Raw genomic sequence first — 72,089 nt, 5'->3', positions numbered from 1 at the left:
TCCATTTGCGGCCTTGGTATCGTGTTTCTAATGTTTTTAGGTGCATCAACTGAAATAATATTGCGGTGCAAGAAACTTATCGGTGAGCGCGGTTTGTGTCCAATGAAGGTTATTCCGGTGTATAAAGAATTGCAAATTTGGACGAGTTATATAAATGAAAAGTTCTGTTATTTCGCTGTTCCCCCAATAATTTTCTTTGGAATGGGGATCATCATTTTGACTAATTATCTAACAATCCGCTGGTTTGGGAAGGTACCCATCACCCTGTATTGGGTTCCAGCCTTCACTAGCTTTATTGGGTTTTCTATTGTTGTGACGATTGTTCCCTGGGGGACACAGGTTTTTGAAAGTTCACTCCTACTTCTAGAGTTCTTGAGAGGGAAATGTTTTTCAAAGTATGGACAAAAGCTGATCCGCTCGCTTAAACCGGTGGGAATTCAGATGGGACCTTTCTGCACGATGTCAAGAGCATGGTTAGTTGCTATTGTTTGGAACATTGCGACATATACGATTCATTTGTTGCTGACGTTTTAAAGCTAGATAAATCTACTTGAATGTAAAGCTTCAAATAAGTACGCAGAAAAAATTGAAAAGCTAACTAACTGAATCAATGGCTACGGTGAAATGATAAAACAAAAATTGCTGGGGTGAAATGAAACAAGGTAAAATCGATGGCTCGTGTGAAGTGAGAAAAAATAAAATCGATTGCTGGGGTACAATGAGAAGATCAATGGCCGGGGTGAAATGAGATAAGGTAAACTCGATGGCTGGGGTGAAATGAGAATAATAATTAGGGGCACCCGATAAAAATTTCTTCATAGTGAGCATGTGTGAATCATTCGAAGAAAAAAATATTTAGTTTCATGCTGACCAAATTTTCGTTTCAAGCAATTTATTATCTTTATTTTGATTATTATAAGCATATAAATAGTTTTTTCCATTATTAACATGTCTTGAATTCACTAGGATGTTGTCTAACTTTTGATAATAAGCTACTAATGATTATTTAGCATCTACATATTGATATTGCACAAAAAGTAAATAATTTTACGGTAAAAATACAAATTCAAAAACCCTCCTTATCTCTCTCCCCATCATAATCAGTTTCCCAGCCTCCCCAACATAAAAAACTAGCCCTGTCAATACACCGACACCATATAAGATAAAACATGTTTTCAAATTATCCAATTCCACCTGACTAAAGGTAAACGGACCTTCCCTCACTACATCAGCTCCACTCATGACAACGAGACCATAATAATTAAATCCTCGTCTCTTATCATTATTAAACTCATCACTTACTTGCAACATTCTAACAGTGCCGTACAAGTCATGATTTTTCCGCCAATTTTCATAAATCCCGCTTTCCCACTATTTTGCCAGGGCTTTCTTAAAAATTCCTGTATACTCATTGTTATCCATGTACCAATGTACCCGATTCACGAAAGGGTTCCGACCCACGTGTTTCTTTTCTTGAACGGAATATTCCGTGCTCCAACTCATCAGAGTTTTCATCCTGTCAGAAAGCCTCTTATCGCTGAGAGAAGCGAACGTTTGGGGCATTTTGACCAGCCCGCGATCCATATCGATTGGTACGTTTCGAGTGACATTGTTCACGACCAAGTTTATCCGGCCCTTCAAAAGTAGCACGTGATCGGCTAAACGAGCATAAAATTTGGCATACTTATCGTCCCCTTGGGCAAGATCGGCTAACACGTAATTTTTCAGGGTGGACTGTATTCTCCCACGAAAATCGGGATAGCGGGTATTCGTCACTACCATGATACCCCCCTTGACCACGTCCTCAATCGTGTCCGGCGTGCTGGGCGGGGTTTCCATGACGAAATAGGAAAACAGGTCACCCTTATAACACGTCGAAATTATGGATAAAGTCAAGGTCCACGTGGTGACTAGAAGTGTGGCCTTGTTAGGAAACCAACTTCCCGCTTTACCCTCCCCCGGGGAATGTTGAGACTGGTCAAGCAACACGGAAAACACGGTGAATAAGGTGTCCCCAATGTTCCCCTTGAGTTCAGAGATTCCACATAATAGGACAACCGTGACCAAGAAACCGATCCCGAGCCCGGTCCAAATCCAGAAATCTAAAGGTTCCAGTAACTTCAAGAAGTCGAGATTCCCGCCCTTTCCCGTGTACAATACTAGAACAAATTCCAAGCTTGATGTCGCATGGTTTAGCATCCTAAACTTGACTACTTTCCTTGACAGGAATATACTTTCGTAAAAATCTTTTCCCGCCGATTCCCCCGAACTAACCCACACCCCCTCAATCAATTTCCTAAATTTCAGACACGAATTTGTATAAGTTGTACGTCAAAATAAAAATAAAGTGGTGGCAAATAATATTTAGTGTAGTCCTCCGCGCTCCCAACCGAATCGCCTTGTTTCCTCCGCCAGCCCGAAATTTAGTTCCACCGAAATCCCTACTTTTCTGCATCGTTTGTTGTGTTAAAATTTCAAAAAAATGGCAGAAATATTTTACACAATGTCAACTTTCAATTCCCAGCAGATTAAACCCGATTTCTCGCTAAATTCAATTAAAATCCTTATCCACTTATTGTGCACGCAGACAAACAAACGTATTTCAAATTAATGAGTTTCACCCCTTAAAAACAGGTCACAGAGGTCAGATATCGACAAATTTGACGGGAAAAATAATTTTCTATTAATATTTTCTAAATTCTGGCAAAGTTTGAATTTTTTTTGTGACGTGCTATGTGTAGACCTTTTTATGGATGATCCAAAGCGGTCGACGTGGCACCACAGATATACTTAACAACAGTAGATAACATTATTTTTAAGAGTGTACATATTTATATAGTGTCTCTGACGAGGGAACCTCTTAAAGTGCCCGGAGCTCCCAGCATAACCACTATGTACATTCGACGTAGATTTTAATACTAGTCCGACGATGTGACAAAATTTCCGTGTCAAAATGACATTTCGTCAAGTGGTGACGACTTTAGTGACGCGCCGAACGGTCACTTTCGCCCATGCTTTCAAAAGAGGAACGCTTTTCACCACTCGCTCCTCACTCATCTCACTTAAATCTCAACCCATTTGCTCATTGAGTAAACTCGCATCCAATTTAACTGTTTTGACAATATGATCCTTGTTTACTATTTGTAGCCTTTTAATATAATTTTTTATCTTGAAATAGTCGTTGAGTTTAAAAATTATAGAATGTCTACAATTGTATTAATTTGTGAGTCTGTTTTTAAAATCGCCAAGGACAGGTATTCGGGAGATTCGAACGCTTCATCAAATCTAGTTAACAATGTTGAAATTGTTGACCGGGTTTTGCGTTTTGTGGAAGATTTAGTTGATAATTCAAATACGGGCTTTGAATCTTCTATTACTTTAGAATTTGATTATGATTGTGATATTGACACTTATGTCGAGGCATACGATTTAATTAGTGATAGTGATACAATAAATGAATTTCATGAGGATTCTGAAGATGAGCAAGACGTCGAGGAAACTTCTGCAAGTCTGTCGCAACGAACCTCACAGGAATGGGAGGAAGAAGATGTCGACGGTGTAAATTTTACCAATCAAGAGATGGTGAATATTCTTAACTTCTACAATCGTGACAAAAAAAATAAATTAGAAAAGACAAGGTATAGTAAAGTTCGTGATTATAAATCCATCCATCGTATCCGAAATTATGTCGAAAAAATGGGTTGAGATTTAAGTGAGATGAGTGAGGAGCGAGTGGTGAAAAGCGTTCCTCTTTTGAAAGCATGGGCGAAAGTGACCGTTCGGCGCGTCACTAAAGTCGTCACCACTTGACGAAATGTCATTTTCACACGGAAATTTTGTCACATCATCGGACTAGTATTAAAATCTACGTCGAATGTACATAGTGGTTATGCTGGAAGCTCCGGGCACTATAAGAGGTTCCCTCGTGAGACACTATATAATTGAGACACTGTCTCAATTATTGTTAGGTAGGCTATATTTACATTCATCGTCCCAATGTGTCGCAATTATCTTGTATCACTGAAAATTTTACTCGCTTAGTCGTCCGATGGCAATAGAAGTGAGCCGGGCCTGGGCTTCAAGTGGGCCTGGGCTAGCCCGGGCCCGCCCAGGCCCATTGGGCTTTGGGCGGGCGGGCCTGCCAGCAACCGAGCTTGGGCGGGCCTGGGCTTTTGAGGAACCAAATTTAGTTGGGCCGGGCCTGGGCGGGCTTTTGCCCAGCCGGGCTTGGGCTTTTTAGTAAAAGCCCAAGCCCGTCTCATATTTCTTGGTGAATTGGTGAATGAGACACTATTCAAAATTGTAGCACACCAGTAGAACTACATGAAGTTCTTGATGTTTTTTTCAATTCACCAGTTATTTATTTATACATCAGAGTTACTTGTTTCTTTCTGTGATCATTACATAATGTAATTTACGTTATATATACATACAAACGTATGTACATATCCTTATTGCCCATGCTAAAACCACAGCAATCACTACTTGATACATATTCAAAACGTTTTACACTAAGGGAATTTGAAATTAGTCCCAGATAATGCACAGCTTGACACAGCTAGCTGTAATCAATTAAAAGTTGCAACTCTTTCAGGACGTTTTAATTCAGGTTTAATTTTTACCTTCGTCTTAATAAGTAATTAAATTTTCCAAATTTTAGGGTGCCCTTTAATAACTATCATGAATGCTAGGTATTTTTGGTAACCATTCATTTAAACCTAGCCTTGACAAAAAGCCCAGTGGGTAGCCCGGTGGGCCTGGGCCTGGGCGGGTTTTTTTCACAAAAAGCCCAATGGGCTTGGGCGGGTCTGGGCTCAATTTTTCCGGGCCTGGGCGGGCTTGGGCTTTTGAGATGGGCTTTTGAACCGGGCTTGGTCGGGCCGGGCTTTGAAAAGTCCAGGCCCGGCTCACCTCTAGATGGCAAACAACATCAAATCCGACCTCGATCGTCTTCAGGCTAGACATTCTTTCGGAGGCGGAGCGAGAATGAAAAAATACGTCCCGAACATGAAAATAGATCCCTTTCTTAGAATATTTGAAAAAAAATGTATGACTTTTACTTGGCGATTCTGTATTAAAAAATCAACTACGTAATCAGATTATTTACCAGACCGACATATTTTACAGAACAAAAGGCACATATGTATATATGTACCTCGGGAGACATTCAAATCTATTCATAACTTTTTACTTGCCTCCAACATACATTCTTTTATTAATGTTAGCATGTATAGTTTGACATTTCCACTAAATTATTTTAAATTCATTACTGTACTAAATTATTTTATGCCTCGGTTCCACAATTCCAATCGGTCTCAAATATGTAAAGGCATATGTATCCAACCATACCAAAGTAGGTATATGTACATACGTCAAATTATAATTTCATAACGGAATAAACCCTCCACAAGGGTTTAATTTTATCGTGGAACACAAGTTTGTCACAATAGTGATTTAAAAGCTTAAGACTAAAAACCTATCAGTACAGCTTTGCTTAGCCCGAAACAGGATTAGTAAACCCATGTTTCTCAGTATATTTAACTTCATATTATTTCACGAGAAAGCAGTAAGGATCTCTGGTCCAAATTTCAGCTTTCGACGTTAATTTCTAAAAATCGATATGGGTCACCCCATAGGGTCGCTCTAGATAAAAATTATACCAATTTCATGTCATATTCTTCCATTAGGACAAATAAGCAACCTCTCCACCAAATTTCAGCTCGATATGACAATTTTGAAAAATCAGTATGGGTCACCCCCTAGGGTCCCTCAAGATGAAAATTTTTCCATCTTGAACTCATTTCTATCTATTAGGAGCCATTAGCAACCTCTGTGCCAAATTTCAGCTTTCTACGACAATTTTGAAATTTTGGTGCGTAATACCCCACCCACTCCGATGACCCCCACCGGTCCAAAACTTTTCTGATCGAACCCATCTTCGAACTCGGTCGTTGCATTGCCCAGATACATGTCTGTACCAAATTTGGTCCAAATCCGTCAACTCGTTCGAGAGTTATCGAAAGACAGACGGACCCAATCAGAAACTTAAAGTTATAATAACGTTATTTCTACTATGTTAAATAACTGTAAGGGGTGTCCGCCTTGACAACACTCACATCACACACAATGCAACAGAAATTTAACATAAAACTTACGCCTGTATTACATTGTCCAATGTAGATCCTACTCTTGACTCACACTGTGGTCACTTATTCGTGACACTTGAGCAACTCGAATCTTACACTGCGGTTCTGTTGTTTTTACGATGTAGATTAATGCAAATACTACAATAATATTACTCAACTAAGTATTGCTACTCTACATACATACTTTATTTTCATAGCAAATGTAAATCAATTACAAAAATGAATATTACCAGTTTAATTGATAAAATATCTACTAATACAATATTTGTCATTTGGTCAGCATTACAAACAAATAGTCTACAACACCGACACACACGCTTCATCACCACACATTGGAATGGCATAAAAATATTGCACATCACCTTCTTTAATAACTGAACTAGGAATTATAATGAGTTTTCGTTCTAGCTGATGCTTTTTAATTAGTACAGGATGTCGAGCCAAATTTGTCACTTGGTATATACCCAACTTTGAGCTTTGGCAAGGGGATACAAAAAAGTCTGACTTGTGTAAAAATTTCTTAAATCTTACATCATCACCATCAATATCAACAACTACCCCAATGTCTCCCTGCTCTGTTAAAAAATTCCTATTATTATTACAAATTGAGATAATAGTATTACGTTGTATTTCAAAACTTGACAATTTTAAGTTTTGCTCTTCAAATACGCGTCTAATAACTTGCTGCAAATGGCTATGCTTACAACGTAACATTTTTTTAAGACGCTGCATGAAATTCTCAAACGGAAATGCGCTAACCTTTTCTAATGAACCAAACTTATCTGCATCGTCAGGTAAATGAATCAAACTGTGTACGTTGTAAACCAAAAACTCTTTTACGTATAGCTCTGGAGTTAGCTCAACAAACTTCGTTAAAAGCCACCTCGCAAATGAGTACCACTCGCGATTATCACTGAGAAGAATGCGAACTGCAAGACTTAACATCAAAAAATGTTCATATTTGGATTGGCATAAAATCCTTTTAAGTACTAAGGGGCCTAAATATAACAGAAACATTCTTAATTCTGTTGCCTTCCAGTAATCTAACTCATCTAACCCTCTCGGCTTTCTGTTAAATTCAGAAGGAATAAATTCTTTACACTTAATCAAAATTTCTGACATCCATTCAATATCCTTTCTACCCAATCTGTGTTCCCTAATTCCTGACTTCCAACAATGAAGTAATTTACGCATTACTCCCAGACATGTTAGATGCATGTAGTCAAGCACAACATTAGACACGAGTCCAACACCTAGCCCTATAAGAGGAGAGGTACCACAATGGTGAGATCTGTCTGATTGGACTTCAAAGTCGAGATCCGTTCTTAACTGACTATCTAATATGGGATATGTAACTCTACCTAGCCACTTTCCTTTTTGAGTGCATCTGTCGCACCCATGATAGGCATTAAATCCTACTGTACATTTAATAAAATTTCTCGCTGGTGCATCAGCTATTATTGATTTAATTTTTAAATTAAAAAATCTGCTGTCCAGCAAAATGGGACTAGATTTTAAAAGCTGAAATTCCGAACAAAAATCTCTTAAAAACTCTTGAGCTGATGTTGGTTTGGAAAAATTGCTAAAATATAAGCCTACTAAAAACGGAGATTTGTGATTTAAAACATCACTACTCATTAAGATGGGCCAAAATTGTTTTTTACTACTGCGACTCACCGGCAAGCCGTCTATACTTACATTAAATTCAATTATGTCTGATATTGGTCGAAATGAATTAAGCTGTGCATAAAATTCGAGTTGTTTTCTAATTCCGAAATGAAAATATTTGCCACCTTTAATTTCCTGTAAGTTATAAACTAGTGGAGTTTTAAGCAAAGTCTTCGAGCAATTAGGCATGTCACTGTGGGTATTGTTTGCCTTTAAAATAACAAGTAAATGGTCTACCGCTGTCGAGGTGACGTTATGCTGCACCGCCCACAGTGCTAATTGCTCAGATAATCCACACTCACTTTTCTCTGAAACTTCGTAACCTGATTCTAGTTCTAAACTATCTTCACTATCTGAACTTAAACTACTTTCACTGCTACCTAAACTATCCATGTCATGATTATGCAAATTTAAACCTGAATGACTATTATTTCCTACACTTTCTTCATTTCTCTCAGCGTCTTGAACTAAATCTTGAAACATGCGTTGAATACGCCGTCTTTTTGTTCTTTGAGTTGACATAATGGGGTTATTTAGTTGGTGGACTCTGTTGCCGTTGAGGACTGGTTCTTTGGTTTTGAAAATCGAAAAAAATCCATAATTTTTTGTTTTATACTGGATTCCGTTTTATCCTCTGCTAACAGTTTGCGATTCTGTTTTGTTGCTTCTAAGAAAAGAAACAAAATTAATATGCGCAAACTGTGTTACAACTATACAAAATTGGATATGAATTACCAAAAATGCATTCTAGAATATTGTGATGAGTATTAAATGCGTTGTTATCGATCCCCCTTCCAGTGAAACTATATCTCGTAGTCAGCTGAGAACTTATTATTCGCTTTAGGATTCCTTTCACCGTCTCGTCCAAATTTTTTCCACCAATTCCTTTCAGGTACGATACCTAAGAAGAATTAAAATAATTAAAATTGCATAATTATATACAAAAGCTGGGAAACAAATATACGAATTACCAAAAGCCTTTTCTCGTCCGGAAGAATTAGTTGCTGCTCGAGGTCAGATAATTGGGCCTCAGTTTGTAGGGGAAAGTCTGGGAGTGAACTAAAATCCAGATGATCTGAGTTGGTACTTGTTGACGAGGACCTCTGATTTTCAAGTAAATCACGTATGGCTGCAACGTCTTCTGCGATCTGTCGCTGCCCCTGTGATAAAATTGCTAGCTGTTTCAGCACTACCCTTTGAAACCCTGAACAAAAAATTTAATATTATAATAAAGCTTAACAACGATATATAAGACGAGAAAATTTAAATGACCTGCTGATTCTCCTGCCCCTGATGAGGATTTTGGAGTAGTTGCCTCCTTCGTAGTTCTGTGCGTTGACGGAATCACCAGTGCCGCAGGGCTCAGGTCCATAATATTGCTTGAGAATGGGTGTGGATTCTCCCTTACTTCTATTGTTGCGCCAGAAGCTGCGTCAAAATATAATTGCGATGTTATTCCCGATATTTCAGATTCATCCAAATGCATTGACTGGGATGAGTGAGTGCCTGCGAATTAGTTCATATTAATACAAAAACAAAATGAGAAAGCCAATGAGTGGGCGAGTGAAATTATATAATGAGAATTTCTAATGTTTTTGACCTACTTGAAAGGAAGTTAGTTTGTGGTAATGCTACTGGTGGAATTGGGACCTTGAGCGGGGAGATTTTAGTAATGTTGTCACTTTTAGAACTGCTGCTGCTTTGCCTTCGATCTGTTCGATGTCGTTTTTGTGGTAATCTTCTTTCTCTCTCTTCAATTTCCGAGGTGATTTCAGCCAAGTTTGCTCCGGCAATGTATGTTTCTATAAAATCAGATTGAAATTATGTATGAATGCTGCATAATTAAGAACGTAAATATGGGTAAATCTTACCAAATTGTCCTAAAATCCGACATTTACAGAAACCCCATGCACTTTTTGGAGTTGAATTGGGATCTGACTGTTTTTTTAGGTCGGCTGCAGTTGGTCGTGAGGGCCAACGACACTCCTTTTCGCCAACAAGCCAAGTTCTGGGTATTACAGCTACCGCTTTTGGGGATTCCTCAAAAAATTCCACCACAACAAACGGCAGCACAGTTGTATGCGACATGAATTCAGGTTTCGCAATTGCGAATTTAATAACCAGTAATTTCTTGAAAAATTATAATATGTGGGCTCAAAGTACACTGAGTTAAAACTACAAAATGGAGACTGTCGAGCGAGCGGTGTGATCAGCTTACAGTAATGTAACACTGGATTAACGTAAATTTCACGCCATGCATTTGTGGGCGGAGCTTGATTGCTTCAATGTTTATTCTACGTAAAATGTACACTGAGAATGTTACACAAATTAAATAACAATCTAGCAACGCAAATATAACATTTCTTGAAACTGTGAAATCAAGGTCACTTTTATAATGTTAATTTTGCGTAATCGACCAATACATAGCGACACAAATATTACATTCACACAAATAATACACTCAATCTGTATTTATACCGTTTTAAAAACTTTGCTTTCTGATTGGGACAGACGGACGGACAGACGGACGGACATGACGATTACATAAGCCCTGGTTCGGGCTAAAAATTATAATAATTTGTACAGAATTTAAAATCAAATAAAATAAATTCAATTTCCAAGGGGACAGTTTCTTGTCGCTATTCTTATTCTATTGTTTATGCCATCAATATTGACTACATAGATGATAAAACGGTCAAACAAATATTTTCCCATTTAGCTGTATATGTTGTCCTATTTTGTGCTCGTCTTTTGAAACCCTGTTTTAAGTACTAAATAAACCGTAGTAACGTTAGAAGTAGCTCACCCTGGAATAATTAGTTGCACTTAATTTTGCATCATAGGTGCAAAATAAGCGGATAAAATAGATGCATAATTTTTATATAATTTTGCACCAATGGTACAAAATAAACGGGAAATAAAGAAATTTAGTATAACATTGCACCAATGGTGCAGCCGAAATGGTTAAAATTAGGACTAAATTTTGACACGATTTCGAGGTTAAGATATGTCAACTAAGGCTAACTAGAACTTTCAGTTAATCATAATCCTTGGTGCAGAATACATCGATTCCTCCAATTATTTCGCACCATTTTGCGTTAACGATTTTTTTATACCAATTGTGCTACAAATTATGATTAAAATGGTCTTAGGACTTATTATTCGATTCGGTTTGTTCAATACCAATGGTGCGCCTAACTTATGCACCAATGGTGGAAAATAAGCGGAAAAAATTGTTAGCCAATTTTGACATAGATTATTGCATACCAATTGGGGTACTAATTTGGGTCAAAATGGTTTTGGGACTTATTAATTAGCATCAATTGATGCAAAAAACTCGTGAACACACAGACAGACGGACGGAAGAGGAATTCAATAGCTCTCATGCTACGCAGGGTGAGCTAATAATCAATATACATACATTTCATTCCAACGAACAATACATAATTCATGCCCCAACTAATGTATTTTATCTTAACCAAAAGTGTCGTTTGTTTTAAATGATAAACACAGCTCCGCACGTAGGCCCGTATTACAATAAAATTTGACGTCCTTACTAACAAAATGAAAATTCAGCGTTTGTTACGTTATTATTCATCCAGTCTTAACATAATCTCCATAATCTGGAAACCTTTCCCACCCACCGAGCACGATCTCCTTTCACCCGGATTATGGGAAAATTTAGCAAAATTTGTCTCCGTATTTCGACGCTTGTCCGTTCTGCCTTTATCTTTCTCTGAGACCGAGCGAAAAGTATATTTAGTCCAAAAATCCTTCTTAAAACGTGGAATTCAAAAGTTTTCAGTAATCCTCTTCATGGTCCTAACAATTCTAATGATTCTACTCCTTGTTCAACTATGGTCAACTCAACTATGGTCACAAAGCATCGACATGGCTGGTAGTAATCATGCCGCTCACGAAAGGATGAGGATCTGTGCTTTGTTCTTTTTGATCTTCATGGCCATCCTGTTTAGCCCTGGGACTTATATGATAACTTTCCGGGCGGAAGAAGTGGCCCAAATTATCAATCAGATTGCCAAATTTCAGTTAAGAATACAAGGTAATCTGCAGTCTGGGATTTTAGACGAAACTTTAAGACTACACTGATATAAATCTGGTCTTGTCAAACAAGTATTCATTTCCCATAATTAAAGTTTCGTTTGCATCTTACGTACACATTAAAATTATTCGGGTCTGTCAAAATTTGCTACGATATAATATGCAGATATTTATCTTTAGCATCAAGCTATTAAGTACTATACGCGATTACTGTCAATACTACCTTGGACATAAATGAATGCCGCTTGGTATTAATTTCAATATGTTTGTACTTGGGTGGACATGATGTGAATAGACTCATTATTGATCGAAACCACATGCTGGCGTGTGTATTTTATAATGAGACGTATTTATTCTTAAGAAATTTATGTAAAAAAACGGTCCAAATTTTAATGCATAAACCATAGCAGTGGTGATACTTTAGAAGCTAATTCCCGACAGCTAAGGTCATCTATTTCTGCTAGCTTGGGGTAGTTGAACAATCTTAAATACAACACCGGGTATGACACGAATATCAAGAACATTTTAGATTTCTTTCTAAACAATTATACAAAATGACTTAACCTCTAATTTGGTACCCTCGTGACTTAGACTGACTGAATATGATCGCAAAATTATACGTCGTCCAGGTAGTGTTGCAAATTTTGCAAAATCATGAATACCAATATTTTCTACAAAGTATGATCGCAACTAAATGGACGACTAAACACTCACTATATAAGGTCGCTAATTACATTTTGCTTCTTAATTAATGTTAGCCCTTGGAAAACTGGATCATCGGACCCCTGTCCACAAAATCTGGGAATTTGTAATATACAACCTTATTATTTTTGTGCCAATCATCCCGCCCTTTGCATTAATTGTAGGAATCTGGCTTGACCTCGATCCCTTCCAAGGTGGCATTAATTTCCTTTCTTGGTACGCGCCAAACCTCAGTTTTGTCATAATGACGGTTCGAGCATGAACTGAAATCATGGTTTTTCCCCAATCATGGAACTTCCCCAATTAAAATTATTCAGGTGTATAAAGAATTGCATATTTGGATGGGTTACTGCAACGAAAAGTTTTGTTATTTTGCCCTTCCTCCAATAATTTTCTTTGCAATGAGTGTCATCATTTTGGCAAATTATCTAACAATCCGGTGGTTTGGAAAGGTACCCCTCGCCCTGTATTGGATAGCACCGTTCACCAGTTATGGGGGGATTGCTATTGTGGTGACGATTGTACCCCAGGCGACGGAAATTTTTGAGAGGTCAGTCCTTCTTCTGGAGTTCTTGAGGGGGAACTGTTTCACAAAATGTGAGAAAAAGTTGGTCCTGTCGCTTAGAGCGGTGGGAGCTCAGAACGGACCTTTCGGCACGATGTCAAGAGGCTGGTTGACTTCTATCGTTTGGAACATTGCGAGTTATACGATTAACTTATTGCTAACGTTTTAAAAATAGACTTTACGATTTGCGACTTGCAAATTGCAAGTATGTGATGATCTCCATCAGCTATCGCCGGCAAAAAACGTCTCATTTAATTTTCCTGTGTTTCAGCTCAAAACCATATTCACCGGGTTTGAACTATTCTATTTAATCAGTTTTTAAAATTACCACGACCCCCTCCATATAATGGCATTGGAAGATGCAGTACTTGTTTCGACGAAACTTGTCAACTTTCTCCTTTCATTGTGAAGCAACCAATAGGCTCAGTGTGGGCAAACTTCTCATGGACAATCCCCAAGACATGCTTAAGGGGCTTTCTGAAGCGCTAGGCCCTACCCATACTCCATGACCTGAAAATGACATGAGGAAACCTAGCAAAGTTAGCTCATCCATCACAATTTTTTAAATTGCTCGCATTACAACAATCCTGGATAGATTTCCTGCATATCTGGTGAAAACTGATCTGAATGGGATGTGTTTTCAGAATCCTTAAGAAGTTTTTATTTTGTCCGAGGTCAAACAATTTTGCGCACTCACGGAAAAGGTCACGAGGCCAAGTCTCACATAGCCTCATATGTGTGGTATTGTTGGAAAGGTCTTGGTGAGAGGATTCAGAATATATATACTTTATGGGACCTGGGATCACCCCCTGATTATTTAGAGACCCAGGAACATTGTTCCTGGGTCTACGGGCAGTAGATCTACGAAGACTCAATATTGAGTCTTCGTAGATCTACTGCAATGTTAGCTTTCTATCTGCTCATGTGCTAACGTCTGTATACCTAAAAAAATAAAACTAAATGATACCTATCGAGCTCTATAAGGTGGATGGTTGCTATTATTTGGAACATTGCGACTTATACGATTCATTTGTTGCTAACGTTTTAAAACTTTTCTTCATTTCGCCAAATTTGGTATGGAATCTTAAAAAGATACCCTAAATAACCTAAATAATACTAGTGGCCAGCATCCGATAAAAATTTGCCCATATTTGGCGGAGTGCGTTTGTGAATCATTCGAAGCAAAACATCATTAGTTTCAACTTTTGTTCGTGCTGACCAAAATTTCGTTTCAATAAATTTATTGGCTTTATTTTTCTAATTATAAGCATATGAATATCTTATTCCATTATTAGTATATCTTGACCTATTTATGTACAACTCTATGTATGTTGTCTAATTTTTGATAATAAAGATACTAGTGATTATGATTTAAACGAAAATTACTAATCAGTAAGCAGAAATGTGTAGGAAATAATCGAATTATTTAGCATATATTGTCCTTGCTCAAAAAGTAAAGAATCTTACGGTAAAAATACAAATTCAAAAACCCTCCCACTCATAATAAATTCTGAGCCTCCCGAACATAAAAAACCAGCCCGGTCAAAACACCGGCACCATATAAGATAAAACAAGTTTACAAATTATCCAATTCTACCGGGCCAAAGGTAAACGGACCTTCCCTCACTCATGACGACGAGACCATAATAATTAAACCAGCGCCTTTTAACATTGTTAAACTCATCCCTTACTTGCAACATTCTAACAGTGCCGTACAAGTCGTGATTTTTCCGCCAATTTTCATAAATCCCGCTTTCCCACAATTTTGACGAGCATATCTTAACGATTCCTGTATACTCATTGTTATCCCTGTACCAATGAACCCGATTAACGAAGGGGTTCCGTCCCATCTGCTTCTTTTCTTGAACGGAATACTCAGTGTTCCAACTCAGAGTCTTCATCAGAGTTTTCATCCTGTCAGAAAGCCTTTTATCACTGAGGGAAGCGAACGTTTGGGGTAATTTGACCAGCCCGCGATCCGTATCGATAGGCACGTTTCGAGTGATATTATTCAGGACGAAGTTTACCCGGCCCTTCAAAAGTAGCGCGTGGTCGGCTAAACGGGCATAAAATTTGGCATACTTATCGTCCCCTTGGGCAAGATCGGCTAACACGAAATTTTTCAGGGTTGACTATGCTTCCGCGAAAATCGGGGTAGCGGGTATTCGTAACTACCATGATACCCGTCTTGACCACGTCTTCAATCGTGTCCGGCGTCGTGGGCGGAGTTTCTGTGATGAAGTAAGAAAATAAGTCGCCCTTGTAACACGTCGAAATTATGGATAAAGTCAAGGTCCACGTGGTGACTAGAATTGTGGCCTTGTTAAGAATCCCATTTCTCGCTTTACCCTCCCCCGGGGCATGTTGAGACTGGTCAAGCAACACGGAAAACACGGTGAACAAGGTATCACCAATGTTCCACTTGACATCAGAGATGCCACACAGTAAGATAACCGTGATCAAGAAACCGATCCCGAGCCCGGTCCAAATCCAGAAGTCTAGAGGCTCCAGTAACTTCAAAAAGTCGAGATTCCCGACCTTTCCCGTGTGCAGGACAAGGACAAATTCCAAACTTAATGTCGCATGGTTTAGCATCCTAAACTTGACTACTCCCCTTGACAGGAATCTACTTTCGTAAAAATCTTTTCCCGCCGATTCCCCAAAACTTACATATGCCAGTCGGGGTTGTCTGCGACGTTGCGGGACTAACGAATAGTTCAAGTGGGTACTTAACACGTACACGGTGCAAGTTTCGAACCAGGTTTGTAAACCCCAATAAGGTCGAAAAGAGCAGGACGTCATATCCTTACGGTAGGGCGGGGGAGGTCCTTCACGATGTAGAATGAAGGCATTCGACTTCTCCAGAGGGGGAACGATTCGTAAGGAATGACGATCAATGTGGGGCAAATTGAGACTGATCGGAATCGGACCCCAGCAAGAGATACAAATTCGGAACAAGGTTCTACTAGGTTCGTGCCCCAGCAGAAATGTCGACGACAACCAGTACGTGTGTCGTCCAAATACGGTCAAAAATTCGGACGCGGACCAAAATGTGTGGACCAGGATGAATTGTGGATCCAAATTGGCGAACGAGATCCCCTGAAGTAAGGTGTCCATATCTGTGTACCAGGTAAGTGCGTAATCATCGATGAGGAAGATAAGACAAGGACTCGTGTATCGGGGGGATAATGAGATTAAATTAATTTCAGGACATTCGTAATTCTGCTGAAATCTGTGCCGTGTTTCATTTAATTTGTCGAGTATGAATGAAATTGTTCCAGTTCCGAAGTCATCGTTAAAATAATTGTGTCTGAAATGGGACATAATGTCGAAAACGCAACCATCAAAACTTTTATGGTGCAGGATGTTTAATAAATCTGCGCTAGTTGGAAACACTTCTATTTGTAGCAGTAGTAAGGAAAAAAATGAACGAATGGGTAATGTTTCCACTTTGGGATACACTTAATATAATTTAATGCATTTAATTGCATCAGGCAGGAAATGCCTAATTCGCTTATCATCACGCAACTTATTCATTTCAGGATATAATTGGGGGACGATTGGTAAATATTTTCATAGAAAACAGAGCTTGCAAATATGGATGGATTATCCATTCTTTTTCGTGTAGGCGTTGATGATTAGCCGGATCAATTGTCTCGGCCCTTCGGAGCGGACTTATGGGATGGAGGTTACTTACATTCATATTTGTGATACGTTATCTAATACAGTCATATTAGGAGAATTCATTGCAAGTTATCATATCCGCGCATCGCATGCTGTATACCTTTTTGCAATAAATACACCATAATCTTAATTGTGTCGCTTAATTTGCACAAATCCAGCTTATCTGCAAATTTTAGAGCAAATAAAGAATTTAACAAGCGGTTAGTTATACATATATCCCAATAGTTAATACGACTAAAAGACGCATTACCAATTTTCGTCGACTTTTTGAATAACAATATGAATGATTTTGGTGGCTGGTTATGTACGAAAAGCTGAAAAATTAACTAATCAAATTATTTATCAGGCCTACTTTGCAAAGCAAGAAGCACATACGTATTAATAAGTACAGACATATTCATATCTAAATAAATATAATTATGTATATGACTTCTTCCTTGACATTTCCTACAGGCAGCATCTTGGCATTTACGTGGGTGTTTTATTATTGATTTTCAAAAGGTATGTTCCGCACTGTTTCTGACCAAACTTTTGATGAAATAACAAACTTGAAATACATGTAGGATGCTGTGATTTTTTTCAGTTCTATAGGTTAACATTATCACTAGCAATAGCTCATCAAAATTTACCTCGAAAATATGCCAAAATTTACGACTTGATTTTATTATCATCAGAAAACCGTTTCCCCCTGATGTCTTTCTTTAAGTTTCGAAACGAATAATAATCACCAGGGGTCATGTCTGGACTGTACAGGAGGTGGTTTATCTAGGTGAAGCGATTTCCGTCTGCAGCAGCCCTCGCAAAATGCCAGGTATGAGGTGGGGCTTTGGCGTGCTAAAAATGCACCAACTCTTTTTTTTGACCCCACGTTTTTCTTCAACCAGAGCACACAACTCCTTCGGGATTCCTGCATAGGCTGCCCCATTTATCATAGTATTTTTACCAATAAATGTTATAAGGAGGGGACCTTTGATATCCTTGAAAATGGGAATCATCAATTTTTTGGCAGGTTTTTGCACTTTTGCTTTCATGGGCTGGGGCGACCCCCCGTGCTTCCATTGTATGAATTATTATTTGGTCTCCGGGTCATAATAGTAAACCCAAGTATCATATCCAACTATTAAAATATGAATCAGGTTCCAGGTTTCATTTGAAAGGGCAAAACTTTCATTCTAAAAGTCGATTCGATCCTGTTTTTGAGATGCCGAAAGCAATTTTAGTACACAACGGGAGGAAGCCATTTTCATACCGAAGTCTTCAGTTAACATGGAACAAATTGTTAGTTTTGGAACACCCATCTCATCTGCTAAATAGGACAGTTTCAATCGCGGATCTCTCATTATTGGTTCCTCTAGTTTCCGGAGCCTTTCTGTGAGAGATACAGATTTTGGGCGTCCTAGCGGCTTTTTGTCCGAGACCTCTTTTCGCCATCATTTGAAATTATTGACCCAATTGAATTTGTGTTTTGTGTTTAGCAGTTTTCATTGTAAATTTTAAGCATACGATCACAAATCTGCGACACCGATTACCCCTCCAGCGTTAAAAATTAAATTACACTACGATATTTAATTTGCAAATCTGACATTTTTTCCGTCGAGGTAAAGTTTGATGATTGATTGCTAGTGTTAATGTTAACCTAAAGATCTGAAAAAAATCACAGGATCCTAAATGTATCCGAAGTTTGTTATTTCATCAAAATTCTGGCCAGAAACAATGCGGAACATACCTTTTGAAAATCAATAATAAAACATCTACGTATTTCCAACATTATGCGTACCAAGAGTTACGTAGACTTTGACATTTCCACATACATACATATTTATGAAACTCTTTGAAATGAATTATTGTGCTGAGCTAAAAAAATAAATGCATACCTATTTATTTATGCCGAAAAATTTCCTTACATAAAATTCCTGTCTAATAATGTAATATGATTTTACCTGGTAAGAAAAAAATGGACATTCATTTTGTCGTCGGTAAAAAGACATTCATCCCGCGACATGTGAAAAGTGCCATGTTTTTTGCATCAAATGTTTAAAATAGACAAAATAATAATTCGTACGAAGGGTACGGACACGTTTTTGAAACGATTACGTTTTATTTTGTTCCCCGAAATGAGCTGAAGACTGGTAAAAATGGACAAAATTATATTTTATAATAATTAGTGCATAATTTACTGCTTACCTTTTCTAAACCCTGCCTTACTCAGTAATCGATATGCATTTTATTTCAACGGAGAATATTTTATTTATGGCTTCAGACTATTTTCACTGCGTCAGCCGTCGCAATTTTTAGACAATCAGTATCGCTAAGTATTGCTTCATTCATTGGCCCGTTTGATATTTCGAAAAACAATTGAAATCCTTACAAAATCATGGATCGGCGTTGGCGACGTCTTTACTATGAATCAAGTATTTCAAAAATCTTTAAAATACCTTCTCCAACAGATCACGATCTAGTTTCGCCCGGATTATGGAAAATTTTGGCAAAATTTGCCTCCGTATTTCGGCTCATGTCTATTCTCCCTTTCAAGATGGTTGAAACCGAGCGAAAAGTATATTTCGTCCACAAATCCTTCTTAAAGCGTATAATCCTCAAGTCTACACCAATTCTTCTATTTTTCGCAACAGCCATGTTGATCGTACTACTTGTCACTCAACTATTGTCACAAAGCGTTGACATCACTAGTAATCATTACGCCACGCATGACATGATGAGAATTTGTGTTATGTTCTACTCGATCTTGGTGGTTATCGTCGTTAGCCCTGGGACCTACATGATAGCTTTCCAAGCGGAAGAGGTTGCTCAAGTTATCAATCCGATTGTGGAATTTCAGTCGAGAATACAAGGTAACGTGCAGTCCGTTATCCGTTAGCACATGACCAAAAAATATTTCTTTCTAAAGTTCAAGCGATTTAATTAAACGTTAAAAATATGTTCAATCGTTATTCTTTCATTTGTTCCTGGTTATGCATTCTTCACGTGTTATTCATTCTATCTCATATTTTCCTTGCTAGTGGAACTTCATCCTAGATCTCAATATGAACTAACCCGAGTAGAAATGACTGCCTCAAATTCTGCAGTAATCAACAAAAACTCTAGGCAGATTGTACATATTATGCATAATTCGTTTACATAATCCTGCAGAAAATGTGTGTATTCTGCAGAACAGTATGTGCATAAGTTTCTTCAGAAATCGCTCTGCATAAAGCTTTCCTGCAGAAAATTGGGCTAAATTTCTGCAGATTATGGGGCCGATTTTCTGCAGGAATGCTGGGCAAATTTTTACTTCTTAATTAATTATCATCATCGCTAGCTAATTATCATTCCCTATTTAATTTTAGCCCTTGGAGAGCTGAACCATCGGACACCTGTGCATAAAATCTGGGAGCTTGCTATATACAACTTTATTACTTTGGTCCCACTCATCCCCCCAATCGCAGTAATCATCGGTATTTGGCAAGACCTAGATCCATTCATTAGTTTGAGTAAATCCGTTATTTTGTTCGCGCCAAATCTTAGTTATGTCGTACCTGTACTTCGAATAGCAATTGAATTCATACTTATCATAGAAGTATTAAGATCCATTTGCGGTTTAGGCATCATTATTCTAATGTTCTTAAGTGCATCGATTGAAATAATGGCTCGGTGCAAGACATTAGTCACTCAGCGAGGAATTTCTCCAACTAAAGTTATTTCGGTGTATAAAGAATTGCAAATTTATACTGGTTGCATCAACGAAAATTTTTGTTATTTCGCTGTTCCTCCAATAATTTTCTTCGGGATGGGTATCATCATTATGGCTAATTATCTAACAATCCGGTGGTTTGGAAAGGAAATACTCCTCGTGCTGTACTTGGTAGCCCCGTTAAATAGTTTTGTGGGGATTGGAATTGTGGTGACCATTGTACCTTGGGCGACGGAGGTTTTTGAAAGGTCAGTCCGTCTTTTAAAGGTTATGAAGGGGAAGTGTTTCTCAAAATATGAGAAAACGTTGGTCCGTTCCATTAAACCTGTGGGAATCCAGGTCGGACCTTTCTCCACGATGTCACGCGCATGGATACTTGCTATCGTTTGGAACATTGCGACTTATACGATTCATTTGCTGCTTACGTTTAGATAAATATGTTTTACTGAATGTACAGTATCAAATTTTGAAAAATGTGATTACTTTATAAACGCTAACGTCATTATTCTGTTTCATGAGCTGTAAAACTAATTATTTATTGCTGCTTATGCTTATTGTTCAGTTGAAGTTAAGAAATGAGTTTGTGTTTGATTTAGCCTTAGGAAGATCTTTTCAGACACAATTTGTGACATTTATCTATTTAAATATATGTAAATTTGTGCGTGGATATTTCAATGTATTTAAAATTCCTTGCATGACTCTTACATAGATAAATGTGGTCATTTAAATGGAGGGAGGGGCTAAAAACTGTTCACTTTTTTTATATTAGGGGTACTCCATGAGTTATGGTAATGGACCTGATGTCGAAAATCGATTTTTGTGAAATCCTTCAAGAATGTGTTAGAGGACCTAAAAATATACAGAAAAATAATTTTCACCGAATTTTTTAGGTTTCAATGGGGCTGATAGGAGGGGGTGTGGCTTCCCTTGAGATACCACCTTTACGCGGCCACTACTTACTGGGCCCAGGCTAAGTGTTAGTAGCTAATAACTTTTAAACCGCTACAGATAATAGAAATCTGATAAGTGCGTTGGATTCCTAGTACGATTTTGCATAGATACCACTAATCAGTTTTTAATTGTTTGCAAAGCATATCGGCAGGGAAAATCTAGAAAGGACGCGGGCGACGGTAATATTTCATCAAAAAAATCGGACGAGAAATGGCGAACTTTATAAATGTGACCGGAGTCGAACGTGTAGTTTAATTTAGTTCAACTGACTATAAAAACGTTTATGGGGACCGGATGGACTAAAAACAGTCGCAGAAAAATTTTTGGACAACCTCGAAGGACTACACCCATCGTGAAGGCGCTGAAGGACGGAATCCAAAGAAATCCACGAACTTGCAGCGGCAAAATAGCCTCACAGCTGACATTGTCGATGCAAATTATCCAATGAGTACGCAAACTGAACCTTAGGCTTAAGGTTTTGAAATGTGGTACTTGCCACATCCTGATGATAGCCTGAAAGAAAGCCCTACCAAAGAAATGAAGGGCTCTCCTCAAGCGGTACGCGCCAAAAAAGTGAAGACGATTCTTTTTACAAATGAGGAGATTTTCAGATGGGAAAAATCTTTAAACAAACGAGTTGACCTGATCTAAGCAAAATCGGTCAAAGTTATCCTCTGATATAGGCAAAAGGTCAAAAAGTCACATCATCAAGGTTTTGTGATGGTTTTGGCAGGGGGGAGCTAATTTGGGTAATTCCTGTACATTTTGTTGAAAATTGGGGGAAGGTGGTGGGATCGAATTTCTTAAAAAATGTTTTCGAGTCCGTGGTACATCCCCTAAGGAGGGGAGCTTGCGAGGTTGATAATAACAGATCTTGATGCCCTTTGGATATGTGGTAGGGACCTATGAGTGTACTAAAACCCTGAAGTGGTTTGACTCCATGGCCACATTTACGCCCGGCACACCCACTCAAAAATGCCCAAAAAACGCTTTCACTCCAGTTTTCACTCACTCAAATCCACGCCAAAAATCCAATTTTACTCGGATTTTGAAATTTCTTTCACCATTATACTCCCCGATAGTTGCTTTCTTCAATCCAATATCAAACTCAATTTAGCTGATTATTATTTCGCAGGCATAATTTGCCTTGTTGATTGCTACAACAATGCTCATTCAGAAATTTAGATTTTAAAAATACTAAAAATTTCGAAAAAATTGAGTTTGATATTGGATTGAAGAAAGAAACTATCTGGGAGTATATTGGTGAAAGAAATTTCAAAATCCGAGTAAAATTGGATTTTTGGCGTGGATTTGAGTGAGTGAAAACTGGAGTGAAAGCGTTTTTTGGGCATTTTTGAGTGGGTGTGCCGGGCGTAAATGTGGCCATGGAGTCAAACCAATTCAGGGTTTTAGTACACTCATGGGTCCCTACCACATATCCAAAGGGCATCAAGATCTGTTATTATCAACCTCGCAAGCTCCCCTCCTAAGTTAAATCTATTTCAATGGAATCGATTTGACCTCTTAACAAGACTCAGCACGAGCTTATAGTGCAAAAAATGGCCGAAGCGTGCCTAAAAAACCAAATTCCGAACTTTATCTCCAATCGGGAATGGTCATCCTCCTTGCTGGATTTGAATGCCGGATTATGAAAAATGACCAAAATTAGGGACAAAGATGTGTTTTAAGCCTCATAGAAGTCTGAAAGCTTTAAACAAATCTTTGACCACGAAATGGAGCAATTTGTCCACGGATTCCGAGCGTGCTCGAATCGAGGGGTGTAGGCCGCGTTCTCAGCTCTGTATTAATGTTGGGGGAGGAAATATCGGAAACCAAAATTTTTTTTCTACTTCAAAATTAACTGGTTTTCCATTAAAATTTACTAGAAATTTGTAGCACAAAAACTGTTGAAGCTACAGCGTTTCAATCTACTAACACTTTACTTGGGCCACCTGGTATTGCACGCAGGGGCTCCAAATTTCACATGAAGTTACCATGGGCCAATACAATTGCGGGTCTTTTTCTCTTTTTTGCAATTAGGTCACAGTGACAGTTTTTAGGTCAAAATGTGCATTATTCCAAATTTTGACGAAAATCGTCTCACATAACCCCATACATGGGGGATCGTTAGATAGGTCTAGGCAAGAGCATTCAGAATATATATACTTTGTCGGATGTTTGGCCACCCCCTGACCTTCTTGAGGCAGAAGAATGTAAATTTTCAATCTCGCCGGATTTTAACATAGCAGCAGATTGGAGATCTAACATAGAAATAGATGGGACAAACTCAAAAATATTGTTCTGACTCTGGAAGACCAAGGAGTGGTCATACACACCACAAAGTATATATATTCTTAATCCTCTTGCCAGGATCTTTCCAACGATACCCCATTTATGGGGTTATGTGAGACTTTGAGTTTTCAGACAAATTTGACATGCTGTGAATTTTGACCTACAAACGGTCACTGTGACCTAATTGCAAAAAAAGAGAAGAAGATCCGCAATTGTATTGGCCCATTGTAACTTCATGTGAAATTTGGAGCCCCTGCGTGCAATAGTGGCCGCGTAAAGGTGGTATCTCAGCGGAAGCCACACCCCCTCCTATCAGCCCCATTGAAACCTAAAAAATTCGGTGAAAATTATTTTTCTGTATATTTTTAGGTCCTCTAACACATTCTTGAAGGATTTCACAAAAATCGATTTTCGACATCAGATCCATTACCATAACTCATGGAGTTACCCATTACATACCTAGTTGTATAGGCTCAAGTGTCAGTAATTTAGAAGGCTACAACTTTAGCAATTTTAGCAATACAAATTTCTGATTTATTGCATTTAAAAGCCAGTTAAATTTCACGTTGGAAACCATTTTTAGTTATAAGAATTTCCTCCTCCTGCGTCAATGCCACGCTGAAGACGAAACAGCCACTCCTCGATGGAATTACGCACAGATTCCAGGGGCATTTTGTGTCATTCCGGGGTCAGAAATTTTTTCCAAGCCTCAGCACTTCTACGGGGCTTAGAACACATCTTTGCCCCCAAATTTGACCATTTTTCATGTTCCGGTGATTCAAATCCAGCAAGGATGATGACCATTTCTGATTGGAGATAAAGACCGGAATTTGTTTTTTTAGCACGCTTGGGTCATTTTTTGGCATAAAAGCTCGTGCTGAATCCTGCTGAGAGGTCCAATCGATTCCATTGAATTGGATCTCACTTAGGGGATGTCCCACGGACTCAAAAACATATTTTAAGAAATTTGATTCCCCTACCTCCCGCCAGTTTTCAGCAAAATGTAGAGAAATTACCCCAATTAGCTCCCACCTGCCAAAATCATCAAAAAACCTGGATAACGTGACTTTCTGACCTTTTGTCTATATCGGGGGATGTCTCTGACCGATTTTGCGTAGATTAGGTCAACTCGTTGGTTAAAAGATTTTTCCAATGTGAAAATCTCCTCATTTGTAAAAAGAATCCTGCTCACTTTTTTGGAGTGTACCGCTTGAGGTGACGCCTGCATTTATTTAATCTGGTTTTCCTTTGGGGTACGATCAGGATGTGACAAGTACCACATTTCAAAGCCTTAAGCCTAAGCTTCAATTTGAGTACTCATTGGATAATTTTCATCGACACTGTCAGCAGTGAGCCCGGTTTCCGCTGGAATTTCGTGAATTTCTTAGGATTCCAGGCTTCAGAGGCTTCACGATGGGTGTGGTCCTTGGAGGTTTTCAAAAAATTCTTCTTCGACTGTTCTTAGTCGATTCGGTCCCCATGAACGTTTTTATAGTCCGTTGGGCTAAATTAAAGTACACCTTTGACTTTTTCAGCACATGTCAAATTCACTATTTTTCTTCGATTTTTTTGTGAAAAACTATCGCTGCCCGCTTCTCTTCAATTTCGTATATATTTATCCAGATGTTCAAAAATTACAAGGTCCATAGTGAATTATAACGTAAATCGCATGGCGAATCTAATGCACTTATCAGATTTTAATTCTGCAGCGTAGTTTTTTAGCAATCAGCTAGTGACACTTGAGCCTTTACAACTAGGTATTTATGTATGTATGTAGAATCACTAATTATGAAAAAAACAATAATACATATCTACAGCTAGTTACGTGGAGTTCGACATTTCAGCAAAATTATATATTATAAATAGGTAAATAAATGGTCATCCTAAATTATTTTGTCTGGAATAAAATATTCCAATCGGCTACGAATACATGTCTATGACAAAGAATTTACATAACTCCTGCCTACATATAGTAATAATGTAATACCATTCTACCAGGCCATAGAAAACACAAGTCTGTCTGTACCAAAAAGGTTATGCATATATAAGTTTGCACGTATGTATATACCCAAGAAATCCGTGGTTAATTATGCACCAGCATTTTAAGACGGACTAACCCTTTAAACCAGGGATTAATTTTATAGCATGGAGAATATATTCGTCCCAAAAGTCATGTACTTAAAACCCTAAAATTAAAAAATACTTTGGTAAAAGGGGTCCAGATATTCGCATCTATTACGTTTTTTATTCATTTTTCTTACCGATGTGAATATTAACCAGGTGGTCAAAATGAGAACAACATTTTTTCCCATTTGTGAAAAAAGTGGGTCCGTTCACTTAAAGCGGTGGGAATTCAGAATGGACCTTTCGGCACGATGTCAAGAGAGTGGTTAGTTGCTATCGTTTGGAACATTGCGAAGTGTACGATTGATTTGCTGCTAACGTTTTAAAACTAGGGTTCCCGAGTTATAGATATATATGAGTATATTTACATAAATAGGTAGTAAATATGTGTAAAATAATATTACAAACGAAGTGGCTTTAAATGTATCCCAAAACAAAGCAAAGTAACGTGTGTTAAAAAATAAAATATAGTTCTGGAGATTTAAACAATCAACTATTTAAATTTAATTTGAGTAGGCCGATTAATTAATGGCGTGAATTATGAGGGTCATTTATGTAAATACATATATTTGTAAATATGCATCCAAGGTAAATTTGCGAAAATTATTATATACTCACAAATATATTCCGCTCGTACTTATGTTGAATATCTATACTGAAATGATAATTAATAACATGCACTTATGTACATCTTAAGCACTTATTGCATTTGTTGGTGAAATACTTCTTTGTATTTGCCGTTAATTAGTGCAATTTAGTATTTTAGTCATTAGTCAGTAAAACTGATCAATCTCACAAGTTGGCTGTAATTGCGAATTTCATTTATTTATTTCTGGACTTCGTCTGGAAATTTTTAAATTTTGGGTTTCCCCTTATAAATACATTCATCATACAATTGCTCGTTTTATCTAAAATCAGTGCTTCATGGTATGAAAACTGACCAAATAAATAAATTGGGCACGCCAGCTACAGTTTAGCACAAGAATGTGGCCGAAATTGACAAGTGTACAGTTATTATAGAAATTGGCTAATTGCTTCTTGACCAAACCCGCAGAAAAAAATTGTGCAGTCAATTATGGTTGACGCTGTAATTTGCAAACATTTGTGCAGTTTAACTCCTTGGCGAAATTGCAATTATACCATTCACGACCAACAGGAACTTGGATAAATGCTATTAGTAACAAAGCGAATAGGGTTTAACTCAGGGAAAGATACAAAATGGAAATTAGCCTTATGTAAAACTGAATTGTCTCAATGATCAAGTGATTACTGGTTTAGGAAATTAAAGCATAGTCTGGAAATATTTGCGCAGTCTAAATTTAAAATGAGTTTAAATGGTTTTTGCGTTTGTGACGGAATGTTGGAGGGTGCTCTGCAAGTTTTGAATTTCAGTTTGAATATTTGTGATACATAAAAACATTTTGCTAGGAAACTATTACCCTATTCGACAAGGATTTTCATGACTTTTTGAAAACACAGTGGGGATATTCATTACGAGTTTACATCGTTAGCCACATTAACAAAAAAAACAATTCCAAAAAAGTTCGCAAGTTCGTAAAAAATGGTTTGAAAAACTTGCGAAGTTGCGGATACCCCTAATATTTCACAAATTTCCGAATTACGTGTCAATTGACTAATCGATGTAAAATAGGCAAATTAATAAAACTGAGTGTCCAATATTCTTAAATTTTTATTTTCCATAAAATTACTGTCAAATTTCCCCGAAATGTATTCAGACCTATTTTATAACTTACTTTGGGCAAATTCCTTCGTCACGGGACACATTGGCGTTGGGAGTACTCGTTTCAACAGGAAGCGAAAAACCTACTACATGACGGACCAGACTAGACGAAAGACTTTGCGAATTTGTATAACTAGCATAATTTTCGCAATACACGCAACTGCTAAAGCGACCTACATGTATTACTTTGAGGGTGGGTATACAAACACGAATTTCTTGATTGGGTACGCGTTCACTTTCATCGAGGTGCTCATGTCGGGCGGCTTGATTTTGATGAATGTCATCCAGGACGATCTCATTTTCGGGATGAACCACTTTCTCAAGTATTTCAGAAAGTTTCAAGGCAAGAACAATTTTAAATTTGTATTAATGAAGGACTTAATTGCTCATCGTCAAAATTCGGATATTTGTATCTATTTCTCGGCTTCGGGAATTAATTTTGAAATTTACCAATGTGTAGAGCAGGTCGTTTCTATGTTTTCTAAATACAGGCTCCAGATGTTGACAGTTTTTTAAGAAGTTCTCAAGTTTAAGAAATCTTCAGAAAAGTTGGAACTCATCGAAATTCTATTGATCGACTTCCTGCTCACAGACATATCGTACATAATTTTAAAATAAATTCCCATAACCGAAAAGTGATTAAAAATGCCTTGGTTTTGACGATTTTTGTAATTCAATATTTTTTAATTCGAGTTTTATGTAGATAACTAAATTTTCGCAAACTGCAACTTTCCAAGTTTTTGATTTTCTCTAATTTCCTGAAAAATATAAATTTAGCTAAATGGATACCTGTCTGGAATCCGAACAAGGAGAAATTCTCGTATTTCCTCGACTTTCAACTCGTCTGTCAAATCGTAATCCTGGGGGGTGCCCCTCTAACAACGACACTGTTCTACATCCACGCTCCAGCCACGCCCATCTTCATGCATGGGCGGCTAGCAGAACTTGGCTTCATTTACATAAATGAGCAGAGGGTGAATGGAACCTGGCTGGAACTTGGGGTAGACTGGACTCTATATTTGGGCGACATGTGGCTGGTCACACTGGGGGCGCAGATCGCATTTTATAGTCTCCTCTTCTCAATAACGTCGGGAAGTGTGTATCTTTGTAAGTAAAAATTTATAGTCATCTTGTCGTATTGATTTCGCAGAATTAAAATTGCTACCGCCTGGTAATCAAATTATGGTAAAACACTAATACCGGACTTTTACTACACGGTACTACTTACTAATACCATTTTGGTAAAATCTTTCATGAATACCATTTGGTATTATTTTTATACTAGATTTATAAGAGTGCATATAAATATGCATTTATTTATAGGATTTCTAGGTCAAATTATGTATAAACTTTACATATTGATTGCCTTGGTTTGTATTCAGTCTCGGCGTGGATGCTGATGTTCGAGATGCGAGGTCCGGATAAGTATGGCAAGAAAAATAACACTTACCGGTCGATACCTGCGTTGCGAAAAGTGGAAAACTTGATTCGCGAATTCGTCTGCATGCAAATCGTGCACAATGAGATGATGAAGATCGTGGGACTTGTGATTTTTGGACTTCATGCCGCTTTCTCACAACTCTGTCTCTACTGCAATTTCGTCGTGATTGAGAACTGGAATATTCTACCCAGGACTACAAAGGTTGGATGATAAATATATAATTTGTCGGGAATGTGTTTGTCCTTCCTTTCGCAAGTTTACTAGAAAAAGTTAGAACGAAATTAGACAGATCAAGTCCTAGAAATCCATTATTAAAATAACACCAAATATTCATATATATTTATTTAGATGATTCTAAAGCAATATAACTCGATAAGTATTAAAGTTTTATCGCAACGATAGCAAATATCTGTATTTACGGACCTGTACGTATTATTTTAAAATCGAGCGGTATCAAGTTTAATACCGAGAAATCAAGATTAGCCTGACTACACCCGATTTTTAAAATTATATGGATAACATGTAAATAGAGACAATCAATTACATATTTGTTATTTTGTTATTACGCAATTTATGTACGTATACGGTTACAATTCTAATTTCAATTTGATTATTTAATTGTCTAGATGGCGTTGGGAAGCTGGTCCCTCCTCGTCCAAATAATCTGGGCCAGCGTGTTGGAACTATGCGGACAGTTTTGCGCCGACTCGAAGAAGACGCTTTCTTCATGGAAACTTCTGGAAAATGTGACCCCTCGGGAGAAAAAGTTGATGTCCAAGTTTCGGAAGACGTGTCGCCCTTTTAAGTTTGGGCAAGAGGGAATGTTCACTATCAAGCGGTTGACCGTACTCAAATTCCTCCGAGGCATTGTGAAAGAAACGTTTCGAGCTGTGTTGGCACTGGGATAAAATTTTACAATCTAAAATTGAAGCCGCTTAAAATTAAGATAATCCACGGTAACATAAGGTAAAGGTAAAACTTATTACTAATAAGTTTTTATGTGGAATTTCATTTTTAGAACAAACACTGGTTAAGGTAGTGCAAATTTCTTCAGCTTTAATAAAATCTGTGCATGAGTAGAATTTATTTGTGCCACCGTAGTTAAGTGAGGGTTTATATTATGAGAAAAAGTATAATACAATTCAATTTTAACGGAGTTTCAACGCTGAACGCAAGTATGACACCCCTTTAGGCAAACGATAACTATGTATGTATCTAAGTGATCGGTCGCACGAGGTCAAACGTCATAAACGTAGAATACCTGTCAATTTTAATACATTTTCAACAATCCAAAGCAATATAATATTCATTTTGACGTATGACGCACCGCACTGGATTCACCCCTTGGTCAAATGCGTTTGTAAAGGTTTATTAACTTATAAAAATGAAAATGCAATAGACAATATTTGTTTTAAATGTATATATGTAAAGAGATAATTTTAAACGCAAAATTCTGAGCCGATAATCCTGCATTAATGTGATGGACGCGAACCATCATTACACCAGGAAACTGGGTAAAGACTCATGTTAACAAATCCGTTCGATTCACCAGGACATCCAAAGATTTGTGACGTCTGTCGGCAGCGCCAGGCTCCATAGCAGTCCAAAACACAACAGTTTCCGATTCCTGAGCAATCCGAGTTCCTCTCACACTGAAAAATAAAATTTACGCGTTAGCACAACTCCGATGAAAAACGAATATCGATAATTTAGACAATGAGTAGGCATAGACGGTACAATTCTGCTTTGATATTTTCTAAAAATCTAGTGAATTTCATACAAAACTTTGCGATTAATATATTGAGTACACCATTTGTCGAAATACAGCCGCATTCTCCCAATTGGTTTCGGTTGCTTGTTTTGAAACATATTTCTTTTGGAGGAGTAGAGCATTCGGGACATGCAGAAGTTGAAGTACACTATTAAGTCAAAAAGATATACAAATACATGAGTATTGCTCATTGACGCGATCTGCGTCTTCAAGAGAGAACGTCGTAGGTGGGAATGACCGAAGGGCATGAAACTTAAATTAAAGGGTTGATTTATCGTGTAATGGACTGGGTATGACACCTCGTTTTTTGGGGTGTCAAATCTCCCCAAGCTTAATGGGGTTTTCCGGGGATTTTGTAACAACTTATAGGAGATTTCAATTAAATTCTTTAAACTAAAGGTTTGATCAGAGGAAATTAAATTTTCGAATTCAGAATTAAATTGTACGCATTACTATGTACGACTAGAATTTCCAAGTATCATTACATGTTTTCTTGTTTCTAAATATTTCGCTTACTTCTTAAACCTACCTCAAATGAATGAAAATACTAGGTTACTAAGTAGTAACCAAGTATTAGTAGTAAGTACTTACTACTAATACTTGGTACTTGGTGCTGAATTCGAAAAAATTGTATTAGTCATAATGTAGATAATATGCAATTTCAGAAATTTTGCTTCAAGCAGCCCCAAGATTAATAAAAACCCACAAAAATCCCGGCAAAAAACTGGGATTAGGGGCTTCTCTAAAAACACCTCTTGTGATACACTCAAAACAAAACGGTGTCAATATATGACTTAACCGCCTTGGTTACAATTGTGATTCCGAGTAGTAATGAATTTTTTCCGTCCGGTCATAACATTATAACTACCGGTATCAAAATCATCATAACTCGGATTCAATATTGCATAGCTGTTCATTTCATTTCACCACAATCCACAAAACCACAATCCACAAACCAATCCCGCAACTACAATCCACAAAACCACAATCCACAAACCTTTCCACAAACTACAATCCACAATTCCACAAACCACAAACCTTTCCACAAACTACAATCCACAATTCCACAAACTACAAACCTTTCCACAAACTCCAATCCACAATTCCACAAACCACAAAAAAATCTTGTCCACTTTCCACACCACAGTCCACTTTGTGGATCCAAACTGTGGTTTGAAAAGCTACATATTCTAATTATGTAGCTTTACATACATAATTAAACACGTGTTTCACAATTTTTCATAATGCTCAATTGCAACGAAGTTTTAATGGTATACGTGAACGACAATTTGCATTTTTACCGCGAAATTTGAAGATACAAATTCCCGCTTACGGATTATAATATCGTTTTCAGTGTGCATTATGGAAAATCATGAAACGTGTTTAATTATTTATCTAAGGCTATATCATTCACAAGAATGCCACAAAACCTAACCATAACTACAAACTACAGACCGGTCCACATTGTGGACCAGTCTGTGGTTTTGTGGATTGTAGTTGTGGACTCCACAACTACAATCCACAAGTCCACAAACCACAAACCTTTCCACAAACTACAATCCACAATTCCACAAACCACAAACCTTTCCACAAACTACAATCCACAATTCCACAAACTACAAACCTTTCCACAAACTCCAATCCACAATTCCACAAACCACAAAAAAATCTTGTCCACTTTCCACACCACAGTCCACTTTGTGGATCCAAACTGTGGTTTGAAAAGCTACATATTCTAATTATGTAGCTTTACATACATAATTAAACACGTGTTTCACAATTTTTCATAATGCTCAATTGCAACGAAGTTTTAATGGTATACGTGAACGACAATTTGCATTTTTACCGCGAAATTTGAAGATACAAATTCCCGCTTACGGATTATAATATCGTTTTCAGTGTGCATTATGGAAAATCATGAAACGTGTTTAATTATTTATCTAAGGCTATATCATTCACAAGAATGCCACAAAACCTAACCATAACTACAAACTACAGACCGGTCCACATTGTGGACCAGTCTGTGGTTTTGTGGATTGTAGTTGTGGACTCCACAACTACAATCCACAAGTCCACAAACCACAAACCTTTCCACAAACTACAATCCACAAATCCACAAACCACAAAGCTTTCCACAAACTACAATCCACAATTCCACAAACCACAAAAAAATCGTGTCCACTTTCCACACCACAGTCCACTTTGTGGATCCACACTGTTGTTTGAACAGCTATGCAATATTGTAACCAAGGCGGTTAAGTCATATATTGACACCGGCGGTGTTGATTCGACAAATTTTTATTTTGTGTGTAATAACAAGCCTCCTGCAAGTTTCAAGCCGGTAGGCCATTCCCACCTGAACCCCCGTGTAGTATAAACTAGCTATATTTCAAGCACAAACCTCTGGACTGCAATAACAGGAGTGGCCGTTGCTACAGCGCTGTACTTCATACGATTTACAGTTAAGATAGCCACATTCAGAGTCTGAGTCGCACTTGATAGGAGGAATTTTAGATTAGTGAGTAAAATTCAACCCGGAATAAGGATATACATATTTATACATATTTACATATGTTTAATATGTAAAACGTTACGTACATAGTTTTCACAGCCGCAATATTGGCGTGGTAGAAGTGATCCTAACGAGGTATAAGCCCGAAGGCAGGCCGCCCTGTGGTCAGCACCACATTCGTTTGGGCAATCTAAAGCTGTGCTACACTGGGATTAAAAAAGAAAACGCACACCTATGTATGTCAAGATTTGATGATTCTGTAATCAATAGATAAATAATTTCAGCTTACCCCCTTATCGCAAATGCAGCTTCTCTTGCTATCAATGTTCATATTCAACAGCCAAGCTCCAGAGTCGGCACAGTTTTGTACCCATTTGCTTTCCGCCGTTTCGGCGTTGTCAATGTCGATGAGACAAGGCATAGTTGTGGTTTCGATGGTTGCCTGAAATTCAGAAAACACTTTTCAACAGGTGCATACACTCCTCTTAGAAAACTGGTATTAAATGTATGTGACTCTACCGGCACGATCTTAGGAAGTTATCACAAAACCAATACCCACACGGAGTATCTAAATGACTCCGCCAGATTTTCAATAGCATTAAATTACTCTCGGGCATGTCCACTTGCGCCATGTGTTAAAAATTGATGTATCTCACAAGGGACACTCACGACCTGTCGTTTGAGTCCAGGGTACCCACTATGTTTTTTAGAATCTACTAGGACCCTAGATGAAGGATTCTTTCATATTTCCGTGTAAAAGTCGTTTTGGCACCATGGCGTGGCGCCAAACTTAAAAATTTGCATTTTCGACCAATTTCAAACACCCATGCCTTTGCAGTTTATGTCGGATTTTCAAAATTGTATGCTTAAAATGATCACAAAAGTCGAACGTTTAGAGAAAAAATAAAAATAAAAAAATTATAATTTTTGAGGTATTTTTAGCATGATTTTGACAAACCCGCATTTTAAAGAAAATTACGAAATTTTGCGAAAAGCTAAAAGCGACAACTTTTCGAAAAATTTGTTTGAATACGAAAGCTTAACTCCTTGTCATTATTTTTGCCAAATATTTTGAAAATCCGTGCAGGATTTCAAAAGTTATGGCGGTTCCAAAAATAAAAACATTCAAATTTGGCGACGTTGGCGCCACGGCACGACGACAAATATGAGTTTTACACGGAAATATGAATGGATCCTTCATCGGGGATCCTAGTAGATTCTAAAAAACATGGTGAGTACCATTGACTCAAACGACAGGTCGTGAGTGTCCCTTGTCAGTATGTCCAAAGGGGACAGGAGCAAACAAAAATCGCCAATTTTTCGTTACGTAATTTAACGTGATGCGCATATGTGTACATCATGTATGTACATACTTACCAGAGGGGCCGTTTCAACACAGATACACCTATTTGTCGAATTCCTCTGAAACATGACACAGTACGGTTGCTGTCCAGCGGGGCACGTTATTTTGTCCATACACTCATTGTTGCTAAAGCATTGACCCTATGTAAAAAAATTGTACAAGACAATTATGTACATATTTGGGGGTTTTTAGATTCTACGATATATCTATGTATTAGCGGCAGAAATTATGTGGAGCTCTGTGTCTTGGGAAATATGGGCTAGTCCTATCCCAACACACCAGTGCCTTCTAACACAACATGGGATTTGGTGCCTCGTATCTCATTTGTGCAAAATATATTCTAAAATTATGCAATTCACTAAATTAACATTTCACTCACATGTGTATTGGATTATTTGAATATATCTTTCCTAAAGATACGAGGCACCAAATCCCAATTTTTTGTTAGAAAGCGCTTGTGTTTTTGGGAAAGGACTAGCCCGTATTTCCCAAGACGCCGAGCTCCAATGAACAGAGTAAATACAATCCAAAAGCCGATAGTCGACTTAATTTTTCACATTGAATCTAGGATATTCAATCAGACCCTTTCCCGAAAAGTAACGAAAAGTCTATATAAAAATACGCTCCATTTACTCAAGGTTGAGTAAAATATTTAGAGCATGAAACAACACTTGGGTAAAATTTATCCAACGGTTGTTAAATGTGTACAACATAAATTTTGTGCAATTGTTGCGTGTTATTCTCTATTTTAAGTGCTAATTTAATAGTAAAATTTACTACTTTTTGTTTACATAAATTGTATATAATCCAACCACATGTATTTAGCTTGTATTTAATAACATTACCTCAAAACATCTGCAGCAACTGCTGCCAATACCTTCGTACTCGCAAATTGATAGTTCACTACTCGTGCAACCAAGCAATCCGGAAATAATGCAATTTTCGTCACGTGTGCACTGTGTTCAACATGTATCACAGAACACGATTCAGTAATTACATAATTTATATTTGATTCATATGTACATACCAATTCCTCCTGGTCGACGCATAACGATAGATCAATTTGAGCTGTACCCGGAGCAGGTAAAATCAGCAGGCATAAAATTGTCAGCGACCACCACGTGGTCAAGGTTCTAAAAATCGTCCTGTGTAATTTAAATAAATTCAGCAAAAATTATTAAAATATTCTTCTGATACATACATGAGATATATAAATCTGGAATGAACACTTCACACCAAAATTATAGTAACCCTGCAAACTCAGTGGATTTTTCTGTCTAGTTTATAGTTTTTTCACCTCAACAGAGCTTAAATGGTTTGTAAATTGGAATTACAAAATTTGAAAGTCTTTCATCTTTCGCAGCAACTAATTATGCGTATAAGGACGAGGTTTTCTCCCATCTTGTGAAAATTATGTAGTTTTTAATTATGCACGTCTAAAAATAATAAACAGCCAATATTTTTAAGCTGTTCCGAATGCTCGACTTTTAGCCGATGGGGAAACTTATAAATAAACTTAAATAAACATTAAAATCACGATCTTTCACTATAACTTATCTTTATAAATTATACCCTGATTTCAAAAATTGTTTGAAAAAATGTGAGCTCAAGATTGCTTCCCAAGATATTTTATTTTCATGCGTAAAGCATTTATATTTTATCGCAGAGTTGCAAAATTTAAAAGGGTTGTGATTAAATACACTTTCAAAAAAATTTAAACCAGTAATTTTTGCCGTGAAATTTGCTCAAATTCGGAGACATCACAGATTAATAAATCTAGAATTTTTGAATGGATTTCTGATGTTCTATTTTTAAAGTTATTGCAAGGCTTTCAGCGAAAATATGTGTTATAATTTATTAATTAAGTTATACAGCTTCGAGAAACGGTGACTTTGGCTCGAAACTTCTGCAACGGGATAAAATAAATAAATTGGTTGCACATTGCGCATATCATGACTAACGAATTTATCAATTTTGGTTGGAACAAACCATATTTTAGTTGGATGGTATAAAATAAATCCATTAGTATACAAGAATTTGTTTGATAGGTATAAGAATAATTTATTACAATAAACACTTACATTTCCGTTCTGGGTGAATATTCGGCCGTTTTGTTGATCTTGAGCTTAAGTCAGAACAGACTAAAATGTGAGGCAGACTAACGCTCCTTTTATTCAAACGACTGGCGTCATTGAAAATTTAGTCGTTGTACTTTCAGCCTGGTGGAACGGATTAGGATGGCGACTGGATCGATTTAACATGCCAAAAATATCCTCACCTGTCCAAAACAAGTGTACATGTCGTTACAATTTTCAGGATTTGGGCCATCCGTACATTGTATCATCAAACATTCTCGATTTTACCTCGCACCCACTCAGCGTAAACATTTTGGGAGAGGGAATCTTAAGATGGGAAGGAAAGGAAGACCTAAACCACTCACCCACTAAAACAATGACGTTATACATGGACGTTATCATTGCTGGCATTTTGTGTGGGCCGAGAATTTTTAACCTTTTTGTCCCCAGGGCACTGGATTAAAAAGGTTGCTTTTTTGTCTGGGTTAGTTTCACCTATACATATTTACTGCCCCAGGTCTAGTACGACCCTCTTAGAAAACTGAAATTAAATCAATAGTGAAGGGAACATTTATTTGGCTAAATACGCACTGGTACATATTGTCGTCATTACGGTTCAAGTATGTATATGTATCTTTCCTTTTCTTACAATGGACGTCTCCTAACGTATGCTCACCGATTTGGACCAGACTAGTGTCAATCGATCACAAATGTATTGAGTATGCAATTTGCAAATCGAACTATCTGCCAATGCGCAGGTTTGGCGGAGGTATTTGCATAGAAAGAGGCGAAAACCCACCCCCAAGGCTAGCAAATTGTTCATTTTCCAAATTTTCTGCGCATTTTTCCCGCTTTTTATGCAAATATCTCCGCCAAACCTGCGCATTGGAAGATATTTCCATTTGCAAATTTCATACTCATTATATTTGTGATTGATTGACTGATTAATTGATTTATTGCAATGAGATTCCCCAATTCTGGGATCTTACATCTCAAGGGAGCAGAGTCATATATTACAAACATATAAAAAAAACAATCTTATTCCATATTATCTAATAACACAATCATTTCTCTCATTCTCGTTTCACATTGCATATTTAAAAAATGACTCTTGATTTGCTTCTTTAACAAGTTGAAACCTTTAACACTATCCATCAACAGAATATCTGAAGGCAAGCTTAAACATAATTTCGATGCGCTATATTTAAACGTTTTTCTCCCCAAGTCACTATTAAATAAAATTGCTGGTTCAACATATTTAAGGTTACGCGTATTTCTTGTGCACACACTTTCCTGGATTATATAATTATTGAAATACTTCGGACATTCATTTTTCATCATTTTAACTGCTAATTTACATATTTCGAAGTTGACAACATTTTTAGACACTAACCATTTGAGCTCATTATTAATATTATCTGTGATTGAATCATATTTGTACACATTACACACAAATCTTGCACATGACCGAATTATCTTATTTACGTTACTTAAATTACTTTTACCCAGTAACCACACCGGCGCTGCATACTTAAAGATAGAACAGACCAACGCATGCACAACAATTGATCTATTTTTGGCGTTCAGAACACCTCGTAACGGACCAAGCGACCATAGCGCACTATTACAACTTTTCATTACTTTTGCACAGTGATCCTTAAAAAGTATAATATGACACCAAGCAATTTCATACATTTAACTCTTCTAACTGGTACACTGTTAACTTTGATCGCTATATCCTCCATGCTTAGTCTAGCTTTTTTGTTACAAAACACAATAAACTCACATTTGTTTATATTTAGTTCATGCCTGCTATATTTCATCAGGTTGAAGATTATATCCAAGTCACTTTCAAGTTGATCAATTACGTGTTGTATCATATCTTCAGGTCCAGAAATTAGAACACCATTGTCATCAGCAAAAATTATACACAAACTATTAATAATATGATAAGGCAAATCGTTAATCATTATCAGAAATAACAAGCAGCTTAGACAAAGCCCTTGAGGGACACCTACATCCGCTAGCAGAGTTTTAGATCTCTTAACACAATTCTCACATTTTGTACAAACAAACTGACTCCTCTCACTCAATAATGACTCCACAAGTACAGAATCTATCCCATACCATTTAAGTTTATGCCTTGGGGGTGGGTTTTCGCCTCTTTCTATGCAAATACCTCCGCCAAACCTGCGCATTGGCAGATAGTTCGATTTGCAAATTGCATACTCAATATATTTGGGATCGATTGACAATAGTCTGGGCCAAATCGGTGAGCATACGTTGGGAGACCTCCGTTGTTAGTTCCTTTCGGAATATTTTTAGTTTAATTTTGCACGATCCTTGTGACGTTAGTTTTGCTGAAAAATTGATTTATACGTTTTAAATACTTGAACTCTTGGGTGTAAGAACATAACTACAATCATTCAAGAAGCCTGGGAACTTACAAAAATATTTTCACGTGCATTGCTCTGGGAACTCAAATGTGTGTTAAACTATTTATTAGGCGCATTTCGTTTGTAACGAATTATTATGACTAAAATTGAATCAAAATGGAAAAGCCAATTCACGATAATATTCTACCGATAAATGTACGTCGATAATTGTTTAGGATGCAATGATGGTCAGTAAGGTTAGTGTAGGGTGGCCCATGATCTCCCAAAAAAACACGGCGCGAAAGCTTTTTAACTGGTTTAACAAGTTTTAACTTGTTCAACTTGTTAACAAAATAAATGTGTTCCCAGTTGACCCAGGCCTTGCAAATAATGCTAAATATATGACACGTTGGTCTATAAAATTCGTAGATTCATCTTGTACACTAAGGAGGAGAGCAGCACCACTTGCCCTTCACAGATATCGATGCCCTTCGGATATGTGGTAGGGTCCAATGAGTGTACTAAAACGCTGAAGTGGTTTGACTCCATGGCCACATTTGCGCCCGCCACACCCACTCAAAGACACAAAAAACACGAAAAAAGCCCTGTTTTCATGTGCTCAGAATGTCACCAAAAATCCAATTTTGCTCGGATTTTTATAAAATTTACATTTTTGTGATCCCAGATACTTGTGTGATCATATCCAGTAAATATCTCAACTTTTTTGAAATTTTGAATTTTTTCGAATAATTCATCAGCTCGAAAATTTCGAAAATTTCAAAAAAGTTGAGATTGCTATTGGATATTATTAGACAAGTATCTGGGATCACAAAAATGCAAATTTTATCAAAATCCGAGCAAAATTGGATTTTTGATGGATTTTTGTAGTTGGTAACTTTTGTGGTTTTCGTCCCCAAATGTGGCCATGGAGTCAAACCACTTCAGGGTTTTAGTACACTCATGGGACCCTACCACATATACAAAGGGCATCGAGATCTATGAAAGGCAAGTGGTGAAGCTCTCCTCCTAAGTAAGACTATACAATGGGCGTAGTGTGTCTGGACAAATTGTAATCCGCTAATTATGGTAAGTTTAAAAGTACGTAGACCAAGGTGAATCGATAACAAATTTGTTGCTATGGAGAAGACAGCAAGTTTTGCGGAGAGAGTTTTAATTTCTGGGGCAATCATACCCATCGGGTTTCATTTCGTATCAACCCTTCAGAGGCAGTCGAAAGGGGGACATCCGTGGCAGTCATTTTTGTAGACCAACTTGTCAAATATTGAGCATTGGGAACAAATTTACTTTTTTAAAACCTATAAACTGATTGGGGTACGGGAACCCGGAGGGTTGATTTCGCACTAAATATAAATACATGGTGCCAGGCTAACTTGTGTCCATTCTGTTGGGCTTATGTACAATCACACTTGCATAGTTAGCGGATTGCAATATTTCCCAAGACACTACGCCGAATGTGGAGTCCCACTGTACGAGATTAATCGACTTAACCATATCGAGATCAAAGTGTCATATATTTAACACTAATGGCAAGCCCGACGGCCATTGAAAAGACGTCAAGTTTTGCAAGGCGTTCAGATTTCTAATTTTTGGGGCAATTGTACCCAGGGGTTTCATTACGTATCAACCACCGTTATATTCCACAACTTTAATTTGCTGTCAATTCAGCTTGGTCTACGTACCATTCTACTTGCCGTAAATAGCCAATTGCAATTTCCCCAGAGACACTACGCTAAATGTAGAGTCCCAGTGTTCCAAGTGAATCCACTTAACATTTTGCAGACCATCGTGTCATATATTTACCATTATTTACAAGCCCCGTCCATTGGAAACAAATTTACTTTTTGAAAACCTATAAACTGATTGGGGTACGGGAACCCGGAGGGTTGATTTCGCACTAAATATAAATACATGGTGCCAGGCTAACTTGTGTCCATTCTGTTGGGTTTATGTACAATCACACTTGCATAGTTAGCGGATTGCAATATTTCCCAAGACACTAGGCCGAATGTGGAGTCCCACTGTACGAGATTAATCGACTTAACCATATCGAGATCAAAGTGTCATATATTTAACACTAATGGCAAGCCCGACGGCAAATGAAAAGACGTCAAGTTTTGCAAGGCGTTCAGATTTCTAATTTTTGGGCCAATTGTACCCAGGGGTTTCATTACGTATCAACCATCGTTATATTCCACAACTTTAATTTGGTGTCAATTCAGCTTGGTCTACGTACCATTCTACTTGCCGTAAATAGCCAATTGCAATTTCCCCAGAGACACTACGCTAAATGTAGAGTCCCAGTGTTCCAAGTGAATCCACTTAACATTTTGCAGACCATCGTGTCATATATTTACCATTATTTACAAGACCCCGTCCATTGGAAACAAATTTACTTTTTGAAAACCTATAAACTGATTGGGGTACGGGAACCCGGAGGGTTGATTTCGCACTAAATATAAATACATGGTGCCAGGCTAACTTGTGTCCATTCTGTTGGGTTTATGTACAATCAGACTTGCATAGTTAGCGGATTGCAATATTTCCCAAGACACTAGGCCGAATGTGGAGTCCCACTGTACGAGATTAATCGACTTAACCATATCGAAATCAAAGTGTCATATATTTAACACTAATGGCAAGCCAGACGGCCAATGAAAAGACGTCAAGTTTTGCAAGGCGTTCAGATTTCTAATTTTTGGGGCAATTGTACCCAGGGGTTTCATTACGTATCAACCACCGTTATATTCCACAACTTTAATTTGCTGTCAATTCAGCTTGGTCTACGTACCATTCTAATTGCCGTAAATAGCCAATTGCAATTTCCCCAGAGACACTACGCTAAATGTAGAGTCCCAGTGTTCCAAGTGAATCCACTTCACATTTTGCAGACCATCGTGTCATATATTTACCATTATTTACAAGCCCCCGTCCATTGGAAACAAATTTACTTTTTGAAAACCTATAAACTGATTGGGGTACGGGAACCCGGAGGGTTGATTTCGCACTAAATATAAATACATGGTGCCAGGCTAACTTGTGTCCATTCTGTTGGTTTATGTACAATCACACTTGCATAGTTAGCGGATTGCAATATTTCCCAAGACACTAGGCCGAATGTGGAGTCCCACTGTACGAGATTAATCGACTTAACCATATCGAGATCAAAGTGTCATATATTTAACACTAATGGCAAGCCCGACGGCCATTGAAAAGACGTCAAGTTTTGCAAGGCGTTCAGATTTCTAATTTTTGGGGCAATTGTACCCAGGGGTTTCATTACGTATCAACCACCGTTATATTCCACAACTTTAATTTGCTGTCAATTCAGCTTGGTCTACGTACCATTCTACTTGCCGTAAATAGCCAATTGCAATTTCCCCAGAGACACTACGCTAAATGTAGAGTCCCAGTGTTCCAAGTGAATCCACTTAACATTTTGCAGACCATCGTGTCATATATTTACCATTATTTACAAGCCCCGTCCATTGGAAACAAATTTACTTTTTGAAAACCTATAAACTGATTGGGGTACGGGAACCCGGAGGGTTGATTTCGCACTAAATATAAATACATGGTGCCAGGCTAACTTGTGTCCATTCTGTTGGTTTATGTACAATCACACTTGCATAGTTAGCGGATTGCAATATTTCCCAAGACACTAGGCCGAATGTGGAGTCCCACTGTACGAGATTAATCGACTTAACCATATCGAGATCAAAGTGTCATATATTTAACACTAATGGCAAGCCCGACGGCCATTGAAAAGACGTCAAGTTTTGCAAGGCGTTCAGATTTCTAATTTTTGGGGCAATTGTACCCAGGGGTTTCATTACGTATCAACCACCGTTATATTCCACAACTTTAATTTGCTGTCAATTCAGCTTGGTCTACGTACCATTCTACTTGCCGTAAATAGCCAATTGCAATTTCCCCAGAGACACTACGCTAAATGTAGAGTCCCAGTGTTCCAAGTGAATCCACTTAACATTTTGCAGACCATCGTGTCATATATTTACCATTATTTACAAGACCCCGTCCATTGGAAACAAATTTACTTTTTGAAAACCTATAAACTGATTGGGGTACGGGAACCCGGAGGGTTGATTTCGCACTAAATATAAATACATGGTGCCAGGCTAACTTGTGTCCATTCTGTTGGGTTTATGTACAATCACACTTGCATAGTTAGCGGATTGCAATATTTCCCAAGACACTAGGCCGAATGTGGAGTCCCACTGTACGAGATTAATCGACTTAACCATATCGAGATCAAAGTGTCATATATTTAACACTAATGGCAAGCCGACGGCCATGAAAAGACGTCAAGTTTTGCAAGGCGTTCAGATTTCTAATTTTTGGGGCAATTGTACCCAGGGGTTTCATTACGTATCAACCACCGTTATATTCCACAACTTTAATTTGCTGTCAATTCAGCTTGGTCTACGTACCATTCTACTTGCCGTAAATAGCCAATTGCAATTTCCCCAGAGACACTACGCTAAATGTAGAGTCCCAGTGTTCCAAGTGAATCCACTTAACATTTTGCAGACCATCGTGTCATATATTTACCATTATTTACAAGCCCCCGTCCATTGGAAACAAATTTACTTTTTGAAAACCTATAAACTGATTGGGGTACGGGAACCCGGAGGGTTGATTTCGCACTAAATATAAATACATGGTGCCAGGCTAACTTGTGTCCATTCTGTTGGGTTTATGTACAATCACACTTGCATAGTTAGCGGATTGCAATATTTCCCAAGACACTAGGCCGAATGTGGAGTCCCACTGTACGAGATTAATCGACTTAACCATATCGAGATCAAAGTGTCATATATTTAACACTAATGGCAAGCCCGACGGCCATTGAAAAGACGTCAAGTTTTGCAAGGCGTTCAGATTTCTAATTTTTGGGGCAATTGTACCCAGGGGTTTCATTACGTATCAACCACCGTTATATTCCACAACTTTAATTTGCTGTCAATTCAGCTTGGTCTACGTACCATTCTACTTGCCGTAAATAGCCAATTGCAATTTCCCCAGAGACACTACGCTAAATGTAGAGTCCCAGTGTTCCAAGTGAATCCACTTAACATTTTGCAGACCATCGTGTCATATATTTACCATTATTTACAAGACCCCGTCCATTGGAAACAAATTTACTTTTTGAAAACCTATAAACTGATTGGGGTACGGGAACCCGGAGGGTTGATTTCGCACTAAATATAAATACATGGTGCCAGGCTAACTTGTGTCCATTCTGTTGGGTTTATGTACAATCACACTTGCATAGTTAGCGGATTGCAATATTTCCCAAGACACTAGGCCGAATGTGGAGTCCCACTGTACGAGATTAATCGACTTAACCATATCGAGATCAAAGTGTCATATATTTAACACTAATGGCAAGCCAGACGGCCAATGAAAAGACGTCAAGTTTTGCAAGGCGTTCAGATTTCTAATTTTTGGGGCAATTGTACCCAGGGGTTTCATTACGTATCAACCACCGTTATATTCCACAACTTTAATTTGCTGTCAATTCAGCTTGGTCTACGTACCATTCTACTTGCCGTAAATAGCCAATTGCAATTTCCCCAGAGACACTACGCTAAATGTAGAGTCCCAGTGTTCCAAGTGAATCCACTTAACATTTTGCAGACCATCGTGTCATATATTTACCATTATTTACAAGACCCCGTCCATTGGAAACAAATTTACTTTTTGAAAACCTATAAACTGATTGGGGTACGGGAACCCGGAGGGTTGATTTCGCACTAAATATAAATACATGGTGCCAGGCTAACTTGTGTCCATTCTGTTGGGTTTATGTACAATCACACTTGCATAGTTAGCGGATTGCAATATTTCCCAAGACACTAGGCCGAATGTGGAGTCCCACTGTACGAGATTAATCGACTTAACCATATCGAGATCAAAGTGTCATATATTTAACACTAATGGCAAGCCCGACGGCCATTGAAAAGACGTCAAGTTTTGCAAGGCGTTCAGATTTCTAATTTTTGGGGCAATTGTACCCAGGGGTTTCATTACGTATCAACCACCGTTATATTCCACAACTTTAATTTGCTGTCAATTCAGCTTGGTCTACGTACCATTCTACTTGCCGTAAATAGCCAATTGCAATTTCCCCAGAGACACTACGCTAAATGTAGAGTCCCAGTGTTCCAAGTGAATCCACTTAACATTTTGCAGACCATCGTGTCATATATTTACCATTATTTACAAGACCCCGTCCATTGGAAACAAATTTACTTTTTGAAAACCTATAAACTGATTGGGGTACGGGAACCCGGAGGGTTGATTTCGCACTAAATATAAATACATGGTGCCAGGCTAACTTGTGTCCATTCTGTTGGGTTTATGTACAATCACACTTGCATAGTTAGCGGATTGCAATATTTCCCAAGACACTAGGCCGAATGTGGAGTCCCACTGTACGAGATTAATCGACTTAACCATATCGAGATCAAAGTGTCATATATTTAACACTAATGGCAAGCCCGACGGCCATTGAAAAGACGTCAAGTTTTGCAAGGCGTTCAGATTTCTAATTTTTGGGGCAATTGTACCCAGGGGTTTCATTACGTATCAACCACCGTTATATTCCACAACTTTAATTTGCTGTCAATTCAGCTTGGTCTACGTACCATTCTACTTGCCGTAAATAGCCAATTGCAATTTCCCCAGAGACACTACGCTAAATGTAGAGTCCCAGTGTTCCAAGTGAATCCACTTAACATTTTGCAGACCATCGTGTCATATATTTACCATTATTTACAAGACCCCGTCCATTGGAAACAAATTTACTTTTTGAAAACCTATAAACTGATTGGGGTACGGGAACCCGGAGGGTTGATTTCGCACTAAATATAAATACATGGTGCCAGGCTAACTTGTGTCCATTCTGTTGGGTTTATGTACAATCACACTTGCATAGTTAGCGGATTGCAATATTTCCCAAGACACTAGGCCGAATGTGGAGTCCCACTGTACGAGATTAATCGACTTAACCATATCGAGATCAAAGTGTCATATATTTAACACTAATGGCAAGCCCGACGGCCATTGAAAAGACGTCAAGTTTTGCAAGGCGTTCAGATTTCTAATTTTGGGGCAATTGTACCCAGGGGTTTCATTACGTATCAACCACCGTTATATTCCACAACTTTAATTTGCTGTCAATTCAGCTTGGTCTACGTACCATTCTACTTGCCGTAAATAGCCAATTGCAATTTCCCCAGAGACACTACGCTAAATGTAGAGTCCCAGTGTTCCAAGTGAATCCACTTAACATTTTGCAGACCATCGTGTCATATATTTACCATTATTTACAAGACCCCGTCCATTGGAAACAAATTTACTTTTTGAAAACCTATAAACTGATTGGGGTACGGGAACCCGGAGGGTTGATTTCGCACTAAATATAAATACATGGTGCCAGGCTAACTTGTGTCCATTCTGTTGGGTTTATGTACAATCACACTTGCATAGTTAGCGGATTGCAATATTTCCCAAGACACTAGGCCGAATGTGGAGTCCCACTGTACGAGATTAATCGACTTAACCATATCGAAATCAAAGTGTCATATATTTAACACTAATGGCAAGCCAGACGGCCAATGAAAAGACGTCAAGTTTTGCAAGGCGTTCAGATTTCTAATTTTTGGGGCAATTGTACCCAGGGGTTTCATTACGTATCAACCACCGTTATATTCCACAACTTTAATTTGCTGTCAATTCAGCTTGGTCTACGTACCATTCTACTTGCCGTAAATAGCCAATTGCAATTTCCCCAGAGACACTACGCTAAATGTAGAGTCCCAGTGTTCCAAGTGAATCCACTTAACATTTTGCAGACCATCGTGTCATATATTTACCATTATTTACAAGACCCCGTCCATTGGAAACAAATTTACTTTTTGAAAACCTATAAACTGATTGGGGTACGGGAACCCGGAGGGTTGATTTCGCACTAAATATAAATACATGGTGCCAGGCTAACTTGTGTCCATTCTGTTGGGTTTATGTACAATCACACTTGCATAGTTAGCGGATTGCAATATTTCCCAAGACACTAGGCCGAATGTGGAGTCCCACTGTACGAGATTAATCGACTTAACCATATCGAGATCAAAGTGTCATATATTTAACACTAATGGCAAGCCCGACGGCCATTGAAAAGACGTCAAGTTTTGCAAGGCGTTCAGATTTCTAATTTTTGGGGCAATTGTACCCAGGGGTTTCATTACGTATCAACCACCGTTATATTCCACAACTTTAATTTGCTGTCAATTCAGCTTGGTCTACGTACCATTCTACTTGCCGTAAATAGCCAATTGCAATTTCCCCAGAGACACTACGCTAAATGTAGAGTCCCAGTGTTCCAAGTGAATCCACTTAACATTTTGCAGACCATCGTGTCATATATTTACCATTATTTACAAGACCCCGTCCATTGGAAACAAATTTACTTTTTGAAAACCTATAAACTGATTGGGGTACGGGAACCCGGAGGGTTGATTTCGCACTAAATATAAATACATGGTGCCAGGCTAACTTGTGTCCATTCTGTTGGGTTTATGTACAATCACACTTGCATAGTTAGCGGATTGCAATATTTCCCAAGACACTAGGCCGAATGTGGAGTCCCACTGTACGAGATTAATCGACTTAACCATATCGAAATCAAAGTGTCATATATTTAACACTAATGGCAAGCCGACGGCCAATGAAAAGACGTCAAGTTTTGCAAGGCGTTCAGATTTCTAATTTTTGGGGCAATTGTACCCAGGGGTTTCATTACGTATCAACCACGTTATATTCCACAACTTTAATTTGCTGTCAATTCAGCTTGGTCTACGTACCATTCTACTTGCCGTAAATAGCCAATTGCAATTTCCCCAGAGACACTACGCTAAATGTAGAGTCCCAGTGTTCCAAGTGAATCCACTTAACATTTTGCAGACCATCGTGTCATATATTTACCATTATTTACAAGACCCCGTCCATTGGAAACAAATTTACTTTTTGAAAACCTATAAACTGATTGGGGTACGGGAACCCGGAGGGTTGATTTCGCACTAAATATAAATACATGGTGCCAGGCTAACTTGTGTCCATTCTGTTGGGTTTATGTACAATCAGACTTGCATAGTTAGCGGATTGCAATATTTCCCAAGACACTAGGCCGAATGTGGAGTCCCACTGTACGAGATTAATCGACTTAACCATATCGAATCAAAGTGTCATATATTTAACACTAATGGCAAGCCAGACGGCCAATGAAAAGACGTCAAGTTTTGCAAGGCGTTCAGATTTCTAATTTTGGGGCAATTGTACCCAGGGGTTTCATTACGTATCAACCACGTTATATTCCACAACTTTAATTTGCTGTCAATTCAGCTTGGTCTACGTACCATTCTACTTGCCGTAAATAGCCAATTGCAATTTCCCCAGAGACACACGCTAAATGTAGAGTCCCAGTGTTCCAAGGGAATCCACTTAACATTTTGCAGACCATCGTGTCATATATTTACCATTATTTACAAGCCCCGTCCATTGGAAACAAATTTACTTTTTGAAAACCTATAAACTGATTGGGGTACGGGAACCCGGAGGGTTGATTTCGCACTAAATATAAATACATGGTGCCAGGCTAACTTGTGTCCATTCTGTTGGGTTTATGTACAATCACACTTGCATAGTTAGCGGATTGCAATATTTCCCAAGACACTAGGCCGAATGTGGAGTCCCACTGTACGAGATTAATCGACTTAACCATATCGAAATCAAAGTGTCATATATTTAACACTAATGGCAAGCCCGACGGCCATGAAAAGACGTCAAGTTTTGCAAGGCGTTCAGATTTCTAATTTTTGGGGCAATTGTACCCAGGGGTTTCATTACGTATCAACCACGTTATATTCCACAACTTTAATTTGCTGTCAATTCAGCTTGGTCTACGTACCATTCTACTTGCCGTAAATAGCCAATTGCAATTTCCCCAGAGACACTACGCTAAATGTAGAGTCCCAGTGTTCCAAGGAATCCACTTAACATTTTGCAGACCATCGTGTCATATATTTACCATTATTTACAAGCCCCGTCCATTGGAAACAAATTTACTTTTTGAAAACCTATAAACTGATTGGGGTACGGGAACCCGGAGGGTTGATTTCGCACTAAATATAAATACATGGTGCCAGGCTAACTTGTGTCCATTCTGTTGGGTTTATGTACAATCACACTTGCATAGTTAGCGGATTGCAATATTTCCCAAGACACTAGGCCGAATGTGGAGTCCCACTGTACGAGATTAATCGACTTAACCATATCGAGATCAAAGTGTCATATATTTAACACTAATGGCAAGCCCGACGGCCAATGAAAAGACGTCAAGTTTTGCGAGGCGTTTAGATTTCTAATTTTTGGGGCAATTGTACCCAGGGGTTTCATTACGTATCAACCACCGTTATATTCCACAACTTTAATTTGCTGTCAATTCAGCTTGGTCTACGTACCATTCTACTTGCCGTAAATAGCGAATTGCAATTTCCCCAGAGACACTACGCTAAATGTAGAGTCCCAGTGTTCCAAGTGAATCCACTTAACATTTTGCAGACCATCGTGTCATATATTTACCATTATTTACAAGACCCCGTCCATTGGAAACAAATTTACTTTTTGAAAACCTATAAACTGATTGGGGTACGGGAACCCGGAGGGTTGATTTCGCACTAAATATAAATACATGGTGCCAGGCTAACTTGTGTCCATTCTGTTGGGTTTATGTACAATCACACTTGCATAGTTAGCGGATTGCAATATTTCCCAAGACACTAGGCCGAATGTGGAGTCCCACTGTACGAAATTAATCGACTTAACCATATCGAGATCAAAGTGTCATATATTTAACACTAATGGCAAGCCCGACGGCCAATGAAAAGACGTCAAGTTTTGCGAGGCGTTTAGATTTCTAATTTTTGGGGCAATTGTACCCAGGGGTTTCATTACGTATCAACCACCGTTATATTCCACAACTTTAATTTGCTGTCAATTCTGGCGTCTGTCTGTCTGTCTGTCCGTCTGTCTGTCCGTCTGTCTGTCTGTTAACGACTCTTTTGCATCAATTGATGCTAATTACTGCGACTTATTCACGTTCGTGACAGACTTAATAGCACCACTGGTATCGAACAAGCGGCGACTCAAAATGGTGCCAAACAATTGATGGAATAGGTGAAAAACGCACAAAAAGTGCAGAAGAACAGAAAGAAATGACTATAATTTTTACTATGAATTTGCCAATATGTCATGTCAAAATTACTGTTTGTTTTCCTTCATTTATTTTCCACCATCGGCGCAAAATTATGTCACAATTATGTATATATTTTTTCCGCTTGTTCTGCACCATTAATGCAAACTTATACCAAAATTGCATATCAATTTTATTCGTCTATTCTGCACCATTGGTGGACAATTATGTCAAAATAATTCTCACAGGGTGAGCTACTTCCACCGTTACAACGGTTACAAGCGGCGACTCAAAATGGTGCCAAACAATTGATGGAATAGGTGAAAAACGCACAAAAAGTGCAGAAGAACGAAAAAGTGCGAAAGAAACACCTATGACTTTTGACGTCAAGTTTTTTTATGTTTTTATGTTACTCACCAAAAGTGCAGAGTATCTGGATACAATTTGTCTCCCTTTTTTACCAAGAAAAAGTCGAAATTATGTCAATTTTATGGATCTATATTCCCCGCTTATTTTTCACTATTGATGCAAAATTATATCAAAAACATGCATTTATTTTCAAATCATTGCAAAGTTATACACAACACCAACTGGGTTTCGGCTCTCTTTAAGCCCAAGACAGGTCGCCACTCCCGTTCATCAGGTAACCAGCAGGTTACGACCCAGTGCGATTTCTATTTATGAACCCATGACATCTTACATCGCATCTGGGCCCTGGTAATGTATACTTCAACATTACCAGAGCAATTTGATGAACCCAGGGTATGATAGAGATGCATATGAACCAGAGGTATGATAGGGCATAGGAACCAAGGGTATGATAGGGATGCATATGAGCCAGCCGCCATTAGATGCCACTACCTGTCCCAGTCAGTATCTCATTTGGGAAATAATTTCCTTGTACTTAACTCCGACCAGGAGTGCACTCAAATGAGACACTATTAATGACTTGGGACACCCTAATCTCGATGACTTCATTGCAAAAATGCAATAAAATACACCTACCTTTTTTAGACGAACTTGGGTAACTTTGAACCTTGACGTATCGTTTGAATCTGAAAAAATCAATTAGTGAACCAATCAAATAACTTGGATATTCCGATTGAACCAATGAAAGAAAGATGAAGATCTGAAAATTGAATAAACTTAGATTAAATACATATATGACACTAAAATTAAATAAGGGCTGGTAGTGGCATACTATACCCGCAGTACGATAATACGTTAAAATTATTGAGGGGATGATGAGGTGATGCAAATAATTTTATTGTCATTTTTAATTACCAGAACAATTTTCAATGATTATGATAAAGATGCATATGAATTTGTACTGTTTTATGAGCTAGTTCTGGTAATGTGTGTTTCAACATTACCAGAACCATTTTGCAATGATTATGATAAAGATACATATGAATTTGTATTATTTTATGAGCTAGTTCTGGTAATGTGTGTTTCAACATTACCAGAACAATTTTCAATGATTATGATAAACATGCATATGAACAGCGTGTTTCAGTGCTAGCAGATAGTTAGTTTTGGAGGTTGCACCACTGGTTTCTGTTTGTCTGGTCTAGCATACGTTAGCATAGTTACAAAACTTATAATGAAATGATGAAATTTATATTCATTTTATTTCATTTTATTTATTTCTTATTATTATTATTTTCTTCCATTCATTCATTATATCCTTCAAATTTTCTTATGCATCCAAATTAAATATGGTTATGCTTAAATTACACTATCTATGTTTGACTGAAGATTATGTCAAACTTATGTCCCATTGAGTATTAAAGGGCGAGCTACTTCTCCCGTTACAACGGTTTATTTCTTTATAAATTGTGTCCAGCATAATTTCCCATTGAGTTCTACGGTTTTTAAAATATCATTAGGCACCAGCAGTTTATTACAGATTCGCTGAAAATTATACTAAATTGATTGATTGATTTATTTATTGAAACTAATCTTCCCTCGGGCAAACTATACTAAATTGTATTTCGCAATCTTTCAAATAATTTTATAAGATTTCATAATTCCAACGAGAAAATGGGAAAATGCCAAAATGGAAACCTTGGTTTTTTGTTGCAAATTGCTTTCACAATTCCTTACGTATTTGGTAATTTATTTTAGCGGAAAAAATAAATTACAATTTCGACAATAACTTCACTTTACTAGCTTTCTATCTAGTTTTAGCTCAAGATCCATCGAGTCGCAAAATCTTGGCGTGTTACTTTAACCCTGTATCATATTTTCGAGAAGGTGACACAATTACTTAGTGGGGGCAGGTTAAGTGTTAATAGAATGAAACGCCATAGCTTCAACACTTTTTGTGCTACAAATTTCTAGTTAATTTTATTGGAAAGCCAGCTAATTTTTGAGTAGAGAACAATTTTTAGTTTTCGAAATTTCTTTTCCCGGCATTAATGCAGCGCTGAAGAAGCCGCCTGCAGTCCTTTGCCGAAGCACGCATTGAATTCCTGGACAAAGTGTTCCATTCCGTGCTCAAAAAATTTTTTCGGACCTCTACACTTCTATGAGACTTAGAACACACGTTTTTCCCTAACTCTGACCATTTTTCATAATCCGGAGATTCAAATCCAGAAAGTAGAATTACCATTTCCAAGTGGAGGTAAAGTTCAGAATTTTGTTTTTTGCCCACGCTTGGGTCATTTTTTGCACTATAAGCTGATGTTTAGTCCTACTGCAAGGTCCAGTCGACTTCAATGGATTGGATCTCACTTAGTGGATGCACCACGGACTCGAAAACGTATTATAAGAAATTTGATCCCCCCACCTTCCCCCCATTTTCAACAAAATGTAGAGGAATTACCCCAATTAGCTCTCACCTGCCAAAATCATCACAAAACCCGAAAAATGTGGCTTTTTGACCTTTTGTCTGTATTGGGGGATGTCTTTGGTCGATTTTGCGTAGATTATGGCATTTTGTTTGTTAAAAAACTCTTCTGATGTGAAAATCTCATCGGTAAAAAAAATCCTCTTCACTTTTGTGGCGTGTACCGCTTGAGGAGGGCCCTTCATTTCTTTAGTAGGGCTTTGTTTGTGGGTATCATCAAGAGGTGTCAAGTACCACATTTCAAAGCCTTAAGCCTAAGGTTCAGTTTGAGTACTCATTGGACAATCTGCGTCAACAATGTCAGCTGTGAGGCTATTTTCCGTTGGAATTTCCTTGTAGGTTTTCCAAAAAATTTTCTTCGACTGTTCTTAGTCGATCCGGTCCCCATGAACGTTTTTACAGTCCGCTGGATTAAATTAAAGTGCACATTCGATTCCTATCACGCTTCTCAAATTCGCTATTTCTTTTTCCATTTTTTAGTGGAAAATTATTACCACCCGCTTCCTTTCAGTATTTTCCTTGCTAGTATTCTTTGCAAGTTGTTAAAAACTCATGTGAGGTATGTATGTAAACTCGCACGAGGAACTCAATGCGCTTATCAGATTTTCATTATCTCCAGCGGTTTTAAAGTTATTAACACTTAGCCTGCCCCCACTAAGTAAATAATTACGCCAGTCTCTAATAAAAATCCAAACGTTAAACTTGTAATAGGATATGCAATTTGTTGGATTGAATTAATTGGTTGAATTAATTGGATAGATTAATAGTGGAATGGAGTAATCGAGTTGAATTTATTCTCAGGGATGCCGTTCGAACCCTCAAATATTGATCCGTCATTATGCACCCATGTCATCTACCCCTACATGGGCATGACAGAAGACAACTTTAATATCTATAGTCGAAACCCGCCATTGGATTATGGCCCTGGGGAGGTCGAGGTTAGACTACTTTCTTTAACTTTCGCATAGGCTATCATGTATGTAACACATGCATAATCTAGTTAAAAATGGTTACCTGGCAGTGATAGGAAACAAGTAAAAAAAATGTGAATTACTTTTTGAAATTACTTTGTGGTTTTTTTCTGCAGTTTAGCAACCAATAGTACATATACATTTTCCATACTCGAAAAATCGTGGTAACAAGACTTTTGGTTGGAGCAAATGTAAATATTATCTCCTAAATAATGGAAATTTGACTTATGCACGTATTATTTCAATTTTAGTTTTAAGAAATTAGGGTTGCCGGTAAGGTGAGCTCATATCATCTCATCTCTTGACAGGATTTGTTTGAGATAAGATCACATGGCCGTTAAATGAGTTAGAAAATCAACTGACAAGGGAAGGTCCCCGAGTGCTCCCCAAGTTCAGGGAGGCATGTGACTATGTTTTTTTAGAATCTACTAGGACCCCAGATGAAGGATTCATTCATATTTACGTGCAAAAGTCATATTTGGCGCCGTGACGTGGCGCCACATTCGCCAAATTTGAATGTTTTTATTTTCAGAACCGCCATAACTTTTGAATTCCTGGGCGGATTTTCATAATTTTTGACCAAAATCATCACAAAGGGTTCAACTTTCGATTTCCGTGAAGTTTTTCAAAAAATTGAAATTTTCAAATTTGTGCAAAATTTCAGAATTTTCTGAAACACAGGGGTTAGCTGAAAAAAACCTTAAGAATATTTCACAAATTGCGTTTTATTAATTTTGATTTTTTCCTTGAAATATCGACTTTTGTGATCATTTTAAGCCCAAGATTATGAAAATCCTACGGAAACTGCAAAAGTTTCCGTAGAGTTTTGAAATTGGTTGCAAATTCAGATTTTTAAGTTTGGCGCCACCCCACGGTGGCGCCAAAATGTGATTTTTGCACGTAAATATGCATGAATCCTTCATCTAGGGTCCTAGTAGATTTAAAAAAACATAGTGGGTACCCTGAACTCGTAAAGCAGTCGGGGACCTTCCCTTATGAGATAGATAAGATGTTGTGAATGAGATGAGTTTTAATGCGACAAGATCAACTCAATACCAAATATTAGTCATATTGGTAGGTGTTTGGTGCTACAATGTTACCTAGTTTTGTCTGAAAAAATGTGCAGTGGTTATTAAAATAGTGTTCGAATAATGCACAAGTTGTTACTACATTATAAGTTTTTAAGAATTTTAATAAAATATATGTAGCACACAAAGGCGCTAAATAAGTTATCTCAACTCACCTGATCGGTTACACTTTGTTACCTAATATTCTTTCATATTAGTAACAATTTGAATGTCAGCGTTTTTCCCCTAATTTTTTAGCCATACCCCGACGATCCTGAAGTTGACCAAGGCGAATTTGACATGATTCGAAAAACCGCTAACTTAAAGGGGGACAACCCTGCACTCAAAACGATGGCATCCATCGGCGGTCCACTCCAGTCTTCTAGAAGTTTCTCCAACATGGCGAGACATGTCGCGAATAGGACACTTTTTCTCAAAAGTGTCACAAATTTCCCCGACACCTACAATCTGGATGGCATCGACGTATATTAGCAGTATCCAGGAATGAATGACGGCAGGCCGGAGGACATCGAGACTCTCGTGTTTCTTATAAGGGTAAGCTAATAAAATTTCATTACTTATGTATGACCCTGGTGTATGCACTCTTAAAAGTAATGAGGTTATTCATTACTTCCTTAGTACTCTTGGTATCGAAAGGATACGAGATTTTGCAAGGCCTGTAAGATTTGTCATAAAAACTCGCGTTACGAATGTTGCGATTTTTACAAAGCTTTACCCTTCGTTTTTTTCGGAAACTATTTTACGATGCTAGAGATACTAAGGAATAATGAATACCCCTAATGTTTCCCTTTTGAGTGATAAATGCTTGTAGCATTGTAGCTTCCTTGTAAACTTGATACAGTGTAAAGCTTACGCTGGATAGATAAATATGTAGTACACGTGCATTATGTAATAGAGAGGCTGGTAATTGAAGTAACGTACATATGTTCATATTTATACATATTTATCAGGATTTAAGAGCAGCCTTCACAAATTTGACAGCCTTCACGGGTAAAAACTACACACTGACGGCGGGGCTGGGATGCACCGGGGATATAATTGATATTGGATATGATGTCCCCAAACTGGCTGAGTAAGAATGAATAATATTGTTCTTCAATAACGGAATTGCATTGTCACAGCAGACTAAATTGGAAAATAAGATGTAGCAAGCGAAATGTATGTAGCAATAGAAGCAAACAACTAATTCCCCAAAAACTTACATATGTGATCACACACCACACCCCCTAAACATTGCGGGAATGGTCCGATTGTCCCCCAAAATTGACAGGACCGTCGCCACAGGGTTGTGGGTATTATTGCGTACACCGGTCTCGATTACCTCGAATTGTTTTCCAGTTATCGTGCTGAAAGACAGATCGATGGAGAAAATCTTTGCGTAATAATTGGGCTTGACCCTATACCAATTGGTTGCCGAAACTTTCGGGGAAAGAAACACGTCTAGCTCGTAAAATACACTCTTACAATGGAAGGTCCCCGACTGCTACACGTGACCAGGGTACCCACTATATTTTTTAGAATCTACTAGGACCCTAGATGAAGGATTCATTCATATTTCCGTGTAAAAGTCATATTTGGCGTCGTACTGTGGCGCCAAATTAGCCAAATTTGAATGTTTTTGTTTTTGAAACCGCCATAACTTTTGAAATCCTGGATGGATTTTTTAAATTTTTGGCAAAAATTATGACAAGGAGTTCAACTTTCGTATTCGATGAAATTTTTTCCAAAATTATCAAATTATTATTATTAAATGATCGTTTTTCAAACCCTAAGCCAAGTTCTGGTTCTAAAATTACTTACGTACACGAACCCGATCTAAACCCGAAAGACGAAGAAATATCCCGTGAGAACAGCTATTATGGATAAGTGCTTGAACATATTTATGCTTAATACTCCCCAATCCATAACAATTTATCAAAGGTGTGGCAGAATCACCTCTTGATAATTTACTTTTACCGGAGTGCATGTGTAGTATATTTTTTATTACCGATTTTTGCAGTATTCAATTATCTATTACATACGGTTTTATCAGCGATATAATACCATTGATACAACCGTAATTACATAATGTGTACATATACAGATAAGCAGCAAATTTTATACGCAGATACGTCGACTTTCTGAACCTACACTGCTATGATTTCAAGATGTGGACACCAGCCACTACTCAGATTGGGCATCACAGCCCATTATTCCCAAGTTTCAGGGAATCTGATAAGCCAGATGATCAAAAGCTGACTGTGGTATGCAAAATTTCGTTTTTAGCATACATTTTGTACATATGTACGCTCCACACCCAAGAATTTACTAGTGATACATAAATATTCATAAGATTCTGGTAAAATTAGCATCTTCTCTCAAACAGGCATATGCAGTCAACCATTTTCTCAAGATGGGAAATATAGCGGAAAAACTGGTTCTAGGTAAATAAATGTCTTTCAGAAAATTGAATTTGAAACAATGTACTTGAACATAATCGTTACGAAATCATTAAAATTTATATTTTTAAACGAGGCAATTCTTGGTAAGATTGTGATTTGGAGGGTATTTAATTTTCTAGAGGGTTAGACTACTTTTATCAGTGCAAAAATAACTCTGACCCTTAACGGAAAGTGTGTCTGCATAATAGAATTTATACAAACCTTTTATTTTCTAAGGAATCAGCGCACACGCGCGAACTTACGCGATTGGTGGTGATGACTATAGCGACTTTTATCATAACACCGCTGGTCCTGGCCCTGCGGGAAGTTATACTCGTCAGGAATCATTCTTAGCGTTTTTCGAGGTAATACAAATTATTGCGAGATATTAACAATCCACATGTCATACATGTTTCTCACTGATTTTCCTAACACCAGCACTACATAAAAATCAAGTGACTGAACAGAAACAAAAGCTACTAATCACTTGAGCATTTCTGCAAAATTACCCAATTTGAGGAGGTTTTAAATTGGCAAACATTTTCATTTTTACCATGAGAAACTATTCAGAGTCTATCTCACCAGCTTCGGATGGTGAGACTCAAATGTCACACCATCTTCAGGCTGTGAATTGGACAGATGTGCTCAAGTGATATGCATACTAACTTTTGCATGTGCTAAGTTACTTGATTTGTTTAGCGCTGGTATTAAAAAGATCCGAAAGAGAAATATCAAACATGCGCATTGTAAAATTGTGTTGACGAGCGACGTTAACAATTCCTAAGGTAAATACATGTGCGCCCAGATTAATTCTAATTTTTCATTCATTCACATTTATTCTAGATTTGCGACGAAATGAACAAGCACCCAGAGGGCTGGCAATTTAGATACGATCACGAATATAAAATTGCCATGGCTGTCGATGCCTTTGACGGAAACTATATGGTCTGGATTGGCTACGACAATGAAATCAGTGCAATAGAAAAGGTAAAATTGTCTGCTTGTTCGATACACGAAAATAACGTGCTAACGATTCGTTACGTTGTTGAGGCATGATAAATAACGGTGTACCATTTTTGTCATAATTCATCGTAAAATGGTAACCGTAATTGACAAGAAATTCAAAACTAATACACTCTAAAAAGTATGGCGTAAAGTAACACATTTTTATTTTGAAGAATTGTGTGCAACAAATTTTGAACCTTAATGGTAGTTATTGACACATAGCGACGATAGGGTAGCGATTTGTTAACAGTTCGGTGTTACTAAATATATTGTTTGCAATTAATAACTACTAATTTGGCTTTAAACATTACAAATTCGCAAGTTTCGCATCGCTGGATAATTGTGGCGAAAATATTGCGAACTACATACTTTCCAAGCCATTGTTTGCGAACTTAGGACCATTGTTTTTTGCCAACGTTAATAGCGATGCGTACTCATCGTGAATACCAACATTTTTAACAAAGATGTAATATTGATCAGTTACAATTTCAGAATTCATAAAGTGTTTGTGACAATGTACAGGGTGGTTTAGATAAATGTCACGCCACAATGAAAATTTTTGCGAGAGGAAAAGTCAATAAATCTCATTTAGTTGCGAAGATTTGGGATATATATAGATCTTTTATTCAAATCTAATATCAAAATGGGTGACACAATTCTTAAAATGTTGAATTTCATAGGCACAATTTTGGTAACTAATGGAAATTAACGAATTTTTTAAGCTGACAAATTTTTCATTGTAGGGAGACATTTAAACCACCCTGCATACTACCTCGTATAAGTTTTTCCATCAAATCAGAATGTATGATTTAAATTTTTTATTTTTATTCCGAACTCATATTTTGATAATTTGGTAGGTTGACTTCGCCATGTCGAACGGTCTTGGAGGAATGATGATTGATTCCTTGGATTTGGATGATTACAACAATTTTTGCAAGGGATGGGTTCGCTACCCTTTAACGGCAGCAATTAAAGAACGACTTGGTTATTGGGAAGCAAAATATTAATCATTTCGTCCGAGATGACCAATTTAAATTAAATGTACTTTCTATAATGCTTATGCGTGTATGCAAATTCAATCCTGTCGATAAATAAAACTCTTACAATCCTCTCGTAAAAATAACGTAATAATTGCACTTAAAAGGTAAAATCCTAAACTTGGGTATTCCGCTCCAGAGCAATTTTATTTTTGTAAAAAAAATTTCCCGCCGACTCCCCAAAACTTTTGCCAAGCACATTGCCTGGGGACTGGATAATAGTTCTAAAATGAATGCACTCCACTTTTCCAGTGAGAGGGAACAATGGGAATGACGATTAACGTGGGGCAAAGTGAGACTATTAAAAATCGATACCCTGCAAGAGACACAAATCGTCGGACTAATTCTAAAACCACGTATGTGCAGTCTCATCTTAATTCTAAAACCACGTAAGTGCACTCGCTTCGTAATTCTAAAACCACCTAAGTGGAGTCAATGTTTAATTCTAAAACCACGTAAGTGCAAAGAAACAAGGAAAATAACCTAACTGCAATTCCAAAATAATATTCAGTTAATTATTTATGCAAGATCATACTATGAACTTGAATATGAAAATTAACTGCTATTATTTTGGAATTGCAGTTAGGTTATTTTCCTTGTTTTTTTGCACTTACGTGGTTTTAGAATTAAACATTGACTGCACTTAGGTGGTTTTAGAATTAAACATTGACCGCACTTAGGTGGTTTTAGAATTACGAAGCGAGTAGTACACTAACGTGGTTTTAGAAATAAGATGAGACTGCACTTACGTGGTTTTAGAATTAGTCCAACGAAATGCGGAACAGCTTTCTACTATTTACATAGGTTCGTGCCACAGCCAGAATGTGGACGACGATCAGTGCGCATATCGTCGAGATGTGGTAAAATCTATGGATGCGGGCCCCAATGTACGTACTGGACAGAGCGGGGTGTCATTAAATTCGAAGTAGAATTTCCGAAATTTTATAGATAAAATTATGCAGATCTGCATAATTCTTCTAATAAATATTGATATGTATATCCATTTTTGTTCATATATTTATTTCATTACCAAAAATACAAAAATGAATTCATCGAAAGAGGATCAATCTAAAAATCAAATCTTGAATAAAAAACACACGATACAACTTTTATATGTGACAACTTGCTGTGGAAAAATTAAACAAAAAAAAACTTGTTTACTTATGCAACACGACGATTCACATATTTTTCTAGAGTATGCCGTCCGAAATGTTTCGCCAAATCGGGAAAGATTGCAAACGCCTTGGAACAGAAATCGCAGTGCTTATAATTCGCGATATTGTGACGCTTCACATGATTGGCTAAGTAAGCCTTTGAGTGGCTTTTGTATTCGCATTTTTTACAGGAATGAATCTTCTCTTCGTCCACGGGGTGTTTGTTCTCCACGTGACGCTTCAGATACGATTGTAGTGCAAACCTTTTGCCACAAACTGCGCAACGATAATCCCTCTGATTTCCATGACTACTCACGATGTGTCTCTTCCACCCGGCTTTTGTAACGAATGTGGTGGGACAAATGCCGCAGTGGAAAATCTTTCGCCTAGATTTTTCAAGGTGTGTCTCCTATTAAATGAATAATCGTTAGTTAAAGTTTTTGACGGAGTACACAATGTGGATTTCGAGTTCAAATTTTTCTCAACTTTGCCTTCTTCCGTGTTTTTCGAACAGCGATTATGAAACCTATTCATCGCCGTACGTTATTAACAAAATGAAGATTTCATTGCTCCAAAAAACGATATTTTTTAGGTTTTCAAAGTTCGGAGGTTAGAATTTTGATTTTTCTCTTACATGAGAAAATAAATATACAATGGATAAAAAATAATAAGTACAAATTAAATATACAATGGATAAAAAATAATAAGGAAAAATTAAATAAACAAGTAAAAATTAAATAAATAAGTATGATCTCATGAAGAAAAATAACAAAATTCTACCCTCCTAACTTTTTAAACTTAAAAATTATCGATTTTTAGTTGCAATAAGCTATTCACTTTTGCGTAACGCATACCGATGGACTTTCTTATACGCCATTGGAATACATACATGGAAGAAGGGAAAGTTGAGACACAAAAATTCACACACCAAACTTGATACAATGTAACTTTAAAAAATTTACCTCATGAATTTTCAAGTGTTCTCCTCTTGCAAAACATCTCCCGCACGTGGCACATTTGTACGGTTTCTCCGTTGTGTGATATGAAATGTGCTTTTCCAAGCATCCCCTCGTTTTAAATTCTCTTCCACAAAGTTTACACCGAAGTCGGACCGGGTTTTGGGCATGTTCACCTCTTACATGATTTGACAAAGAGTTCTGGCTCGAGTAGGTTTTTGTACAGCGGGGAAACGTGCATCGCACCCGAGGTCGTGCCGCCGTGGTGTGGGCGGCGTTCATATGTCCGCGCAAAGTGGCGGATGAGAAAAACACTCGGCGACAAATTTGGCAAGTGGGTAGCTTCCGGTTGGTGTGATAATTTCGGATGTGGTTAGATAAAGACTGCGGACTTTTTAAATTGTTACCGCAAACCTAGGACAAAAGTGGATAAAATTGTGGGTGGTTAAAATTTGTTACAATTAAATATTTTTCTCTTAAATTTATCTAAAAGCTCACCTTGCACTTCATCTTTGCGTCGGGGTGCTGCGTGGCAAAATGAGTCTGCAAATGATCCCGAGTGTTGCACATTTTTGAACACTGAGGGCACTGCCAATTCTTTTTTGGCATGGTAATTGTTTTAATTTTTATGCAGAGAACACTCATGTACATAAATACGCCGGTTCTAAATATGTATGTAATTATACACCGAGTCTTCGAAGAAGAAATATTATGAGTAGGATTTGCTTCCGAATATAGTTAATTTTGGAAATTATGTTCACCAAACTTATGTAAACAGTTTGAAATTTTATTCAATAAGTGCACTTTCTGGGTTCGGAAATCATATTTACTTATATATTTTGTCGCGTTATGATTTTTCTCTAAAATAAGTTACAAGTACGATATATTTATTGATGCCTTCAAGAGAACTGTATGCATGCTGTCCAATGGAAGGATAAAAAATATCTAGCGTTTTATCATGGCGAACTAATCCACCGCAGCCTCAATCTTACATAGAATTGAAGCTGCCCGACTTTCACGGCTAGAAACCCCAGAGTGCATGGCATGCATTCGTATTCATACATATGTATGCATGTACATATGTATGTATTTAGAACATACGTATTAACGGCGTGTATTAGCTGAAACGTAAATTCCTATGGACAAAATTGTTGCAGATCCCTCAATTTGGGATTATATTTATCGACTGGTAAAGGGATAAAGTTGGCGAGTACTCGAGTGTAAAGTATGTTGGAGAAGGCCTTTACACGGTCTATGAATATTTGAGAAAAAAGGTCTATAGTTTATTTTTAGAAAATGGAAAAAGATAAAAAGCAGAAAAGGAAAATTCCTCCAGCTATAATTTTAGTTCATTCATTATAGCAATGAACATTAAGGGTAACTTGTGTGGTGTGCATACATTGGTATAATTCATGTTAACCCTTTGACCAAAATACCATTTGGCATAAGTAATGAGTAGTCCATACATACATATATTCAATTCGTAACGTTGTTTTTTTTTGTCTGGCAATACTTATCACTCGCATGCCTGGTGGCCGTCAGTCAATAAGGCGACAGTTTTAGCGTCATTTTGCCTTTCTCGCTTAATTTGAAGACTACTTTGGCAGTGAAACATGTAAACCTCAAAGAATCCAAGGCAAGAATTAAACTGGCGCAAATTAGCTTAGACCTAATTAGGCATACAATTAACATACGTTGGATTGCATAATTAAACTAAAAACAGGTATGTAAAAACTAACGAGTTACGAATTAATTACAAATACAAATTAATATACAATATGACCACAAGATTTACTTCCCATCAGATACTATGTACGTATTTCTATTTCGCATAGGATTCTTATGAGTACGTAATACTTTTAAAATTTCGCATCACAGATGTAGCTACCAGCAAAAACGAGATGGAGATGCCCCACGTGCTTAATGATCTGTAAAACCAAGCAAGTCTTTATCCCAATGCCAAAGTGAAATGTGAAGTGAGTAATCAGACTTGAAATTCATTTTGCTAATCGAGTTAAAATTAATTACATATGAATCCTCAAATTTTACCAGATTTGTGGAAAAATTTCAAAAAATCATATCGCCTTTTCTGCCCATATGAAAAGACTTCACACCACCCGGGAGCGACCCAGTTGCGAACTTTGTCACCGGGTATTTTTCGACGCTACCACCTTAAGGAATCATATTAACACGGTGCACCACAAGACTGAGCGTCCTCCTCGTCGTCGTCTGCCATGTCCGTTTATCGACTGCAAAAGTACCTTCACAGGAAAAGGGAGTATTACTTGTCACGTAAAACGAGAACATGCCCAGAACCCGGTCCGATTTCGGTGCACTTTGTGCGGAAAAGATACTAAAACGATGGCCGACCTGGGGTTCCACATTAACACGCACACGACCGAGAAACCACACAAGTGTGCCACGTGTGGGCAGGGTTTCGCACGAAAAGGGCATTTGAAATCTCACAAGGTAAATATTTTGTGAAAAAAAAATCCGTGAAAAAATCAGAATTACTTGATTAACCAAATTAAAATGAATTTTGCAGGCTACACATTTCGAAAAAGTTTTAAGACCGACATTGCAATGCCAACTTTGTCCACAGACATTTTTAACTCCAACAGGTTTGCAGCGGCACGTGGAGGTTCGTCACGAAAATAAGAGGAGATTTCCTTGCAACTTTTGTGACCAGAGGTTCATCACGTCATCGCATTTAAAACGTCACGTCGAGGCGAGACATCCCACGAGCCAGGTTGCGATTTATTCTTGCGACAAATGTGACTACAAAAGTCATTCGATGGGCAACTTATCCAGTCACGAGGGACGTCACAATATCGCGAATAGACGGTCATGCTACTTTTGTGGGAAGCAGTTTGTCATGTTTTCTGCATTGGTCAGGCATTTAAGTCAAGTTCATACTCTAGAAAAATAAAAGGTGGAATTTTTTATAATTTCCAGAGCAATTTTAATGTAATAATTTTGTAATTATTTAATTATTAATGCATGTATTGTATTGAGCAATTTGGTCTGTTTAAAATTATTGAAATGATCCTCTATCCGTAAATATGAGCTTCGAATCGTTCAAAAATAATTTTTTGACGTGTTGTCAATTTGGGTAAAATATAGATAGAAAATTAGTAAATAAATAATTTGTGTCAGAAAGGCGACGTTATAGTCTTACAGAGGAAGCCTGAAGACATGTTTTCAGACTAGGCAGCTTAATAAATAAAAATCTCAGTAAACGGTTGTGTCACATTGTCACATAAATCTCGCCTGCACCCTTAGCAAAATTGTATTGAATTATTACCGACCGCATTTATTCGTACATACATAATTCTGATATTTATTCCCTTTTTACGTATTTATGAAAGAATATAAATGTGAATTTAAGTATTAACTTAAAAATCAAAGCAAACCGAAAAAAATGAACGCACAATATCACCACATATTTTCCACCAAGGTATTTCAAAAAAAATATTCAACCCCACAATCTAACAGACTCACTTACTTACTTTTGACTTTTACATTTCTAGAGTATGTCGTCGAAAGTGGTTCACCAATTCGGAATAGCGTGGAAATTTCTTCTGACAGAAGTAGCACTCTGGACCATTCGCAATATCGTGACGTCTCACATGTTCAGCTAAGTTAGCCTTCACGTGGCTTTTGTATTCACACTGGGCACAGGCATGAATCTTGTCCTTATTCACGGCGTGTCTCGCCTTCACGTGCCGTTTCAAATTTGATGGTAGTCCAAATTTCCTGTCGCAAACGGGGCAACGATAATTCTTCTGATCTTCATGACAAGTCTCGATATGATTTTGCAAGTTGGGTTTTGCAACGAACGTTTCGGGACAAATGTGGTAGTTGAAAATCTTCCGTGCAGATTTTTCAAGGTGTGTCGCCTGTAAAAATGAATATTGACTATGTAATAAATTTGTCTCGTTTTTAGCTAAGTACAAAATTATTTGCATTAATTTACATGTACGTATGTAAATATGTACCTCGTGAATTTTTAAGGTATACTCATGTGCGAATCGTTTCCCACATTTGGCGCAATTAAACGGCTTCTCCGTTATGTGTGTCGAAATATGTCGCTCAAGTACCATCCTGGCTTTAAATTCTTGTCCGCAAAGTTCGGACCGGGTTTTCGGCGTGTTCAGTTCTTACGTGACGTGACAAATTGATTTTACTTAAGTAGGTTTTTGTACAGCTAGGAAACGCGCATGGCACCTTTGGTCGTGCGTTCGTGGTATGGACGATGTCGATATGCCCCCGCAAGTAGGCGGATGAGGAAAACACCCGGTGACAAATGTCGCAGCCGGGTCGTTTCCGGTTGGTGTGGAGCAGTCTCATGTGGTCAGATAAAACGATCCGATTCTTGGACATCTTCCCGCAAATCTAGTTAAGAAAGAGGAGGTGGTTAAAATTAATTAAATCGTTTGCAATTAAGAAGTTAATTGGACGCTCACCTTGCATTTCACTTTCGCGTTGGGGTCGTGCGTGACATGAGCGTTCAAATCACTTTTAGTGCCGCAGAGTTTTGAACACTGAGGGCATTTCCGCTTACTTCCGGGCATTGTATATATCGATTCGAATTATTTTGGAGGAAACAATTTTGTTACTGATGTTGAGTGGGATTCTGGCCCGGACAAAAAGTCCTGTTTTGATGTGAATCGAGCGTGCACGCGCTCTTCCCTACTTTTGCACGGAGTCATGTGAAATTTTAAACTTTGTCCTAGAGATGCGAAATTTGGCATGCACATGCACCAACATATGCTGCATCATAATATAACATCAATTCCCGTTCCATTCGCTATAAATTTTTCAGGAAAAATCAAAAACCAAGTGTTATCCGCATTACATGTGGTTTTTGGTTTTTCCTGAAAAATTTATAGCGAACGGAACGGGAATTGATGTTAGATTATGATGCAGCATATGTTGGTGCATGTGCATGCCAAATTTCACATCTCTAGGACAAAGTTTAAAATTTCACCTGAATCAGTGCAAAAGTAGGGAAGAGCGCGTGCACGCTCGATTCACATCAAAAGAGGACTTTTTGTCAGGGCCAGAATCCTACTCAACATCAGTACGTTGATTTTAAATGATATTCAGCCACCGGGTTCTCGAAATCTTGGGTAGGATTAGTCATTGAAAATAGTTAATTTTGCAAATTATATTAACCGAATTGAAAAATATAGTTAAAGTGAAATTTAACTCAATTCAATTCGTGAACTGCTTGGTTTGATAAAATATGTTTACTGCGCTTACATATTTATTGATCCTCTTTAAGGGAAGTGTGGATGCTGCTTTGAAGAATAAAAAGAGAGTTATTAAATGTAAAATAAAGACCTTCATTACGATCACAAAAATTCAGACCTTAATTTAATCTTACAATTAGTGCTAAAAATATGATGTAGATACCTGAAAAACGTGTTCGAGAACTAACGTATAGTTGCAAGAAAGCTTAAGGTGACGGTAAAGGCAGACGGAGGAATATGCAAGTTCAGTAAATTATTGATTATCTGGTATCCTGTAGCCAATGAAAAACTTAAATAAATACTTCTTGTTGTGTGCTATGTAGAAAGTGGAAATACAAATAAATAAATGAGCAGCTATTAAGCACACGTTTCAATGCTTTACTTATGCAGAAGTGTGCTTAATTATATTTCCTAGACCATATTAGCGATTGAAAAATGGGAGCAAAAAATGATGACAAATATTTGTAAGTGTACATCAAAGATTTGTATTATTTAAACCATGTCCTATATAACTTTCCAGCATGGGCGTATTATCTTTCATTCTATACATACATACATACCTACTACTGCCATATACTATGTCTCACGCATTCCGCTCACAAAAAACATCAGTAGCAGTTACGTTAGCCAGTTGTACTATTTTTTATTGAATTCCCCATGCAATTGTCTGTCAGAAACCATGTTCCGAAATTTTTTGTGATACAATTTGCTAAAATGACAGATCGGACAAATCGACGTGTTGCAATTTTTCAGAAACATTTTGGTAACCATAAAAATCCGGCATTTTTCAATAGCTCATTAAAAATCGGCACTAATCGCAAGATGGTCGACCGTACCATAAAATGATACACTAACATTGGCGGTGTTGATAACCGAAAACCGAGTTGAAGGGAACGCTTAAAAAGGTCACAAAAAATCCCGAAGGCGCGCAAAACCTGAATTCGGCCGAATTCATGCCGCACCCTAAGAAAAATTTCCCTACAAATGAACGGGCTAAGTCAAACTACGTCCCAGTCCCCTAAACTCGACCTTGGACTTATGTCTTTAAGATGTGAAGAGAAACGCTTGCTAACTTTATGCCAAGTAAAAATAGAACTCTCAAAAGCCGAGCACTGCTCATGCGGTACGCGCTTGAAAATTGGAAATAAGTATTTTTAAAAGATAAGTAAACTTTGACAATTGAGGCCATATAAAATAAGCAAAAGCGCTGTGTCCACACCACACCAGTCCATATTATTCGTAAAATTTTTAAAAATAGTAATCGGGCCCACCATCCAGATTCTGTGATTTTTTTATTCGGAGTAGATTGGATTTGATCATAAAAGTGAATTTTCTTCTTCTGGGGGTGAAATTTCTTGTCAAAAAATATTTTTTGAAGTCATCGAGTGAATAGGAGAACCACTTGACCACACCCTGTTAAAAAATAGCGACTGGACATTCAAGCAGGGCTCAGGACCTTCTGATAAGGCCAAACTCGTAAAAAGAGGGTAGAATTCCAAAATTTCTGACTCCATTTCGGATCAAGAACAAAATTCACTGTCGCCGAACCTCAAGCTTCTGGAATATGACATGTGGTCCAAACTGAAGCTAGATACATGTGCTAAACCCCACACAAGTTTGAAATCCGAGAAAAAATCTGTCGCTTAGAAATCAGACTAATATTCCTTGAAATGAGTGCGTACCGCAAGTGGGATTTTGATACCTAAACTTTTGGCTCTTGTAGCTTCGAAAGGAGGAAATTTGGAAAAGTGCCCAGTATATTTTGTAGGGAATTTAATGGGCTTTCTCGTGACATCGTTATTTTTTCAAAATTCGATAAACTGAGTCCACTACATTTATTTATGTAGTGGTCAAAACTTATGGCAGTACTAGGTATTTCATTCAACTGAATACACTTTGTATTTGCAATGTGACCTCCAAAATTTCATATCAAAGCAGAGAATAAATTTTGGAATTGCACGACGTGGAAATTTTTCCTGCCAGAGTTGATAACTTCATGAACGTCAAGATAAGCCATATAATGACGTGGGCATCTGTAAATGTATAACGTATGCATATACTACTCGCAAAATCGTATTGAATGATCAACCACCAGAGTGACTTCACCGGGACGCTAATTAAGAACATTACAGTGTAGTAATAAAAGTAAGGCATGTGTTAGAAGTAAATTAACACTACAAAATGAGACGCTAAATATAAAACCCGCTAATCCATAAAATTCAAATCTATGGAATTGGAAATACCAATGTTGATGTCCGAAGTCGCCAAAGTTTGAAAACGATCGGACTTCAATTAACAAAATGCTGAGGGGTGAAAGTCAGAACTCGCCAAGCGTGCTTTCACTGCCACAAAAATGAGGCTGAATGAAATACGAAAAAATTGCAGAACAAATTCACTGCTTGAAGGACTTCTAAATTCACAATCTACCGTAGTATTATAAGGTATAAGCAGGATGCTGAAGTAAGATTTAGGCACTCTAAATGTCACACCCCCATGATATCTTCCCCTAAAGAGGTATGTTGCGTTTGCATTATTTTCAACATGCAAGTTGCCATATTCCTTAGAAATTCTGGTCAATAGTTGGAAATCGATCCTTCTACCGTGTTCCATGTTGAAGCCCATCAACTAGGCTTCACCGCTGGCACAAAGAAAAAATTTTCTAATTATGTCAAGGATCATGAAAAATTAACAGAAACTGGTTTACAAAAAGTGCACAAAAAATGCTTGTAGAAATTGGTGGTCACTGGCGATGGAACCTAGGTCACATTTGATCCATCTCAATTTCCGGGAGGCAACTTTTTCAATGCAATAGGTCATAATGAAGTTGATCATGGAAATAAATTAAAGAAAATAGCAAGATCTCCTGAAACTGCTTCATTTTTCTACCCAAGGATGAGTTTGGGGATATTTTGGAACCCCACAAACCAAGAGTGTCTATGACCAGAAAATGTGATTCCGGGAGTTTGTAACAAAACGGTTATTACCCTTGACCAATAAGCATCAGAAAACATACGGTGTCTAATTTTGGCCCGACTTATCAACGCGGCATTACACCAAAATTGTGACCATATACTTGAAGGAGAAAAAAGTCAAACATGCTCCTAAAATAAAAAGCCGTAAAATGTCCCACAACCTCCTGGGTTTGGAAAGTTTTGGTCTTCCGGCAACAATAGTCTTCCCGAGGTCAGGTGTCCAAAAATTTGCACGGTTTCAAACTAGTTTCAACAAAATTTTGCAATCTGTGGCAGAGAAAGCGGGAAAAGAGCGTATTTCTTTTGCGACCAAAATAATATGCTCAATCGGATACGAATTCGTCCGATAAGTAATGAGTGGCATTACGAACTGTTAGAAGCATTTCGGATTCAGGATAAATTTTGCATTTTTACTTGTATCGAGTAATTTTAATACTAGACGATTTTTAAAAGTGTTAATTCACTTCTGCCACATGCTATATACATACCATCAACCATTGTGGTAATGAAAATTTCACTCGCACGCAAACTATCACCATTCTGTGGAGATGTTAAATCAATACCATCACGCATTGCATGTGTACATATGTGATTTCACCACATCACATTTTTAAGAGTTTACATACATATGTATTTACATGCTTAACCAAGATGAATATAAAAATAATACAAATTTTGCATATTTGTGTATTTGTGCAGTTAAATTTTCTCGAAAAGTTTTATTGTCAGCTTTTCAAAATGTTATTAGTATCGGGCCAATTAAACATTATAAAAGTATATGAATAGTGTTAGAATAATGCTTAATAAAATTGTGAAAATGAATATACTAGCTTGAAATTTAGAAAACTACATATTTTCAATTTTTACAGAACAGAACAAGGCATAAATATAATGATTTTTTCAGCAAACCATTGCGACCAACATGTCTGAATTTCAGATACAACACCTTTGACCACTGCGGCATCCCGAGTCCCAAAAAACACTTCGCCAGCCCGACGGACACGATCCCCAGACGCACCTGCTCCCACGAGAACCTCCTTGAGCCCGACAAGACAACGCGTCTGCAAAACAATTACACTCTTAGAAATTCAGTATTAAATTAATACCAAGCGGTATTCAGATATGTCTCTACCAAATTGGTATATACAAGTAATAATAGCTCGATATTTAAGTTTTAGCAAACTTTTACGGACCGGTATAATGCAGTAGCAAATTTTTGTACCGAGAAATCAACACCCGCCAGACTATACCAGATTTGGCAAAAAAATCGAAAAATCTGAAATACCTGCACACCCAGCCGCCAACAAGACCATGGCCAGGCACGCCAACAACATGAAAACTCTAGTCTTTCCCATTATTCTTTAAAATTTTCAGAATTCTGCTTCCCTGAAGATTTAGCGAAAAAAAATACGTAAGCAATTTTGGTAAATGTATGTATTGGAACCGGTGGTTTGCGATGTATTCTTGTTGATTGCAACTTTGCTCATCATTTTATACCTATCTAATTTATGCGTGATTTTCCAACTAACATCTGGTGTATTTATCAATTGTCAATCGAATTCACAGAAATTATCTAACTTATTTGTTATGGTTGCATGCTATTTGCCAATTTCAATAAATTTTTAAATAAACAGCTTCCCATGGTGCATGAATAGGACAGGCTTCCTCAGCAAATTTGAGTCCAATATCTAACAGTACGTCTATAAAATACCTCATTTAAAATTCTCGCAGGTAAGCAGACAATGGATTGTAAAACTACTTCTCATTTTTTTTAGTTAAATAATGTATACTAGAAAAAACAATGCATGTGTTTCGCAGATGCGTATATATGCTTGGTAAAAACATGTTTTTAACTTTGAGTTATGACATACATACACATGTACACGTGTAACTCGACCATGTGCATATAACATTTATTTACGGAGTTCTG

At 37.6% G+C, this 72,089-nt stretch overlaps 6 protein-coding genes and 1 long non-coding RNA gene across 9 annotated transcripts; 3 read left to right on the top strand and 4 right to left on the bottom strand.

Moving 5' to 3' along the window:
- The first annotated feature begins 29,009 nt into the window (after positions 1-29,009).
- Positions 29,010-30,317, top strand: LOC110855753. The gene is made up of 2 exons (XM_035856427.1): positions 29,010-29,262; positions 29,688-30,317. The coding sequence occupies exons 1-2, from the start codon at positions 29,014-29,016 to the stop codon at positions 29,967-29,969; spliced, it is 531 nt and encodes a 176-aa protein (XP_035712320.1). The 5' UTR covers positions 29,010-29,013; the 3' UTR covers positions 29,970-30,317.
- A 108-nt stretch (positions 30,318-30,425) lies between these two features.
- LOC118437384 lies at positions 30,426-36,916 on the bottom strand. 2 transcript variants are annotated; one of them, XM_035856349.1, is made up of 9 exons: positions 36,789-36,916; positions 35,735-35,852; positions 35,553-35,663; positions 34,722-34,847; positions 33,634-33,786; positions 33,431-33,550; positions 33,234-33,326; positions 30,872-30,980; positions 30,426-30,713 (listed from the first exon to the last, which is right to left on the bottom strand). In XM_035856349.1, coding segments are annotated over exons 1-9 (837 nt in total). In that variant the 5' UTR covers positions 36,791-36,916; the 3' UTR covers positions 30,426-30,708. The 2 variants fall into 2 exon arrangements, with proteins under 2 accessions (XP_035712242.1, XP_035712241.1); XM_035856348.1 differs by having other exon boundaries at positions 30,659-30,980.
- Positions 36,917-57,507: 20,591 nt separating this feature from the next.
- LOC110855532 (chitinase-3-like protein 1) lies at positions 57,508-59,792 on the top strand. The gene is made up of 6 exons (XM_022103936.1): positions 57,508-57,603; positions 57,726-57,783; positions 57,921-57,923; positions 58,018-58,145; positions 58,624-58,767; positions 59,643-59,792. Exons 1-6 carry the CDS (start codon positions 57,508-57,510, stop codon positions 59,790-59,792), a joined length of 579 nt encoding a protein of 192 aa, XP_021959628.1.
- A 1,029-nt stretch (positions 59,793-60,821) lies between these two features.
- On the bottom strand, positions 60,822-62,948 carry LOC110855531 (oocyte zinc finger protein XlCOF26). Its single transcript, XM_022103935.2, has 3 exons — positions 62,431-62,948; positions 61,939-62,346; positions 60,822-61,385 (listed from the first exon to the last, which is right to left on the bottom strand). Exons 1-3 carry the CDS (start codon positions 62,581-62,583, stop codon positions 60,984-60,986), a joined length of 963 nt encoding a protein of 320 aa, XP_021959627.1. The 5' UTR covers positions 62,584-62,948; the 3' UTR covers positions 60,822-60,983.
- Positions 62,949-63,310: 362 nt separating this feature from the next.
- LOC118437371 (PR domain zinc finger protein 5-like) lies at positions 63,311-65,156 on the top strand. 2 transcript variants are annotated; one of them, XM_035856323.1, is made up of 4 exons: positions 63,311-63,655; positions 63,811-63,908; positions 63,985-64,401; positions 64,478-65,156. In XM_035856323.1, exons 3-4 carry the CDS (start codon positions 64,030-64,032, stop codon positions 64,859-64,861), a joined length of 756 nt encoding a protein of 251 aa, XP_035712216.1. In that variant the 5' UTR covers positions 63,311-63,655; positions 63,811-63,908; positions 63,985-64,029; the 3' UTR covers positions 64,862-65,156. The 2 variants fall into 2 exon arrangements, with proteins under 2 accessions (XP_035712216.1, XP_035712217.1); XM_035856324.1 differs by lacking the exon at positions 63,311-63,655 and having other exon boundaries at positions 63,780-63,908.
- A 294-nt stretch (positions 65,157-65,450) lies between these two features.
- Positions 65,451-66,506, bottom strand: LOC110855530 (zinc finger protein 26-like). The gene is made up of 3 exons (XM_022103934.1): positions 66,399-66,506; positions 66,160-66,327; positions 65,451-65,831 (listed from the first exon to the last, which is right to left on the bottom strand). Exons 1-3 carry the CDS (start codon positions 66,504-66,506, stop codon positions 65,451-65,453), a joined length of 657 nt encoding a protein of 218 aa, XP_021959626.1.
- A 4,343-nt stretch (positions 66,507-70,849) lies between these two features.
- LOC110855730 lies at positions 70,850-71,635 on the bottom strand. The gene is made up of 2 exons (XR_002548501.2): positions 71,445-71,635; positions 70,850-71,220 (listed from the first exon to the last, which is right to left on the bottom strand). It is a non-coding gene; the product is annotated as an uncharacterized LOC110855730 (long non-coding RNA).
- Between the last annotated feature and the right edge of the window lie 454 nt (positions 71,636-72,089).

Source organism: Folsomia candida, unplaced genomic scaffold, assembly GCF_002217175.1.
Source record: "Folsomia candida strain VU population unplaced genomic scaffold, ASM221717v1 Fcan01_Sc013, whole genome shotgun sequence".
NCBI lineage: Eukaryota > Metazoa > Arthropoda > Collembola > Entomobryomorpha > Isotomidae > Folsomia > Folsomia candida.
Note: the sequence above shows the minus strand (reverse complement) of the source record. Positions and strands in the feature narration are given on the sequence as shown.

Bases quoted from the DNA above. Each gene is read 5' to 3' on its own strand.
- LOC110855753 (XM_035856427.1), top strand. From the start codon at position 29,014: ATGCTGATGTTCGAGATGCGAGGTCCGGATAAGTATGGCAAGAAAAAT. The intron at 29,263-29,687 runs GTTGGATGATAA...TTAATTGTCTAG, and splicing joins TTCTACCCAGGACTACAAAG to ATGGCGTTGGGAAGCTGGTC.
- LOC118437384 (XM_035856348.1), bottom strand. The intron at 33,787-34,721 runs GTAAGTATGTAC...TCTGAATTTCAG, and splicing joins GTGTTGAAACGGCCCCTCTG to GCAACCATCGAAACCACAAC. The intron at 33,551-33,633 runs GTAAGCTGAAAT...TTTTAATCCCAG, and splicing joins GCTGCATTTGCGATAAGGGG to TGTAGCACAGCTTTAGATTG.
- LOC110855532 (XM_022103936.1), top strand. From the start codon at position 57,508: ATGTGGACACCAGCCACTACTCAGATTGGGCATCACAGCCCATTATTC. The intron at 57,604-57,725 runs GTATGCAAAATT...TCTCTCAAACAG, and splicing joins ATGATCAAAAGCTGACTGTG to GCATATGCAGTCAACCATTT. The intron at 58,768-59,642 runs GTAAAATTGTCT...ATAATTTGGTAG, and splicing joins AAATCAGTGCAATAGAAAAG to GTTGACTTCGCCATGTCGAA.
- LOC110855531 (XM_022103935.2), bottom strand. From the start codon at position 62,583: ATGTACATGAGTGTTCTCTGCATAAAAATTAAAACAATTACCATGCCA. The intron at 62,347-62,430 runs GTGAGCTTTTAG...CTTTTGTCCTAG, and splicing joins ACGCAAAGATGAAGTGCAAG to GTTTGCGGTAACAATTTAAA. The intron at 61,386-61,938 runs GTAAATTTTTTA...TTCATTTAATAG, and splicing joins AACACTTGAAAATTCATGAG to GAGACACACCTTGAAAAATC.
- LOC118437371 (XM_035856323.1), top strand. From the start codon at position 64,030: ATGAAAAGACTTCACACCACCCGGGAGCGACCCAGTTGCGAACTTTGT. The intron at 64,402-64,477 runs GTAAATATTTTG...TGAATTTTGCAG, and splicing joins GGCATTTGAAATCTCACAAG to GCTACACATTTCGAAAAAGT.
- LOC110855530 (XM_022103934.1), bottom strand. From the start codon at position 66,506: ATGCCCGGAAGTAAGCGGAAATGCCCTCAGTGTTCAAAACTCTGCGGC. The intron at 66,328-66,398 runs GTGAGCGTCCAA...TTTCTTAACTAG, and splicing joins ACGCGAAAGTGAAATGCAAG to ATTTGCGGGAAGATGTCCAA. The intron at 65,832-66,159 runs GTGCCATGCGCG...TCATTTTTACAG, and splicing joins CCACGAACGCACGACCAAAG to GCGACACACCTTGAAAAATC.